General features: G+C 40.0%; 1 protein-coding gene across 1 annotated transcript; it reads right to left on the bottom strand.

Moving 5' to 3' along the window:
- Positions 1 to 9,339: 9,339 nt before the first annotated feature.
- On the bottom strand, positions 9,340 to 62,122 carry LOC126458154 (39S ribosomal protein L2, mitochondrial). The gene is made up of 4 exons (XM_050095016.1): positions 61,720 to 62,122; positions 58,552 to 58,800; positions 30,612 to 30,824; positions 9,340 to 9,649 (listed from the first exon to the last, which is right to left on the bottom strand). Exons 1-4 carry the CDS (start codon positions 61,955 to 61,957, stop codon positions 9,441 to 9,443), a joined length of 909 nt encoding a protein of 302 aa, XP_049950973.1. The 5' UTR covers positions 61,958 to 62,122; the 3' UTR covers positions 9,340 to 9,440.
- Positions 62,123 to 65,647: the final 3,525 nt, after the last annotated feature.

Below are 65,647 nucleotides of genomic sequence, written 5' to 3'. Positions count from 1 at the left end.
TGTATTTGATGATCAGCTGTGTCAAATGCTTTGCTGAGGCGTAGGAAAATGCCTATTACTTGTTCTCCTTTATCTAGGCTTCTAAAACTTTTTGTAAAGTTTGCCATAACAGCTTATGTTCCTTTTCCGGACCTGGAAGCATATTGTACTTTGTACAGAAGTTGGTATTTACTTACATAATCTATAAATCTGTCTTTCATAACAGTTTATATTATTTTTGAAAAGGAAGGCAGTAATGAAACTCGTCTCTACATTTTCTAATGTAATGTCAATGGACAGATAAAAAAAAATCCACTCACTAAGTGGCGGCAGGGGAACACACACCCAAAGGGATTTAACTTTCACAAGCTTTTGGAGCCAGTGAGTGGCCCCTTCTTCTGATGGAAGAGTTCAAGTGGAAGGAAGAGGGGTGAAGGGAAAGGACTGGAGAGGTATAGGGAAAGGGGTACAGTTTAGGAAAGTCATCCGTACCCCGGTCAGGAGAGACTTACTGGACAGGATTAGAATGAAAGCTTTATGGCGGAGTGGCAAGAACAAGAAGCAGAGGATGGAAAAAGATAGAAAAACGAAAGAAAAGCAGGGAAAAAATTCGGAAAAAACACAAAAATTCGCATGAAACTTGTGAAAACAGGCAATGGTTAACAAGAGGCAATGAATGGGCGAAAACTTCTCGCCACAAGAGTGGTCTATATGAGATGAAAAAATGATTGGAAATGAAAAAAAGACTGATAGGCAAAGGAGATGAAATTTTAAATACTGGCCAGACAGAAAGGGAATGTCACAGGAGATAATGTAAACTACTTTGCTTGGCAAATAAAGTAATGTAGGAGACACCAGTAAAAGTCAACCAGAGTTGTTTGGCGAAAAACAAACGCACAAAATTGTGAAAGAATTCCGTATAAAGAGAGTAAGTGGAGGATAGGAAAGAAAATAGCTGTTAAATTTGAAAGAAAATCAGCGAAAGATGATCTGGGAAATGCCCAGCAGTGTAGTCAACTGTAGGCAAATTTGTAAATAACAGTGGAATTATTATATGCAAATTCACAAATAACAATACGCCTATCTACATGCACGAAAACCGGTATTAGAAAAGATGTAGGGGCAAAGTGTAGATTAGTCTGTGTGGTGCAGATAAATAAACAATTGGAATACTAGCACGGAAGGTAGAAAACAGACCATATTTTGAACAAGACAGACGACGACAAAGAAAGGCAAGAGGGTTACATAAAAAGGAATGATGGCCACAAGGGCTAATATAACAACAAAAATAATCAATTATTGGTAATATAATGTAAATGGACAGATAAAAAAATCTACTCACCAAGAGCCAGCAGGGGAAGGCATACAAAAAAGAATTAAACTTTCACAATCTTCCAGAACCATAGGCTCCTCCTTCTGGCAGAAGAGTTCAAGCGAAAGGAAGAGGGGTGAAGGAAAAGGACTGGAGAGGTTTAGCGAAAGGGGTACAGTTTAGAAAAGTCATCCAAAGCCCCAGGTCAGTGAGACTTACCAGACAGGTTGAAAAGGAAAGCTGCCGCTGCTTGCTGAGCAGATTTTTTTATCTGTCCATATACATTATATTATCAATAATTCTCTACATTTTTTATGTATGCAAAGAACTTTTGCCTGCTTTAGGTAATCAGCGAAGCAACTTGATGAGAATGATTCATTTATAATCTCTGTTAGGAGTATTTTTTGCTGCTAATGCAGTCTTTTAATACACACATTGAAACTCCATAAAGACCTGTGAACTTTTTACTCTTAAATGTATGTACAATCCTATTGGTTTCCTCCCCAGTGGTGGATAGCAGCAGCGTCAGGTAAGGTACACTGTTATTTGCAGCTGTATGTTGTATTTCTGGAAGCATTCCTGGCTTTTTGGTTACTATAGTGCAAAAGTAGTTGTTCACAATATTAACCAGGCTCTTAGGGTTATCTATTAAACTATCATTATTTCTAATTTTTATGTTAATCTCCTTTGCCTTTATGTTACCAATTTCTTGTTTTATTATATTCCAAATAGCTTTGCTTCTACTGTTTGAGTTCTGTATTGTCGTAGCATTTTGGATTCTTTCTGCTTCCTGCAGCAGTTTTCTGTATGGCCTTTTGTAATTGAGAAACAACTGTAAGAAGGCTGGGTCACTCTCATTTTCTTTAATAGAACTTGGATATTTGAGAGTTCCAGAGGATTTTTTGCTATCCAGTGCTTTCTACTAGGTTCCCCAGCAGAATGTACTACCTTAGAAAATCCCTCCTCAAATTTTAATTTGAGTATGTTCATGAATTTGTTAAATTTTTCATTTACATGTGTTCCTGAAAGTATTTCTGACCGTGTCTGGGTGTCCATCTGCACTGCAAATTCACACCTTTTTGATTTTGAAGACACCCTTCTGTAGCTAAGCACTTTTGTTTGTGTCACTGTAAGTATTCTGAGTTCTGCAATGTGACCAAAATGGTCCTATGCCCCAAAGTTTTTCAACAGCTACCTTACATCATTTGTTGTTGATATCTGTTAGAATATGGTCAATAATTGAGGATTGTTACTGGTCGTGAGATACCTTAACTGTACAGAATATTCAAGAATCTGTTGCAGACTTCATCCACTTTCATCATATTGCTATTTAAATCTCCACAAGTAACAATATGTCCTTTAGGATTACATATCTTGTCCAGTACTTGTGTTAATTTAGTGAGAAAGGTTTTGACATTACCATCAAGAGAGTATAAACAGTTTTTCTTAAGTGTATTTTGTTCCCTTAACTCTGCTGCTGAGAATTCAAAATGTTTTTCTTCACTCAAAGAAACCATGTCACTTCTAACTATGGACTGGAGTCCTATTTTAACATTAATACATGAGCCTCCATCCCTCTTTAATGTAATGTTATGGTAACAAGCCAATTCATAAGAAGGCAAAACAATATATTCAATTCCTTTACACCAGTGTTCAGTGATGTAGACAACCAAGCTGTCTGCGGCTTCCAGCTCAATTTCTAATTATTGTGCTTTGTTTCATATTGACTGAACATTCTGGTATAATACCATTAAATAATTAAATTTACTTATTGTGAGCTTCTTCCATCCCTCTATTGAAAAATCCTTCAGATGGGAAGGAGACACTGTCTGTTTGCTCACACTGCTACATGCTAGTTCGTCTATAGTTGCTGGTACTGCTGCTGTTGATTCCTACCCCGCTTGTGGTAATGATACTACTCCCATCAACAATGTTCGTCTCCTTTTGTGCTCTTCAATGTGTCCTGGATCTTCTGTTGCTACTGATTTTACATTCCTGCAGCTGTTGATGCTGACACCAATTCCTGTTCTGCCAATGTAATTAAAGCTGCCTCATTTGCAACTGTTGCTTCTGTGGCATCTACATGTACAAGGGCAGGCTCATCTTCAATGGCCAGTTGCTGGTTACATTCTTGAGTGGATCCTCTTCTGTCTGAGTGTTCTGTTGTCTCCAGTGGAACTGGATCATATATTTCACTGTTTATGTAAATAGTTTTCATTAACTCACCTCCCTCCCCCTTTTTCTGCAACATATTTTGATGCTGCGTAAGTATCTTTGTTAAATAGTTGTCCCTTTCTCTATGTCTGTAGAACAGTATAACATTCAGTTAAGATTTTGAACTTGTTGCTTAATTTAATCTGGGATATTATACAGGTATGGTGTGTGTTCCTTTGGACATGCAGGCCAGAAAGAACACACACACACACACACACACACACACACACACACACACACCACTTTGACCCACACATATGACCAAAGAAATTTCTGACTTTTGCTTCATTGAAATAACTCAATGGCAACAGATGAAAATTTGTGCCAGACAAGGATTCGAGCGGTCATCTTAATCACTTTGGCTGTCCAAGCAATCCTGTGTACCTCCTGATGCTTAAACCCATTGTTCCTTCCTGCCTGATGAGTTCTTTCAAGCTATACCTTTGTTTTACTCTGCATGTTATAAGTCTATGATCACTTGAAATTTGAATGCAGTTTGAGACTGTCCCCTACAGAAGAATTCCTTTAAAGCAAAATCACAGGAAACAGAGTTACTGACCACTACTTACCTTCAGGATGTGAAATAGTTCATCATGCCTACCATCCATTTTTGTAGCTGCATTTTGAATCACTACTCTATCTGAAATATGATTCCACACTGGAGAATAAACACTGGAATTAAAATTTGCATCCAGTTACCACTGAATAGTGCCTCAGAGATGAGGAGAGATCAATAACTGAGGATGTGCTATCTCATCCGAATTTACTAAACATCTAGGCTTTTGAGTACCCATGATGACAGAGCTTCTTAAATAAATGCTAGCAAATTCTACACTAACAATGCCCTAAATTACCAGGAAGGGAGAGAGATTAGAGCTAATGTCCTTCCAAAGACAAGGTCAAACCATATTTTGCACACTGACACTTTTTTCTTCAGAGAATTGCCTCCAAAATTCAGTTGTGTCTTATACTCCAAAGTAGTACAAAAATGTCCAGTGTGTGATTTAAAATCCCCACCATTCTTAAAACTGGTGTGTATTTGATGCCGCAAGAAACCTATCTCTATTTGGCAATGTTGGATTCAACTGGCAGCTGCAGTGCACCGATGTGACGAACATGGGTTGCTGTGATTCACAAGTTTGCTAACACTGTCTCCCTTCCAATCCACAATCACAAACCAAGAACACTGTCTAACCTATCAGTCGTCATTGTAGTCTACGGTGACAGTAAATTTGAATTGAAAATGATTTGTGTTTTCGGTAACAGTACAATATTTTTGTTGGTAGCTAGTTTTGTAATGGAAAAAGTAAAAGGTATTCATATGATGCGGGCTATAAATTGAAAGTAATAGCATATGCATAAAAACTTGGAAACAGAGCAGCTGAGTGGCATTTCGACCCTCCACGAACAGAAAAGACCATTCGTGAGTGGCGGGTCAGTGAAGAAGAACTGAAAAAAGTGAGGAAGATTAAATGTGCAAATGGTTGACTGAACGCAAAATGGACAAAACTAGATGATGACATATTGAAATGGATTCGAGGACACCATTGAAATGGCATTGGAATTAATACAAAAATGTCTGAAATACATACTTGTGCTACAGTTGAACTTAACAGACTTTAAAGGTGGAGTTGGTTGGTGCTACAGATTTATGAAGCGTCATGGATTCAGAATGTGAACGAAAATCAAAAATCTCAGAAAATGGCATATGAGTCTGAAGAGAAAATATTATCTTTCCATCACTTTATTATTGAACATCGAAAGAAAACCATTGTTGAACTAAACCACAGAGTGAATAGCAATGAAGCTCCTTGGACATTTGATGTGCTGGGTAACACATCTTTTGCCATGAAAGGAACTAAAACTGTTGCTATAAAAACAAATAACGGAAATTCCAGGTAAGAATATCAACAATACAGGAAAAGACAGATTGATACATACCGTAAGTAAGTCACATTAAGTTGCAAGCAGGCATAATTAAAAGACGCAATTCTTTTAATTGTGCCTGTTGGCAACTTAACGTGTCTTCTTAACAGTACGTAGCAATCTGTCTTTGCCTACATTGTCAACAATAAAAACAAGTGTACATGAAAAAATGCACTACACTGTTGTCCTTTCATTTTGTGCTGATGGTATTAAACTTAATCCACTGATCATTTTCAAGCCCAAAACAATTCCACCAGATGGTATTGTTCAGATACATGACAAAAGTTGGATGGATGAGGCTGGTAAGAAATTATGGTTTAACAGAATGTGGGAGAGAAGGAAAGGTGCTTTTTGAATGAATTTCTCTTCTAGTGCTGGATCAGTTTAGTAGTCATTTGGAAAATTCTGTGAAAGAGAAATTGAGACAGGGAAATACACACCTTACTTATTCTGGGAGGACTTATTTCACGAATGCAACCTCTTCATGTCTCAAAAAGTAAACCATTTGAAGTGTGTATGAGAGAGGAGTGGAACAAATGGATGATGGATGAAACCCAACATAAATTCACACTGAAAGGAGCTTTAAAACACTCTACCATCAAACAAGTGTGGCAGTGGATAAAACATTCATGGTCTAGAGAGAGAGAAGACATTATTGTTGAATCTTTCAAGAAATGTGGCATAAATAATGCTCTCGATGGCAGTGAAGACTGTCTTATACATGAACAGGCCAATGATGATGATGATGATGATGATGATGAGGAGGAGGAGGAAGAAGAAGAAGAAGACGAAAGTTCACATGTCATTTTTCAGGGATTTTAAAGGTCAGTTTGGTTTTATATACTTTTTTTAGCCTGGCTTTGCAGTCTAATAAGGAAAATGGTAAAAATGATTTTTTTTTAAAACTGCTTAAAAACTAAGGTGCCTCTTGGAGTCCATAGCACTTTATAGTCCGTAACATACAGTAAGCGATAGAGCACAAGCTTGGACATGAAAGGTAATTTTCTGTGGCATTTTCAAGAGAGCCATTCTTGTATTAACCTACATCAATGAAAGAAAACCAAAATCAGTATGGTCAGATGGGGATTAGAGCCCCATTTCTCCCAAATGCCAGTCCAGCATGCCACTTCATTCACACTGAAGTCTCAGAGTAGGAGAAGTGAGTGAGGGAATTTCTTAGTCAGGAGTCTCCCATTCCATCATGAAAATTATTATTTGTTGCCTGATACAGCAGGCACAGTATGCTCTTAAATGTTGTATAGACTGGAACAGCAACAGCACGTATGTCATTGATGAGAAGAGCTGGCAACTAATTTGATTCCAGAAGTATTACCATTCCACACTCAGCTCCAACACCAAGAGGTAATCCTTCTGCAAATCCTACAGTCCTTTACCACAGTTTTATCAAAACTTTGGAATCACTATGTTATGTACTTATGCATGTGGTTCTTCAGACTGTTAGAAAGCATAGCTTCTCTACACGGTTCCTGCAACAATTCATGGAGTCCCTGCTTAGCTTATTTACAGAAAGGAGACAGAAATGGAACGAGTTTATTGTTCACCTCCCCCCCCCCCCCCCCCACCTCCTCTTCCTTAAATATAACTTAACTGCTGTAGCCCCATTTAATGTGCCAAATATGCCCAGGGTTTTAACAACAATAAAAATAAAATACATAAAATTACCCTGAGCCCCTTGGATCTGACACCTGGATGGAATACATAGAGCAAGACACTTACATATTTCAGTGGCATGCCAAATTCTTGGTATTTGTAACAACTGAATGTATTGTAATATGGAGTAACTTTTTGATCACAAAACCTACCCTTCATGTATTATGATGGTGGCACTGAAAGGAATAATATGTGAAGTCAGCAGCCTCTTTTCATTATGTATTTTACTATTGCAACTCTTTCCTATGCACATAATTTTTGCTGTTTAGTGCTTTCAGTGTCATGATAACTCTCCACTTCATAATGTTTTTTGTTGAAGTTAAAGAGGGTACATCATTCTATTATTGTGGAATATCCACAAGAGGTTAATACTTTCAGGAAAACATCTGCCACAACTAAACAAAACAGGAATTATATAATACCTTTCAAAATACTTTAAGTGTGCATGTTTCTTCCAATGTGGTTTTGTTTATCTCCACAAAGATAAAAATATTCTAGAACCTTGTGCACCATTACACAGTTGGTATTCACTTTATTATGTCCTTGCTTGGGCAGTCAAACCTTTTAGGTCCTGATTTTCCTGGGGATTTCAGCACTCTATGGCAGGTCATTGGAAGTGGTCATTGGAAGTCATTAGGAATATTAGATATTAAATTAACAGGGTGTATTTTAGTCCCACAAGTAGCCAGGAAAACACAATCTGTGCACTGGTTCTGTTAAATACTTTTTGCCTCTCCCTGTATTATAAAAGAAAGGATTGGAAAACAATTTAGGATTAACATCCAGCTAATGAGAAGATTACTAGAGACAGAGCACAAGCTTTGATGGAGCAGAAAATCGGCTTCTGTCTTTAGCCAGGAAACATCCGAGCTTTCACATACAAATGCTAAAGAAAACAACATAAATACCTAAATCTGGGGGAAAGACTGGGATTTGGATCGTGTGAGGGGTGGTTCATACAAGTGAGGTGCTTCTCCATGTGCTACTATGAGATGTACCATGTGCTGGGGCCAACTGCCTCCTTGCAGAATGTGCTCTCTCTAATTAGCTGTAAAATCCACAGTTGGTGCCAAAGATTCTGTCTCTGCAAGTCAATGATATATCACAGCAGAAGTCTGATGACTTGGTTCCTTTGGTTTAGTACCATCACATGATACACTTCTAAGACCATGAACCTAAGTGTAGCCCTACATAAAAAATCACATCTTACAGCTCACAAAATGAATAGTGTGTCATCTTAAATAGATATAACTGTGGTACATGTTAAACATGGGTACAGTGTTAGACACTAAGGAACTACAAATTTACACATAAGGCGAATGTTAACGTTTCATGGCATTAGCCCACCATCTGGATACACACAGTTCATTGCAGGTTGACTTGTATCGATAAAATCACTACAAATATTCTTTTTCCCATGTTTTGGGACAAGGAACTCAGTCCCAAAGTTTATCCAAGTATTTTGACACTTTGGTGAAAAGCAGATGAAGAGTTAGCTAGTCAGCAGCAAGCAATTTGAAATGGGTATGAGCTAGTATGCTTTGAAATGGGTATGAGCTAGTATGCATATGCACTATTTAATGCTGAGATAGTGCTTTTTATAAACATTCAAAATAATATGCATAGTCTACGATGAAGATGAGACTGCTTTATGAAGAGAACACAACACAAAATGATGTAATGGCTAACAATCATCTTGCATGTACAATAAAATAAAGAAATCTGCAGGGTAACCTACCAGCTACATGCCTGGAACTGATTTGCTAAATTATTTATTAAAGGTACAAACAGTGGTATCAAAATAAACAATTTCCTTTGGAAGAGCATACAGCTCACATAATCAGATGAATTCATGTTAATGAAGTAAACGTGAAAGGAACGAAAAAATAATCTAATCTAATCTAATCTGCTGTCATTAAGTATCTGCTGCTGTCTTTTAGAGAGTTCAGGCAAATTTGAAAAGTAAACATAATTATTTTCTCTTTGGTCACTGCTGCCCCTTTTGCTGTGCAGGTGAACTGATCTAGATCTAAGGATGTTACACATAACAGCATGCAGATTATGAAGGGCATGATGCCACCAAGAGGTTGCAACTCATACACCATGAATTTTGTACAGAATCAGGCACATAATTTTTCAATTACAACCAGCAGCACAGCAATAGATCTGAGGCATTCTGGTTCCAGTCAGTTTCAAATGTTGGCAAATTTCTATAATAAAAAAATTACTATCTGTCATTTACTAATATATAAATATTTCAGTTTTTAATATTTCACAACCTGTACATTTATGTTGCTTATTACACACTTAAAAACTCTACAAAAGTACAATGCATAAACTAAGCAATATTCAGTGTCAGACGAATCGGAGTTGGAGGTTTCGGGGCAGCTTCTCCAATTACTCGGACTGGAGGCAGACGCCTTATCTTGCGACCATGGCGTCCATCTTTCCTTTGCCATAGTCCAGATCGCGGTCGGTTTCCTAGTTCTCGATTTCTTGTTGCGCTTCCAATTGGAGTTTTTCCATGCATAACATTGGATAATCTACCTGTAAATAAAATACCAAACTGTAGCCTATAATTGCATACTAATCCTAACAAACAGAAATCTGAAGCACTGACATACAGTGATGATAAGGAAAAAGAAGAAGAAGAAAAATTAGTTACAAGAATACGAATAAATCAGTGAACCACCTCAAAACATAGGCTTTAATGTATTTATTGTGTTAAATCCAAACAATTCCTTCTCAGTCTAATGAAAAGATGGAGAAGAAGGCCATAGATTTGATGAAAATGAATAAAAACCTGAAAGTTCCAGTTAAAATAACTACCCAAGTGACATACTCATCTGGGTAGCCTTGCCTGTTAAAAGTGTCACTTCCAGGAAGGGGAGGTGTGTGCCAGCCCCAGATGAAATCTAAATGATGAATTAATGACAAGGGTTGGTGTGCGGGCCAGCTTGAGTGCAGTTTTAAGGCAGTCTCTCATATTCCATTAGGTGAGTATCAAGTTGGTACCCAAGACTCACCTTAGTTACACAATTTGCAAACTTTTAGAAACTTTTGCTCACTTCACATGAATAACACTATAAGCAGACAGTTGGGGAACACGTATCCTGCACAGGGAAGGGTGGGGAGGGGTAGTGGGGTGGCAACAGGAAGGTCATCCGGCCATCTCTTACATTAACCACACCAGAGTCATTAATAACCAAGCCGAGCCTGCACCAACAGAGGACAAAGGCATAAGAAAAAGAAGAGGAAACAACATAATATGTGGCAATGAAAGACTAAATTATCACCATATTTTGTCTCCAAGAATTCATGTGGTTTGTTACTTCTCCTTCAACAACCAACTTATCTTTTTAGTGCAGTACTGTGATTAATTCACTTTACAACACAGCAGTTTTCTCATTTTTTTCAGCTCCTTTTCCTACATTTTTCTTATCTTTCTAGAAAGGAAATCTTCCAATACAAACAATGCATGATTGGTACATTAGCTCTGTGCATAGCTGTTAGGGTGGTCAGTGTTTCAACTGTTTTTTTCATGGTATTTTGATTGTATTTTATTGTCGTCTAATGCTGTATTTGGTAAACTACCTCTCACTCTTAAAAATAGTACTTCACACAATGTTCACATTGTTACTCTTTCTCCCCTTCTTCTTCTCAGTTATTCTGACCGAATCCTTCGTTTGTAAACTTATAGACACCTATTTGAAACATCTTTTATTAGAGCTTTCAAAATACGTTGCCTTTAATATTGCTTTATTGTCTGGACAGAACTTCTAAACCTCAATTTTATCACTCTGCAGTATGTTACTTTTATTTCTTCTCAGGATTGGATCTGTTTCTTGCCTCCTACAAGTACATAGATGCATCATTTTTGAAACAGTTTACATCTATTTAAGCTTTGATTTCTCTCGTTTGTCAGTAAAACAGCTCTTTAACCTCTAAATCTTATGGAAGTGACTTGATGACAAATTATTAGACAATAAATCCATATAGCAGAGATGCAGAGTTGCAGATAGGCACAATAAAAAGACTGTCACAAAATAAGCTTTCGTCCAACAAGGCCTTTGTCAAAAATAGATGACTGACACGCGCACACACACACACACACACACGCACGCGTGCGCGCGCGTGTGCAGCTCACACACATATGGCCACAGTCCTGGTCGTGTGTGTGTGTGTGTGTGTGTGTGTGTGTGTGTGTGTGTGTGTGTGTGTGTGGGTGGGTGGGTGGGTGGGTGGGTGGGTGCGCGCGCGCCGTCTATTTTTGACAAAGGCCTTGTTGGCCGAAAGCTTATTCTGTGTGTCTTTTGTTGTGCCTATTTGCGACTCAGCATCTCCGCTATATGGTGAGTAGGAACAATCCTTTTCATAATATTGTTACATTCCATCCTGAATTTTCCATTGTCTGATTTAGACTACAAATCCAGAGATTCTAAGAATTTGTCTGTCAGTTATCATTTCTACCATTTCTAACAATGATTTATATATGTAAAAAATTCCAAGTTGAATCATGGTCTGGAGTTAGTTACTGAAGGTCCTTATACACTTAGTTGGGTAACTCAGTTCAAAGGTATGGGTGTAACACAACCAGTAGGACCATGTATAACAAAGCATTGTCATGTCAAAACCATACTTCATTTTGAAGACAGTCTGACATATCTCAAGGAAAGGCATTACTTACTTCTTGATACTGTGTACTTTCTGACACAAGATTCACTTATGCTGTCATCAAAGTGGATATCACTGAGCCAAACATGATCCCTATTTTCACAGGACAATAAAAACTCGAGCAAATACTTTCAAAATGTTACTACACACTCCATCATATGAATAATGTCACTCTGTATAGTGAAAACGAGTTTTCATACAAGAGCCATCAAATCTATGTTGAACTCCTCATATGTGTGTCCACATTTACAGTACATATATGTATTTTACTGTCACATTTTTGTTTTCCTGAAACACACTTGTGTTAACTGATTTGTAATAAATGGATACAACATCAACATATAGCAAATGTTTCAAAACTAAAGATTTACCTCCTTGTATTATCACAAAAAAGATAATATTATAGGTGATGATTGAATTGAGACATTCAAGATCTCAAACCATTAGAAGAAACAAGTACAGCTAGAGCATTAACTCACAATAAAATGCAGTATGCAACATTGCAGTTCTTGAAGTTTTTGTCTCAGTTTTGGCACTCAGATGTGACATGACTGATGAACAAAAAGTGAAAAGAGAAATGAATGCAAAAGCAAGAGAAACAGTGGCAGGAACAGAAATATTAGGAAGGGAAAGTGGTAAAATAGAAGAACATGAGAGACCAAAGAAGAGAGTAAGGGAGATTAAGGTTTAATATTCTGTTGATAGTGAAATTATTGAGAGACAGCGTAAGCTCCAACAGAGGAAAGAAAGTTAACTGTGATGATTTCCAAGGAACCATCCCACCTCTGCAATATAGGGAAATGGCAAAAAAGCTAAATCTGAATGGCCAGGAATAGAAACTGCTAACCTCCCAAATGACCGTTAAGTGCACTGACCACTGCACCACCTCAAACAGTCAAGAGATAAAAGAAGCACGAGAACAGAAAAAAAGAATAAGAAAAGAAAGAAAGATATAAAAAAGCTAAAAAATGGTAAGGTGAAGCACAGTAGATTGTGGGGAGGACAATAATGAAAAACTGAGAGCGAGCTTGCTTGATTGGGATCCTTTAATTTTTTGGATGGTGGACTGACAATATTGTTGTTGGAATATCAGTAGCAGTGATCTTTGAAATCTACATCTACACCTTGCAAGACACCTTATGCTTATAATGCATGACAGAGGCACATCATGTGTCATTTTGCAGTGGAATAGCATTATGCAATATGTGTTGACAGTGAAATTAAATTATTTAATGGTTAGTGTTATGTGGAGATTGTTAGGAAAAATGCTGGATGAGTCAAATGTACATTTGTATGCTGGTTAAAAAGTATAAAGAAATCAATTTTATGGGCTACATCAAAAGCCCAAGGTGTCACTGAAATCACCAGTCTGATAACAACAAATACACTGGACATGAATTTCTTAGTATGAATGAAGACAAAATTGTTTCCACACTTCACTTGTGTGCATCCAATGTGCAGAAGTTCAGTTAACACAAAAAATGGGGAAACCAATGAGCTACACTAAATGGAACCAATTTATTGGATGGATTATAATGAAATCATAAATGGAAAAGATCTTGTGAACTTACCTATACAATTTGTGAAGGAAGTACTGATGTGGGGGAGCAGGAACTGAATCATAATATGCACATCCCTCATAACTACAAAGTTTGTAACCATAATACTTTCAGGTGGCAATAGTTAAAACTTTTTTCCTTCACTGAACGCTTATTTCTCATAAAAATTATTATTATTAAACATATGTTTCTCTCATTTTCATTTACTTAGAGCTCTCACTACTTTTCGTCATGCTAGTTTCAACCAATGGCATCTAGAAACAAAGCCATTACTCATAAACTTAAGTAACTGAAGCATGTTTTTGTAGTCACTGTGTTTGTTATATCTGTGGTGGAAATCTCTTTTATTATGATTGTGACACAAACATGTGACCATTTAAAATGCCTCACAAGTTTTGTTTGTCCAACTGCAGGACAAATTGTGGTATCTGTCCTAAAATCAATGTTTTTTACATTCCCGCCTGATGAATATTTAAGACAAATAGATTAAACCATTAACAGGATGACCGGGTCTCCAATACATAGTTTGCCGTAAGTATCTGCACACTTAGCTTGGTTAATATACTGTTACATTTTTAATAATGTAATCCTGCAAAACTGAAAATTCTATCCATTAACAGCACTGGTATGCAAAACTTAAGGACAAAAGTAACGTTCACATGATGCACATTGAAACTTGGCCTATACATAAAAACAACTGCTACAGCATATTACAGAAGGTAACTGAAAGAAATTTGTAATGAGACAAACAGAAATGACACTTTTATTCAAAGAAAATAATTACACTTAAGTCACCATGACTTTAACATTGCCGCAGACACTGAAAAAGGAGGGACATGGCTCATAATAAGATGTGTGATCGCCACAGACAGCAATGTACGCCCTTCAATGTAGTCCCCTGCTAGCTGCAAGTTTGCTATGGAATTCTTGTAACAGGGCAATCTATTCCTTCACCAGTGTGGACACAACACTGGTCTTTGGAGCATGTGAACATGCTCCAGTTCATCGTTGGGAGGGGCAGGCCAGTCAATGTGCTCTTTTACAAGAGCTCCTCCATGAGCAGTATGCAATGTTGTCATGCATTTTCATCCATAAAAATGAAGTCGGGGCTGAAGGCATGCTTGAAAAGATACGTAATGGGAAGGAGTACAGTGTCACAATAATGTTGACTGGTGTTCTAATATTTGGAACTCAGTACCCTGATGCAGCATTAATCTTCCCCAAGTCATAACACCTTGACCACCAAAACAATCATGTTCAACAATGTTCCTAGGTGCATTATGTACCCTCATACTGCGAGAGGTAATGCACCCAGGAACATCAAACTGTGCAGGTGGAGGAGTTCTTGAATGAAAAAGATATCTGATGAATAGACAAGTCTGCCAATCCTCTGACTTACAATCCATCGAGCAGGTGTGGGATGCATTGGGGAGATGTATTGCAGCAAATTCACATAGATCAATGATCGCCAAGTTGTGAACCATGCAGATGGAGGACTGGAATGCCTTACCCCAAGAACTCCTTACAAAGCTTGTGGCCAACAGGGAAGCATGCTGCAGTCTGCATTGTCATTCATGGTGATCACTCACCCTATTAAGAACCATGTCCCACTTTTTATTTTGTCCAAAGGACCACTGCAAATCGCAGTGATTTCAGTGTAATTATTGTCTTTGAATAAAAGTAATATTTCTTTTTGTCTCACTGCGTATTTCTTTCAGTTAACTTCTGTACTATACACTGTAGCAGTCCTTTCTGTGTGTGGTCAAAGTTTCATCAAGCTATGTTACTTGGCAGTAACATTTCATATGAAATGTTACTTTTGTCCTTAAGTTTTGCACACCAGTGCATAACAAATCATTGTGTGACCCATCTCTGGCCAGTACTCTCGAGTCAGTTTTCATTTGTTCTATTTGCAGTTTTCCTTTGTTCAGTTTGCATCAAGTTCACAACACTAAGATTAATTCTCATTTTTAGATATGTGAATAGCATTTCAATTTGGATGATGTTTTAAGCAGTTCCAGCATGTATAATTGTTTATGGTGTCTTTGGATGACTGGTGATGTTTGAAGAAAACTGGGTGAAAATTTCTTCAATATTTAGCAGATCATACTTTTAATCAGCTTAAAAATAATAAAAACTTAAGTATGCTTTAATTTTGTTGCAATGTTAATAGTGGTTCAGGACCAATTTATGATGCATGTGAACTTGTCTATTTCCAGATGCTGTCACATCAGATTCCAGGATGCATTACATATTTGTCTTTAAAGCAGACATCTGCTCAAGAAGATCCAAATATTCTTCAAGAGTGTATAGAAAAAAAGGCCACTCAAAACAGTCATTGAGCAATGAAATGAAATGATCATGTGGCATTGTTGGCTGGGAGGCCCCAACTTGGAGAAGTTCGGCCACCAGGTGCGCAAGTCTTATTCAGGTGATGCCACACTGGGTGACTTGTGTGTCAGTGATGATGAATGGTGATGACAGCACAACACCCAGTCCACAAGTGACAACCCGGCTGGGAATCAAACTGGGCCTGCTGCATGGTAGGCAAGCATGTTACCACTCAGCTTAGCAGGCAGGCCATCCAGCAATGGGTGCAATGCATGCAAAAAGAAATTGAGACAACTTAGTACAGTAGTTTGGAAGAATTTCAAATTAAATCAGGCAACTGTGAAAAACACAGTGATTGGGTCACGACAAACAAACCAAGCAATGTGTGCCTTGTATTGTCAAACGGTGATCCTTATCCTGGATTCTGCGTTATGTTGTTATAAATATTTATTGCTAAGTGTCTTCATTAATAACCGTGAGTTAAAGCCTGCCGAAAAGATGAAGTTACCCATGAAAGTAAGTGGTTATTTTGTAGTTATGATCTGAATAATATGTATGTGCTGTTTAAATATGTAGCTGAGGCACCATTTCAGGTGAGTTTGCCTATACTATTATATTGGAGAATTTTTTTTCTCCTAGATTGGAGGCATTTTTGAAAAACTCTCAGGAAAGTTGTATGGAAAGGAAGATAAAATTAATTTCCCTTCCAAGAGGTCATAGTTCAACACAGTTTAGGTATGTAAGTGATTCAATGATTTTGTGGTCATTTGAGTATTATAGGCGACCACATATTTGTAGATTTTTGAGAAGTGCTTGCAGTTTTCAATGCCAAGTCACAATAGTTTATTGAGATCTTGTTACAAACTTCCAACAAACCTAAGCATTGAGCAGCAGAGTGACCAGTTTCTTAATCTGATCACAAACAAAGTTGAAGCTTCATCTGTAATCAACAATACTGTCTTCATAATGCTGTTTCATCACCCTCACAACACATCCTATACACAGAAGCTTCTTTCTCTATATTCATCAGGTGCAGGTGGTCTCTTAAGGTTCCCATGACCTGTCATTAGTCCTACCATAAGTTTAGTCTGCCTACTGTTCAAGCCCAGGATTACAGAAATACGCTTAAACATTACTTTGGCATCAATAGCTTGCCATTTTTTTGTTTTCAGATCATAGTCCAATAGTCTACATGCTGCTCTCTGATTCAGTTTCATAGTTTCAATTTAACCATTGCCTTAGTGCTGGTAAGGACAGATTCTTGTCCAGTAAATAAGAGTTGTCACACCTGTCCTGGCTAGCCTATTAGCTTGTCCATTGCCACTGATTTCTGACTGACCAATCACACAAGGACTTCATGGCATCCTACAATGATTTTTGATCTTATTGCAGGAGCTGCTTGGCAATCTGAATAAATGTAGGTGCTATTATCTTCATAGTGTGGGTGCAAATTCTTCTCTGTGCACATTCTGATACCAGATATATCCACCTGGGTTACTGTGGCCAAACTTCCTAGAAAGCACTCCCTCCAGTCTAGGCTGTACCCCTTACAACGCAGCCTCAGTACCTTCATCTGCTTTTGACCTATTAGCAAACTAAATTATGTCTCCTCCATTGTGTTGTGATCATTCTTTCACTGCTTGCTATTTCCAGTTGTTTCCTTGAATGTTTTATGAAACACTCAACATTTCCCTGGCCACTCCTGTATTTACCACGGTCGCTACATTGGTATGGGATTCAGGATATCCTATGGATATCCAATTATTTCTACTTTTTAGCCTCTGTGGCCTTGCCTCCCCAGGTGTAAATGGGGTATGTCCAGCTTGGCCTCCATTCCAGCAGAGGGTGTGCTGCTAATTCTGCCTGTTGTAGCTAAACAGTCCAGTCTCTGCACCTTGATAAGCTCTGTAGCAGTCACCCACTGTTGTAGTTTGTTCTACCATTCTGTAACTCCATAAACTATCACAGAGCTAATTATAGTGGTGTATATCTAGTATATACTTGTGTGGTTTAGACTCTAGTTTTATCCCCAGGCTCTTCTAATACTCATAACAGTACCTTTCACCTCGGAACACACATTCTTTATGTAAGGGGTCCATGATATTTTCACATCCAGGGTTACCCCTAAATACTTCACTACCCCCTCTATAGGTAAAGTTTCATCAAGAAGCTCAAGATACCAATATGTATCCTGGATTTGTTGCCTCGTAATCGGTACTACAACAGTTTTCTTGAGGCTGACACTTGGATCCTCTTTCCTGAACCAATTTTGCACAATGTTCAATGCATATTGTGCCGTAGTTCTGACAGTACCAGGAAATTTGGCAAATATTACTACGATGAAGTCATCTGCATATCCTTGGCAAAAGTAACCTCTAGTGTTAAGTTCTTCGATGAGTTCATTCACCACTGGGTTCCACGGTACTGTGTCAAAACTACTCCTTGTGGACACTTTCTGATGGTGTTGATCACCAACCAATAGGTTTCTACCTTTACTTACTCAGCTTGGTCTTACCCACCTATATATGGTTGTCTCAATGCCATGCTCTTCTGCTGCAGCTCTAACCATGGATTTGAAAGTTGTATTGCTACAAGCACCAGCCAGGAAGATGCAGAGGGCAATTTTGTAAAGGTGTAATTATTTTTCCACCATCCCAACAAGTTGGAGAAATTCTGTTTCACACGATTTGCCTGGTTGATATGCATGTTGGTTTACATGTAGAGGAAACTTAGTTAGCCTCTTTTGCTTAACATACACATAAACCCGTTTTTCTAACATATGAAGAATGAGGCCCGGCTGATTGGTTTCACATCCTTGGCCTTGGTATGATCAGTTCTCTGTGGCTTCAGACCAATCACAACACTCACTGTCCTGCAAGCACTAGGAATCATTCCTGTTGTGAGGCTGACCCTAACAGCCCTTACTGAAACCAAATTAAATTCTCATCTGCCTGTTTCAGTAGGGCTGAAAAGATTCCATCCAAATGGTTGAAATGTTCCCACTGCCCACTGGATCCTTTTTTTCTTTTCGTTTTTGGAAATTAACACAATCTGTAGCAGATTTCCCGTTCTGCCTTTGGTAGCCTGTAAACCACTGCCTCTCAGGGCTTGAATCTATTTTGTCTGCCAGAGCACACAGAGGAAAATGTCTTAGAAGCACATATAGCATCTCATTTGCTGTCCTTGTATAATCACTATCCCCATTCCTTAGAATACCTACTGGATAAGTTGGTATCCTGGTGAGAATTCCTCAGAATACCTTCTAGGACAATAGCTTCACTTGCTTAATTGCAATGTTGTATGTGGCAAGGGCCTCCCAATATTTTGCCCATTGTCTGTTCCTTCTTGCAAAGTTGAACAGTCTTCTTAACTGCTTCCTTTGCACTTCCAGAGCATTATTCCACCGCATTACATTTCTTTTTGCACACTTCTAGGTGATTGGACAGTTTTCTAATTATGATGTCATAATGGCAGATGTCACTGTGTCGTGACAGTTCTCCAAAATCTACTAGATACCTTACCGAAGTTCTGATTTCAGATAAGCGTGAGTTTGAGGTCTTTCCTATAAGAGTTCCACTCTGTTTTCCTATGATTCCTATAGGGCATAATCTAACACCCATTTCAATCTCAAAGTTAATTTACACTTGGTCACTTAAAGACAGCTACAACACCAGCTGCCAGTATTTAGAAAGGACCCAAAAGTTACGCCAATTACTTCTTCCCTTCTAATGTTCCTGAACATAGATTCTTTCTCCTATTCAGGATCTCCAGGTTGTTGTTCATTCTCGACCAGCTGCTTTGATTCCTCCCATGGAGATATCTTGGGCATCATCTCCTTATGCCAGACAACTGTTTCTATTCCCTCACAGACAGAGATTAGAGCACCCTTGTCCAGATAGACTCTCCTAAATTTGGGCACCAGACCTGCATCCTCCCCAAACTTCTCTCATCAAGTCTTCAGTTTTTATTTTGTTTTCCATGTTCTCCATTTGGACCAATGAGAAGGGGATCTGTTCCTGACACCACAGAACCCCAAGCAGTGCAAGGCTAATTACTCGGGGAAGTTGCCTGGTTTCCCAATGTTAATGATGCATCTTCCCATATGCCATACACCCCTTGGTATGGATCACATCATACCATGAGTTGGGCTGGTTAATTAAAATAAATTTTAATGGATTAAAAAAGAACATTTTTAGATCATAAAAACATAGGCACTGGTTGTGCAGGATGACATGTCAACATTAAAAGCACTACCTTCATTATTTTCACCTTTATAATCAAGTTGGGGCTTCAAATGTATTCATTATCTGTAGGAAGACAGCAGCTGAGCTATTCAAGGCCACAAATGTATCAATCTGGGAACTAAAACTTGTTAAGGGTGCCCCTCCAAAGACAGTTCAAGAAAATACGGCCACAGAACCAGACGATCTTGACAGAGTACTGGAATGTAAATAACGGAAAGGTTGTATCAATGGACAAACCCTTGCGGTGGAAGTCAGCAAAAAAATCTCTGTGAGAAAAGGACTTGGAATTGTACTTGTACTTAGCATTCTCATAGTTTGCCATCAGGATAATCAAAGACATCAGAAACGACCATGCCAGCAAGTTGGAGGCTGCAAGTGTTGCAGATAAACCTCCAAAATAATACAAGGACAACTCCCGTCCTGAGTCATCTTCCGGAAAGACAGGAGGTGGACATGGCCAAGATTCAAAAGCCTTATCTACATGGAGGTGGTGTCTGAGACCTTGGAGAAACTGGAGGTAGATTGATATATGCTAGGAATATAAAGAACTCAAGAGTATTCATTTATGTTAAGAATGGAATTTCATTCATGCTGATACCAGATTTCTTTTCCATGGACTTGGTAACCCTAAGGATGAAACAACACATGGGAGAAAGGCAGCATGAGGGAAAATGCATTGTTCAAAGCTTACGTTCATTATGAGGACAGAACTACTCCTTCCTAGGAATTTAGGAGACTGGTAGATGGCTGCTCTGAGCAGAATGGACAACCACTGGTTGGTTGTGATGCCAATACCCACTTCCTGTTGTGGCGAAGCACTGACAGCAACAGCAGAACTGAGTACCTTCTTAAATTTTTGCTTAAGAGTAACCTGGAGATACTGAATTGAGGGAAGGAATTTATGGTCAGGAACATCAGAAGGGAAGAAGTAATTGGTGTAACTTTTGGGTCCATTCTAATAGGTAGCTATGTCAAACAATGGCAGGTGTTGTTGTAACCATCCTTATGTGACCATCTGTAAATTAACTTTGATATTGAAATGGGTGCTAGACTATGACCTATAGGAATCACAGGAAAGCAGAGTGGAACTTTTATAAGAAAAACCTCAACTCACACCTTCTGAAATCTGAACTTTGATAAGAAATCTAGTAGATTTTGGAAGCTACAGCTACTTGTGCAAGAATTAACAAAATTCACACCAGTAATCCAGTAGGTATTCTAAGGAAACGGGATAGTGAGTATACAAGGACAGCAAATGAGATGCTGTATGTGCTTCTAAGACTAATTTTCCTCTGCGCACTCTGGCAGACAAAACATATTCAAGCCCTGAGAGGCAGAGGTTCACAGGTCACCAAAGGCAGAACTGGAAATCTGCTACAGAATGAGTTGATTTCCAAAAAAGAAGAACAGAAAAATCCAGTAGGCATTGGGAACATTTCAACCATTTCGATGTAATATTTTTGGCCCTACTGCAACAGGCAGAAGAGAATTTAATTAGGTTTCGATACAAGCTGTTATGATCAGCCTAGCAGCAGGAATCAGTCCTAATGCTTGCAGGAAAGTGAGTGTTGTGATTGTTCTGAAGCCACAGAGAACTGATCATGCCAAGGCCAAAGATGTGAAACCAATCAGTCTGGTCTTCATTCTTAATATGTTAGAAAAACTGGTTAATGTGTATGTTAAGGAAATAGGCTAGCTAAGGTTCCTCTACATGTAAACCAACATGCATATCAACCATGCAAATTGTGTGAAACAAAATTTCTCCAACTTGTTTGGATGGTGGAAAAAGAACTACAAAATTGCCCTCTGCACCTTTGTGGCTGGTGCTTGTAGCAATACAACTTTCAAATCCATGGTTAGAGCTGCAGCAGAAGAGCATGGCGTTGAGACAACCATATATAGGTGGGTAAGACCAAGCTGAGTAAGTAAAGGTAGAAACCTATTGGTTGGTGATCAACACCATCGGAAAGTGTCCACACGGAGGAGTTTTGTACACACTATCATGGAACCCAGTGGTGAATGAACTCATTGAAGAACTTAACACTAGAGGCTACTTTTGCCAAGGATATGCAGATGACTTCATCATAGTAATATTTGCCAAATTTCCTAGTACTGTCGGAACTACAGCACAATGTGCATTGAACATTGTGCAAAACTGGTGCAGGAAAGAAGATCCAAGTGTCAGCCCTAAGAAAACTGTTGTAGTACCATTTACAAGGGAGCAGATCCAGCACACATTTTGGTGTCTTAAGCTACTTGATGAAACTTTACCTATAGAGGGGGTAGTGAACTATTTAGGGGTAACCCTGGATTTGAAAATATCATGGGCCCCTTACATAAAGAATGTGTGTTCAGAGGTGAAAGGTACTCTTATGAGTATTAGAAGAGCCTGGGGATATAACTAGAGTGTAAACCACACGAGTACAAGGGCCATTTGAGCAAAGTCCGAGAGATGGCACCACTGGCACGTATCACAGTCATGTTTAGTTAGTAGCATCTTCGGATAGAACGCACACCAAGTTTCAGCCATATTGGTCTATTTCTTTGTTTTTGGCATTCATGTGAATGAAGGAAGTTGAGTGATTGTCAAAAAATGGATGAAGAAGAGTTTCATGCAGTGATTAAACGTTACTTTATGAAAGGCAAATAAAGAGAAGTTTGATAAACATTACAGTGACTCTGCACCTTTGATCAGAACAGTTTATAAGTGGTTTCAAATTTTCGGAGTGGCCATATAGGCACAAGTGATGCCGAACGTTCTGGACGCCCTGTGGAGGTTACGACTCCGGAAATCATTGATAAAATCAATGATATGGTGATGGATGACAGAAGAGTTAAGGTGCGTGAGATTGCTAGTGATGTGGACATCTCAAATGAACAGGTATATAATATTTTGCGTAAGCATTTGGACATGAGGAAGCTATCTGCAAGATGGATTCCGCGATCGTTCACGCTTGACCAAAAATGGAATCGTGTGAAGTGTTGCAAGGATGGTTTGCAGCTGTTCAGGAAGAATCCGCAGGACTTTTAAGCGTCATTTCATCACTGTGGATGAAACATGGACACATTACTCCCAAGACCAAACAAAAATCTAAACAATAGGTTACCAAGGGAGAATCTGCACCAAAAAAGACGAAGACCAGTTCTTCGGCCGGAAAGGTTATGGTGACTGTCTTTTGGGTTCGCAAGGGATAATCCTCATCGACTATCTGGAGAAGGGTAAAACTATTAGAGGTGCATATTATTCATCGTTATTGGACTGTTTCAAAATCAAGCTGCAAAAAAACCGCCGGTGATTGGACTGCAAAAAAAGTCTTTTTCCATCATGACAATGCACCAGCACACACCTCACAAAATTAATGGAAACAGGATTCCAACTCGTTTCACATCCCCCCCCCCCCCCCCCCCCCCATTCTCCAGACTTGGCTCCCTTGGACTACTATTTGCCCTTGGACTACTATTTGTTCCCCAATTTGAAGAAATGGCTGGTGGGACAAAGATTTTATTCCAATGAGGTGGTGATTGCAGCAACTAATACCTATTTTGCAGACTTGGACAATTCCTATTATTCAGAAAGGATCAATAAATTAGAACAGCATTGGGCGAAGTGTATAAGTCTAAAAGGAGACAATGTTGAAAAATAAAAAAGGTTTACCCCAAGCACGTAAGTAGTTTTTATTTTTGCACCGACTTTTCAAACGCCCCTTGTATATCTAGATATATCTACATCTACATCTACATCTATACTCCGCGAGCCACCTTACGGTGTGTGGCGGAGGGTACTTATTGTACCACTATCTGATCCCCCCTTCCCTGTTCCATTCACGAATTGTGCGTGGGAAGAACGACTGCTTGTAAGTCTCCGTATTTACTCTAATTTCTCGGATCTTTTCATTGTGATCATTACGCGAGATATATGTGGGCGGTAGTAATATGTTGCCCATCTCTTCCCGGAATGTGCTCTCTCGTAATTTCGATAATAAACCTCTCCGTATTGCGTAACGCCTTTCTTGAAGTGTCCGCCACTGGAGCTTGTTCAGCATCTCCGTAACGCTCTCGCGCTGACTAAATGTCCCCATGACGAATCGCGCTGCTTTTCGCTGGATCATGTCTATCTCTTCTATTAATCCAACCTGGTAAGGGTCCCATACTGATGAGCAATACTCAAGAATCGGACGAACAAGCGTTTTGTAAGCTACTTCTTTCGTCGATGAGTCACATTTTCTTAGAATTCTTCCTATGAATCTCAACCTAGCGCCTGCTTTTCCCACTATTTGTTTTATAGTTTATGGAGTTATAGAATGATGGAACAAAGTACAACAGATGGTGACTGCTAAGGAGATTATCAAGGTGCAGAGACTGCTTAGCCACAACAGCCAGAATTAGCAACACATCCATTGCTGGAATGGAGACCAAGCTGGACATACTCCATTACACCTGGGGAGGCAGTGCCACACAGGCTAAAAACTAGAAATAACTGGATAACCTTAGGATATCCTGAATCCCATATCACTTTAGGGACTGTGGTGAATACAGGAGTGGTCGGGGAAATGGCGAGTGCTTCAAAAAAACATTCAAGGAAGCAGTGAAAGAACGAACCACAACACAATGGAGGAGACATAATCCAGTTTGTTAATAGGTCAAGAGCAGATGAAGGTACTGAGGCTGCGGTGTAAGGGGTACAGCCTAGACTGGAGGGAGTGGTCTTTCTAGCAAGTTTCACCACAGTATTCGCACTGGAAATATCTGTTATCAGAGTGTGCACAGAGAAGAATTTGCACACACACTATGAAGACCGTAGCATCTACATTCATCCAGACAGTCAAGCAGACCTGAAATCTTCTTCGGCTCCTGCAATAAGATCAAAAATCATTGTAGAATGCCATGAAACCTTTGTTACGGGAAAGCAACAGGGTACTCTTGCTGTTGGTCCCTGGTCAGTCAGGGATCAGTGGCAATGGACACGCTAATAGGCTAGCCAGGACAGGTGTGATGGCTCCATTTATTGGACAAGAATTCGTCCTAACAATTACTAAAGTGATTGTTAAATCAAAACTATGAAACTGAATCAGAGAGCAGCATATAGACTATTGGACTATGACCTGTAAACAAAAACATGGCAAGCCATTGATGCTAAAGCCATGTTTTAAGAGTATTTCTGCAGTCCTGGGCTTGAACAGGAGGCAGACTAAACTTATGATAGGACTCATGACAGGCCACGGGAACTTAAGAAACACCTGCACATGAAGGGTATAGAGAAAGAAGCCTCTGTGTGTAGGCTGTGTGGTGAGGGTGATGAAACAGCACCACATCTAATCTTCCAATGCAAAGTGTTGGAGACATCAAAAGATACAGAACATTCAGGTCATAAAGTCCTGAAGAAACTGCGTCTAAAAAAGAACTAGGACACAGGGCATACTACTACTCTTTAGAGGTACCATAGTTGGAGTCATGAACGATGATGGTCGAGTTTCTTGTTCAGCACACCCTCGTCACACATACTCAGATAGCCAATATACGTTCAGCAGTTTTCTGAGTACTCTGGTCTGAATGCCACAGCTAATGCGAGCATTAAACACGATAGTAGTGAGTTGTTTAGTGAATTTATATTTCACTTGTTGCAAGAGCTGTCATTGCTGATAGTGGTGGTAAGTAATATATTCTGCATAAGCAAGCAAGAGACATAATTTGCAGGATATCCTTCAAGCAGAAAGCATGCACATGCGCGTACTGCAACTGTCGCTTGGCATCGTCAACAATGCCATTCCCATCAATGCTTCGACAGGTGAAAGCTGCCATCATTTGTGGGTTGGACTATAGTTGGCTTTACTAGATCCATAGGGAGTGAAACTGCACAGTAAGTCCAGTTTCAGAGCAGGCAATAGTGGGCTAGGACCACTGTTATTTTTATACTTATATGGATATGGTGTCTGTTCCTTTGGACATGTCCAAAAGAACAGACACGGTTGATGACCTGCAGCCGTCTAGAACGAAATTAGAATTATATTAATACCTTTAGCTGCTGGCGGGCGTTGATATATATATCAACGGGGACAGGTGAAAATGTGTGCCCCAACCGGGACACAAACCCGGGATCTCCTGCTTACATGGACCCGGTCGGGGCACACATTTTCACCAGTCCCCGTTGATACATATCAACGCCCATCAGCAACTGAAAGTATTAATATAATTCTATTTACTGTTATTTTTATCTCACTTATAAATCAGATCACTCCAAACTAGGAGCAAGTAGATCTGAGATGGATGACAATAATGCAATTAATAAAAAAGCTGTTCCAAACTTTTCTGACCCGTTTAATTTAAATATAAAATACATTCATCCCGTGTAATCTTCTGCAGACAGCCCACTTTACTATGTTGTGAAACCTAGGGAGGCAGCGGCATATATGCTAAAAACTGGAAATGAGTGAATACCTCTAGGATATCCTGAATCCCACACCAGTATAGGGAACATGGTAAATACAGGAATGGTCAGGGAAATGCTGGTTGCTTCAAAAAACAGCCAAGGAAATGATGTAAAGATAAAATACATTCATCCTGTGCAGTCTTCTGCAGACAGCCCGCTTCATTATTTTGTGAATATTCACCTTTTAACAGGCATGAACAACAAATGGTTTAATCAAAAGGAGCAAAGTCTGTTGTTACCTAACTTTGGTGGGAGACTGAGCAGAAGTCTTTCTTCTGTCACAGCACTGATGGAACGACATGTAATAGGAAAAAAAGGGAGCTGCTGCAATATGGTAAGTTGTTGCTTTGCACTTCTTACACTCAAGGCAAGGAAACGAAAACTGGAAGAGTGCTGCCACATCTAAACAAATTATGTCAGCATTGCAAAGTTATTAGTGTTAGAACACTGGTTACAGGTCAAAGGCTAAGGAATGTTTTCCAGGAGCTGCAACTGTCAATTAATAACATATTCAACATTTTTTTGAAAAACTTTGTCATGGTTGTGTTCATGGTATTCACTAGTGAAATGAAGTATGTCCAGATGCTTCACTCTTAACCACACTACTGCTGCCTTGACTCATTTAAACAGAACACAGACAGTTTAGAGGACAGGTTTGGGGAAATATTACCAGCTAAATGGGAAAATTACCACATGTTCTTAAGGTATGTATTTGAAACATAAGAAAAATTAAGGGCACAGAGTGTGCTGTCTCCTGTATTGAAAGCTAAAGCATTTGTATTTACAAGGACTTGTGATGTTGATGCTGCTTGTTGTGGCATCCCAAACTGAAAACATACAGCTCTACCAAAGCTTTTACATTTAGTAGCTGATGATTATGATGTTGATGAAAGAAAGGGAAACACTTGACTGTTCACACCAAAAGAAAGGTAAAGTCTGTGGTGCAGGCCTGTGACTGCGATACTGGCCTCACTGCAATCCTCCTTTGCTGTGGTACTAGGAGAGGAAGGGTGGTGGGTCCATTGTCCAGGCCACCTTTGATCCCTGTGAAAGAACCCCAATATTCATTCGATAGCAGTCCAAGTGGGCCTAGGGTCATCCTGGAGAGACTGGAATGATGAAACTGCCCCCTCGTACACGGGATCAAACTTGAGACATCTTGGGCAGGAGTGAAGTGCACTACCCAACAGACCACCACAGCCAACATGTGTATACTTAAATTTTCAAAAAATTGTAAAAGAAAGGGAAATTCTGCTCCTGCAAAATGCAAATCAAAGAAATGTGATTGTGGAAGTAGTGGCCAATAGTATGATCACACATTTGCTTCCTGGACTTCATAGTTTAAAGAACCATGCCCTTGACTACATCACATTAAATAATTTTACAAAGAGTAAAAATACTTAAATGACACTAAATGTATAACTTTGTACAAAAGGACGAAAAAGTGTTGATATGTACTGCATCTTCTTATAAAACAATAATTGGCAAATAAAGAAATTTTTGTATTATTTCATAAAATGCTGACATATTCCCTAGGTGCCACCCCCTTCCACTTTCTCATTACTGATGTGTGTGAGACAAAATTAATTATGTTTCAATAGGCTTTTGTGATAATGATGAGCAATTGTTTATTTATCTCCTTAGTGAGTGACAGTATGGAACAGGCTTAGTAACATTTTTGCCCTTTTTGTATGTAAAAATGCCTATAAATGCTTTAGATTATCATTTGTGGACCTTTTTGTCAAAAAATGGAAAATCCAGGGTGGAATACGTAAGAGTTTGTGAATGTCATGTTTTTTATCTTCAAAGAAAATTGCTATCCTCATTACACAGGGCAGTCAGAAACGGTGAAAAGCTTGTAAGTGTGTTGCAGGATACGTTGCACTGAGAAATATTTGTTAAGAAAAAAAATTTGATACTTTGAGCAGTTTGACTTAATTGGGATTGAAGTTAGCCAATAAAGCCATTGCACACACAAATTCGAACAGCCCACCAGATATAATTAACGTCAGTTGTTCTCGTAGTTCAGGTGAAAGCACAAGAGACATTGGCTCGACCATTACTACCGTCCCATGTCCAATTTTTGTGTTGCTCTCTTGTTACGTTTCAGGTAACCAAACAAAGAGTGCATTTGACAACATTGTCTCTGGCTGCTAATCTGCACACAAAATGGCCTGACTGGCTAACTTCAATGCCAATTAACTCAGAAATAGGCAACATACAGAATTTTTCCCCTTAAAAATTATTTCTCAGCACAACTTACCCTGCAACATCATTAGAAGCTTTTCATGCTCTTTCTGACCACACTGTATATGAAGTCAAAGCTATGAGTTGAAGATTACCTAAGAGTAAACTCATATTTGCAATGAGCACATGCCGTAAGTGTGTAAAGCTTGATATTACAGATACTTTGCCTTTAAAGATATAGGTTCTGACACTGGAATAACTCAAATCTATTATGACACTTTGATGTTTTAGAAACTGGAGCAACAGAGCATATGGTACATGCTTATTCATGTCTATCTTTGGTTAAACAGCAACTGAGGTGGCAAGTCTAATGCAGGTGCAGTTAGCTAGCCAACTCATCATGGTATGCATGATAGGGCTTTTTTTTCTAGGTGACATGGCTTCAATACCATCATATTTAAACCAAAGAGCTCCAAAGACACAAAAATCTTACTGTTGTAACCTTACAACCTGCACTTGACCAAACAAATGCTGACTTCACATTTATACCCCAGTCAGCAAGACAAGATATCTTGGTAAAGTAAGTTACGTGTACATTTTAGATTGGAATAATACTAGTAGAGAAACACTGAAAATACAAAAATCTAAAAATAGGGTTGGTTGGTTTTGGGGATTAAAGGGACCAGACTGCTACGGTCATCGGTCCCTTCTAAAAATAGGGGATCTTATAACAGGCTGGAGGCACAGCTGATACCAAAGTATTCTCATTTTATGTAGACATTAAAACATTGTTTCGTCTGATGCCATCAGTGATCAGCAAAGTGAAAATGTTTTATGGATATATCAAACTACATCTCAAACAGTAATAAACAATTTTTTAATTCTTTTAAAATGAATGTAGTTACAAAATGGAGACAGGCACAACAAAAGACTACTATACATTTGAGCTTTCGGCCAAAAGGCCTTCATCTCAAGTATAAAGTGCACACACACACACACACACACACACACACACACACACAACCACAGTGCGTGTAGACTGTGGTTTTGTGTGTGTGTGTGTGTGTGTGTGTGTGTTTTCGTTTTGTACTTTAGAGAAGGCCCTTTGGCCAGAAGCTCAAATGTATAGCAGTCTTTTTGTTGTGCCAGTCCGTGAGGCAGTTTCTCCTCTATATCATGAGTAACAATCTATCCTTTTCCTAATGTTATAGTTAATCTCATAACTACTATACATATGCAGTTAGATGTGCAGACAGAAAAACATTACAAAGCAATGTTAATTAAGGAGACAGAAAAGTCGCACACATCAGCCTCAAGAAGTGAAATAAACTGTGTAATGATATCTTGGTACACAGCACTGTTGACTGTAGTTTCAAAGGAAATATGGCTCACTATTCGACGATGTGATATGGCACATTACACTCAAATTTTCTGACAGTACACGGAGTTTTCATGAAAGACATGTCGATTTTCAACTAGCCAAATTTTTGGTGTTGAGTATTCACTTATCCACTAAAGGGAAACCATGCCTTATCGGGGAGCAAACATGGTATAATTCTGTGACTCAATGTATGTCAACAAATGACCAAAACCATGATTTCCATTACCTGATGACTTGAATTACAGCATACTAAAAACATGATCTGCATGAAATTTTAATATCTGAAACATTTTCTTAGCACAATCTTATGAAATCTGAGATTAGACATTAAGGTAATTAATCTCATTGTTGCTGAATTATTCATCACTGTGGTATCTGGATATTTCCTACAAAATGCACATACAACACATGTATGTGAACAACTGACAAAATACCATTAAGCAACGAAAAGTTGTTTGGGGAAACAGTTTGTTTACCAAGCAATGAACGTGCAATGATCTGTAACTGTTATGTTGGTGTCTTTGTTGTCAGTTATACCTGCACAGCTATCTAGCGGTGGCTGACCGAATGAATCCAATGCTACTCCATATTTACAGACACTTTTATTTTCATGTACACGACTTTTCAAACGTACTGTAGAACCAGCTCTTGTATACAGTAAGTACTACTCATTATTTAAGCACAAGAAACAATACCATTCACATACCAACAGTTGCCATGCATTCTTGAGCAAGAGAGACTTCTCGTTTTGATGGCAGTTGTATAATTACTCTGTCACCTGTTTTTCGTAAAACTGTTGCATATGTTCCAGCAGCATGAACAAAAAATCCACCCAAACCAGGGTATTTTTCCACACAATGAACTTGGGTGCCTACTTGCAATGCACCAAGGGGATATGCATCGCCTTCATTTGCTCGAACTGTAGAAATTAAAACCACATTAGTAAAATATCATAGGCCATCAGTATTCTAGTCTTTGTTATTACAACGAAAAGTTATTACAACATATTCATAAAAAAATATTACATGCGGTTACATTTAAGATAGTAAAATATAGGTCAGAAACATGAAACACACTCAAAACGCTATTGGTGCTGCTGTTTGCAGGCTCTCTGCATTGGGAGTCATTATAGTTAGAAATAGTAATATTTATGTTGTTTACTGAACTGAGTATTAAGGCTTATCTTCTCCTCTCAACACAAGTTAGAAAATCTGAACTTTTCAATATTTATTTTAAGAAATTAAGAACCAAAACATTTGACATCTATATTTGTACTCCATAAGCCAATGTACAATGGGTATTGGAGGCTATATACTATATTACATTCACACATACACACCCTTCCTATTAAATTCACAGGTGGTAAGCAAAGAATATTATGGTTTAGCATCTCATCGACTACAAACTCATTACAGAGAGAGCATAAGCCCAGGTTGGCAAGGAAAGGGAAGAAAATAGGCCTTGTCTTTAACAAAGGAATCAGACTGGTATTTGCCTTAAGTGATTCAGGGAAATCATGGAAAACCTAAATCTGGATAGGGATTTGAACCACCATCCTCCAAAATGTAAATCCACTGTGCTAACCACTGCACCACCTCACTCAGTTGTGAGGATGCTATGCAGGAAGAAAGATTTTCAGCAATCCTTTGTAATCACATGGAATTTCTCTAGTTTTGTCATGAACACTTTACAAATTATATGTCAGAGGAAGTTATAAGCTTTTTGTATCCCTACCTGTAATTTGAACAGCATTTTTACAAAACTTATTTACTGACTAAATGAATCTGTGATGAACTACACAACTTTTCTTTAAATTTTCTCTCTCACCTTCTTTAATCCAATTTTGCATGGGCGAAAGACCATCAAATAATACTCAAGAAATGGTCAAACATGGGTTCTGTCCTGTGTGAACTATTTTAACTTAGTATCCTGTTACCCTGCTTTTTCCCACGGCTAGATTTATGTGGTAATTCTACTTTGATTTACTCAGACAAATACTCCCAGATACATGCAGATTGAGACTGAGTCCACTGATCCATAACCAATGGCCCAGCCAAAACATATCAAGTCCTTTTATTTATTCAGATTACATTTACTGTATTTATGTTCGATGTCCACTCCACCAACAACTGAGCATCTTTAAGGTTGTCTCCATTTCAAAAATATTTCCTTAATTTCACCTCCCTGTAATCTCATCATCATCTGCAAACAGTCTCAGAGCTTCAAATACAATATGTACCTTGTCATTTATACACAATGTGGACAGTAATGGTACTATAAAACAACCTTGTATACCGGAAATTATTTTCACTTCTGACATGATCTCCCGATTAAGAACAATGTACTACTTGTCAGGGCACCTTCATTGCAATCACATATCTGTTGCAATGTTTGATCTATACACATTCTCTTTATATTGAGGTGTGGAATTGTGTTGAAGGCCTTCTGAAATACAAGAAATGGTATTACGAATCTGAGCTCCACTATCTGCTGTCTTTTAGGTATCAAAAGCAAATCCTCTGTAATCACATGGAATTTCTCTAGTTTTGTCATGAACACTATGCAAATTATATGTCAAAGGAACAATTGGAACATTAGCAGAAGGAGCTATTGAGGGAAGGAATCGGCGGGGGCAACCAAGGATATCATACATGCAACAGATCATGAATGACGTTGGATGTAAGACATACGTGGAAATGAAGATGGACAGAAGAGAGGAATGGCACTCTGGTGCAAACCAACCTCAGGGTTGAACACTAAAAGAAAGAAGAAGAAGAAGAAGCAAAGAAAGCAAGCAAGCTGGGTTTCACATGACTGCTGCTTATGGAAATCATCTTGATTCTTAAAGATGTGTTATTAGATTTCCGAATTGGAGTGACGGGGTGAAAGGGACAAAACTACAGAGCTCCATCCTATATGTGCCAGGATGGGAACAGTCCGCAGAGAGGAAGAATACAGAAAGCAAATCCTGAGGAACCCAACTGCAACTGTGAATCAAGAGAGAGAAGCAAGTAGAAGTGAGAGAGGGGTAAGAGGGTAAAGGTGGATGAGTTGTCTCATCAAGAAAGCTGCTGAAGACCCCCGGAACATGTTATGTGATGGGAGGTGCACACTTTGCATCCAACCAGTGTTTCCCAACCCTCCACTACCACACAAAAACTGGCAACATAGACAAGTTGATAAAATCTCAGGAAAGAGAACAACAATGACAAGATAGTAAATCAACAACAGATGTAAAAGAATGAGAAGAATTAAAAAGGTGGGAAGGGCAGGAGCCAAGCTAGCCCACCAAGCTACAGGAGCCATGGGCCCCCCCTGGATTGGAGCTGGCAATGGGCAGCCTTCCAATCCCTGAAGCACCCAATGAGGCCAATGTTCCCTACCTCACAAAGAGAAGTAAAACTAAGACCAGATTAGCAACTTTGGTGTTGTCTGCTAGCACAAGAGGCAGCAAGTTTAAGGTTTCACCTTAAGATGGCCAATGCCCAATACCAAGTCAAAAAATAATGGTAGATTCCCTGTGAGGAGCACGGAGAGAAGACTGCCACATAGTTGTGGACCTCTTCAATGTTCCCAGTTTGATCAGAGACACTAGGGGACACCAATCCATATTCCAAGCCAAAAACAACTGATGGAGTAGTGTCAACTGAAGGTCCGGCTCTGGCACCACCACCTCCAAAGTCAGCATCCTGGTAGCCAACTTGGACAACCAGGCAGCATGATAATTTCCTGGATTCCAATATATCCTGCGGTCCAGACAACGACAACCTACAGTCCAGCTCGATGGAGATCAGAGAAAATATCTTGCACATCCATGACCAACTGTAGCATTGGTCGACAGAGTGAACATTGTCAAGAAGTCACTGGCAATTCATCTCACTGGTGCAAGAACGAACGTGACTGGGGGCTCGAGCGATGGCCACCAATTTTGCACTGAATACACTTCATCCATTTGGCAGGGAGCACTGATCACTGCACCTTGCATGAGTGTAGGCAAAATCAGTTCATCTGTCGACCATAGGCTCATCATTGTATACCTCTCCTGAACCCAGTAAAGCATCAAGGATGACCAGGCACTGGCAACAAGAAACCATGGGTTCAACAGTCTTTCAGTCCAAAGGATTAGTTGATACAGATACAAGGACTGGGCATGCACCACGGGTGCATACACAGTTGATCCCTGATGGGAGGCGACAGTAGGGGAGTTGGAGTTCAGAGCAGACACAGTATGTGAAATGTTGGGTCTCTGTTGTGGGAGGTGGATCTCCTTACCATGAAGGAGGACACTGTAGGGAAGTGGCAAATGTGTGTTGCACAGCTGAGCAGCTGGCCCCTGATCTACAGGAGAGGGTCCCAGCCTCTGTGTGTAGGCTGTTGTTACTGAAGCAGTGAAATCTATAACTTGTGACCAGCACGTTCATTTAGGTAGGCGAAGATGGGAAAGAGACATGTCTTGGCAGCTGAAAACCAAAAGCCACAGGTGACAGCCCCGGGCTTTGTGTTTTGTATGGCACCCTGCAGCTGGCATTGAGCAGCGCCCACATTGGAGAGCAATAGTAAATGCAAAATTCATCAGCATACAGGGAATGTGACGCTGTAGACACCACAGCTGCAGCTAGACCATTGACAGCAACTAGAAAAAGGGGCACACTGTGGGACCCCATTTGTCTGTATATGAGAGGAGCACTGCAGAAAATTCCAACTTGAAGCTGGAAAATACGGTGCGACAAGGAATGTAGGGTAAGAAGGATGTGATGGTGCCATATGGTGTCATAAGACTTCTGCATGTCAAAAAAAGACAGTGATTAGTGGTGGCACCATGCAAAAGATGATTGGAGGTCAGACTCCAGGCAGACCAAATTGTCGGCAGTAGAATGGCTTTGGCAAAAACCAACCTCGGATGGAGCCAAAAAACCCCGAGACTCAAGGTACCAACAAAGCCACCAGCTCACCATTCATTCAAGCAACTTCCAGAAAACATTACTAAGACTAACTGGGCACAATAGCTGCCCACATCAAGGTGGTGTTTACCCAGTTTCAGTACTGGGATGATCATGCTTTGTTACCACTGAGATGGGTACTCACCCTCACCCCAGATAAGGTTGAAAATGGCAAGGATGTGACCTTGGCAATCTACCAATAGGTGTTTCAGCATTTGGCTGTGGATGCAATCTAACCTTGGAGTTGTGTCAGTGAAAAGGGCTATGGCACTGAAGAATTCCCACTCACTGAACAGAGCATTATATGGCCTAGATAAACAAATTCACTCTACTTGCTGTTTGAGGACATGAAGTACAGACTGATAATTCTCAGACCCAGAGGCCCAAACAAAATGCAGAGCAAAATGTTCAGTGACAGCACTGGGCTGCTGTACACAACACCAATCAGGGAGACACTAGGTACACATGTTGAGGACTGGTGTCCATAGAGGCATTGTACCTTCACCCAAACCTGTGGAGGAGGAGTATGCTGTTGAATGGTAGTTAACATACCATTCCCAGAACTCTTGTTTGTGTTGTTTTGTTAGGCAGTGGACCTGGGCATGGCACCATTTAAAGCCAATGAGATTCTCCATCAATGGATGTCGTGTATGGCATTAAGAGAGCACATCTACAACCTCTACTGGCCAGGGCTATTTCAGTTGCTCACCAAGGTACTGTCTTCCGACAGGGATCCCAAGGAATAGGAGATCACCAAGTCCGCTGCTGTGAGAATGGCTGCAGTTGTGTTCTGGACAGCCGCCTTGATACTTTCTCTTGACAGGGTACTAAAGGCAAAAGGCATCCCAGTCAGAATTGTTGAGAGCCCATCTGGGTGGACACCCAGCCAAGTGATGCTGAGGGAGAGACAGGACGATCAGAGAATGACAACTGCCTCACAGGTCATCATTGACTGGCCAATGGATGGAAAGGAAAAGAATAGTGTTGCAAATGGAATGGCTGAATAATATCTGTATGTCAGACTGGAGCAGATGAGGGTACCTTTATTACAAAGACAAAAATCCAGCTCAACAATAAAGTTTCAGTAGCTTTACTATGGAGGTCATAGTTCCATCCCACGAAGGGTTGTGATCATTGAAGTCACAAAAATGATGAACGGTACAGGGAGATGAGAAATCTGTGCAGACAACACTGTCTGAGACACTTCACTATTAGGAGGGAGGCACACTTTACAGATGGTAAAATCCACAACAGACATCCTCACATGAAGACCCAGAGCTTCCAAAGTTGTGTCAAGTGGCACATGTTTGCTTCAGACAGAGTCCAGAACATATGTGTAAACTCCAACTGATGCTCTGTTGTAATCAACTCAGTTGTTAAAATGGCCCCAATAAATGCACAGTATAGGGATTTGCAATGCTGGAATCCAAGTTTCCTGGAGAACAATGCAGAAGTGGGAGAAACATAAGACACATTGGCGCTCAGCCTGGTAGTGGTAAAAACCACTATAGTTCCACTGGAGAATCAATCTGTTGGCATCCTGTGGGGGTGTGAAGAGACCAAGGAGGCAAGTATGCCCTAGGGTCACCTACTGCCACCAGTTGTGAGGATATAGCATCAACACACACTGATTCTGAATCAGGTCAGGTAGGGGGATCCAGTGTCATAGGGGCATTGGGAACTCCTCCTCAGGTACTGATTTGGAATATGTGGGGTCTGGTGGTATAGGGATCATCAGAAATCTTCTTTGTCTTTGAGGACATCTTTTTGTCTCTCTTCTCCTTTGAGTTCAATACTGGCTTGTCTGCCCTAGTTTCATGGGCAGGGAAGGAGCACGAAGCTCTATGACAAGCAACCTGTGTCTCCTTCAGCTACTCGTTGGTATCTTGTTGCAGATCAGCAGGATCCTGGGAGGGGAGCTTCCTGAGGAACTCCTTCCTGATAAGAAACACCAGAGGAGGCTGTTGCTTCTCTGGTTGGGTGGGAATGGGGATCGACATCCCCATGACTGGGGAGTCAATGCTCCCAAAGTGCCTACAGGGAAACAGTAGGAGAAGGGCCCCCAACCACCACGGGAGCAGGTATAGTTGAGAAGCCCCAAGGGCCCAATGTGGAAGGCTCAAAGGTCAGGGGGTTCTGTCACCACAGAGGATGATATCACTGTAGCTGTAGCAAACATCTTAATCATATATACAGGATGCAAATGATCATATTTCTTTATGGCCCCCTCATACACGAGTCGGTCAAGTGGAGGGTCTTGTATTCTTGGAGCTTCTTTTCTCTTTGCAAGACACAGTGCAGTCCGGTGAACAGGGGGAGTGGCATGCCCCCACGGCTGACACAGAGGGAGGGAGGGGGGTGGGCATCTGTGTGCAACTGATGTAATCCCTGCAGACAGGGCTGGCATTACAATGTGACGACACATGCATGGGAGAGGGAGTCCGCCCTGGTAGCTGAGTGGTCAGCGTGACAGACTGTCAATCTTAAGGGCCCGGGTTCGATTCCCGGCTGGGTCGGAAATTTTCTCCGCTCAGGGACTGGGTGTTGTGTTGTCCCAATCATCATCATTTCATCCCCATCGACGGGCAGGTCGCCGAAGTGGCGTCAAATCGAGAGACCTGCACCAGGCGAACGGTCTACCCGACGGGAGGCCCTAGCCACACGTCATCTATCTCTATGGGAGAGGGAACATACAGTTTCACGTCACATAGACATTCCATCAGCTTGATGTTTTCAGGCAATGAGTCATTTCAAAGGGCAAGATGAAGACCCTAGTATCAACCCCTATTGTCCTTTGGTTGCCACTGTATATGACATATGAAACACATCCTGTCACTCCAAATTAGCATGTACCTCATCATCTGTCTCTAAAAGGAGGTTGTGGTGGAAGATGATACCTTGCACCATATTGAGACTGTTACTGGGTGATACATAACTGTCGCACACGAGCAGCACCCACAACTGTGTAGGACATGCCATTTTAATCGGAACTGAACCACTTCTCATTTTTGAAATTGCTGCTACTTCTCCTAACCTGTTCTCAGCATGTTCAACAAAAAAAACAATGGCTTTATATTAAAAAAAGGAATCTATATCAGTCCTAGAGTAAACTAAGTATTGTGATGAGTACTTCTCTCCTTGCCTCTTAACCCTACATTCCTCCCACAGCATAGTCAGGGAAGTAAATGCTGTGGGGTTTTACCACTTCACACTGTGCTAGTGCTTTCCTTTAGAAAGAGGCCGTGTGGGCATCAATGGAACAAAGGTTGATCCACTTCATTTGCATAGGGATCCCACGAGCCACTACAGAAACAAATGTCAACCCAAAGACAGCCTTACATGCTTGAGCAAGCCTTACACAAATTGGGGGACACAAGGTACCCCACAGGTTGCCCACTAGTGACTGTTCTACCTCAACACCCATTCACTTTATCAGCATATAGCACAGGTTGTGTGTGTGTGTGTGTGTGTGTGTGTGTGTGTGTGTGTGTGTGTGTGTGTGTGTGCCTTCCTTGGCATCTCAGCAATGAAGCCAAGGCCCCCACTCTCTAAAACACACAATGTTCCGCCACCACATCTAACAGTGGTCCCTGAAGTACACCCAGATTTTATCATAGAAAAGGTCTGGCAGCACTGGCCAGTCTGGGAAACCCAGCATTGCCATACCCACACCCAACCACTGCTGGTGGAGCTCCCTGGAAAAAACAAAGCCCTCAGTTCCCATTTTTGGAGAGAGGGAGAGGGAGACGTGAATGCTCAAAATTATAAACCATATCCAAGCATGGCCGGCACCAAGAAGACTACCCAGTGGAAAGGCTGAGGAAAGAAAAGAATGGACTTTCAGCATAGAAAGGGGAATAGCACTGTGAAGGCTGGGGCCCCGTGTTAGCCAAGCACATATTAACAAAAGAGGCGTGAGCCCCGTGGGAAGGTAGATTTCTGGAAAAGTTATAATACACAAGTACAAAATACGTTTCTGTGTTCCACAACACATTAACATCATTTACATAGACTGCTGACCATACAATGAAGATGTTAGAAAGTAAACTTCAAAAGTGACTGCAAAGTGGTCAGAATCTGCACCATGTTTCATTATGAGGACCTGCTGCAAGATGGATAGTGGCAGCTCACCAATTTCAGTGTACGAATCTTGGATGACCCATATTTCTAATGCCCTCATGATGAACTGTATCTATTAGTTTCAAGTATGAAGGTCGTGTAAATCCACATGTTCTGCGGCCATGATCATTATCATACTCTCTCACCAAATTTAATTAGGAGCATCACCAGATTTATATATGTTAGAAGAGACATCAATTTATCTATGATGGTGGTGGTGGTGGTAAAAAAACACAGCAATCAGCCTCTCAAGGTTAACTACAGGGGCCTTTGAGTGCAGGGCACATGTACTTAAATTATGAGAATTATTAAAATTTATGTGCAGGGAGAGGATGTTTGAATGCTTGCTTTCTTCATGATTAATTTTGACATCCATGGGGTAATACCACTTCCCCTCATTGAAAAGGAAGTTAATGAAATATTTCAAAATGCCAACAGATGGTTCAAGGCAAATGAATAATAAATAAATTTCGACAAGACTCAGTATACACAATTCAGTAATTCTCATAGAGTGCCATAACCTAAATGCTAAGTTTTCAGAAGTACAGATACATTACAATCTAAATGGAAAACCCACTGTCTAGAGATAATGAAGCATTTAGTTCATCTATGTATGCAGAGCATATGATTTCTGATGCATGTGATTTAAAAACTAAGAATCTAGTTTATTCTTCATATTTCAGCCCACTAAAGAGTTATGGAATCATTTTTGGGGAAATTCATAATACAGAAACATGGTTATAATAATTACGTCTAGGGTTGCTTTTTAGAACATTCTGCTGAGATCTTTCAAAATACTTAGCATTTTTGGCAGCTGCTTCACAATATAAATGCAGTTTGATGTTGGAGGGGAGACAGACAAACTGACTGACAGACAGAGAAAATAAATCGTTGTATGCAAAAATGGGTAGCTTAAGGCCATCATGTAAATTGTCAGAAGGTGCCACAGTTTTCTACTATAATAGTAAAGCTGACACTTCATAGCAAGACATCATAACTGTGATACATAAAGCATGCAAATCACTGAACTAAACTTACCAGTATTTCTGTTTTCTCAAAAAATAGTGAAAAGTATGAATATAGCACTAGCACCAAAAACAAGATCCAGGAAGACTTCAAGAAGTCAGATAAATGGGTACACATGTATTCGACAACCTGCCAGAGCATATTAAATGCCTTGTAGGTAATACAGAGGAGTTTAAGACTAATTTTTACAGAACTTGTTGTTGGACAACTCCTTCTACATCATGGAAAAGTATCTTCAAAGAAACTTATTAATGCTCTAGGTTATTCTATATCTAACATTAATGCTGTAGTATAAAAACCTCTCATAAATCATATAATCACACTGGATATCTCAATGGATCAATCAATATACAAGGGTAATCCCAAAAGTAAGGTCTCCTATTTTTTTATAAGCACATAGACCTGTTTATTTCTACAATGGTTTACATCAGTTTACAGCTTGAACATTTAGCTATTTTTCAACATAACCACCATTTCTGTCGATGCATTTTTGTAGACGCTGTGGCAGTTTTTGTATGCCCATGTCATACCAGCTAGCGGCCATGCTGTTCAGAAAGTTATGAACCTCTTCTTTCACCTCGTCATCGGAGCTGAATCGCTTTCCGGCCAAATGTTCTTTTAACCTAGGGAACAGGTGATAGTCACCGTGCACCAAGTCAGGACTATAGGGTGGGTGAGTGATTATGTTCCACTGAAACTGTTCTGAATTGCCCGTTTGAGTTTTTTCAGAGTCTCACAGTACCCGTCAGCGTTAATTGTGGTCCCAGCGATTCAGCTCCGACAATGAGGTGAAAGAAGTGATTCATAACTTTCTGAACAGCATGGTGTGAGTTGGTATTACATGGGCATACAAAAACTGCCACAGCATCTACAAAAGTGCATCGACAGAAATGGTTTGTTGTTGTGTTGGGGGAGGAGACCAAACTGCGAGGTCATCGGTCTCATCGGATTAGGGAACGAAGTCGGCCGCGCCCTTTTCAAAGGAACCATCCCGGCATTTGCCTGAAGAGATTTAGGGAAATCACAGAAAACCTAAATCAGGATGGCCGGACGCGGGATTGAACCGTCGACAGAAATGGTGATTATGTCGAAAAATAGCTAAATGCTCAAGCTGTAAACTGATGTAAACCATTGTAGAAATAAACGGGTCTATGTACTTATAAAAAAATAGGAGATCTTACTTTTGGGATTACCCTCATAATTATGCACATGGTCGCTAGGGATGATGTGGAAGGATACACCTGCTGGCACAGCGTAACATGGTGAAACACCAGTCTCAGATGTAATAGCTGCTGAGGACTGCTAGGGTCTCACCTGTACACCAGCCGGTGTTTAATAAAGCACACTCTTCAGTGTATCTATTGATGACAACACTGCACTACTTGGTGTTCTCCTGGATTGTGATTTGGACTTTACTGTTACCCATAGATGACATTTGGGTAGTGCATGGATTTGCCTGTCTGTCAAATGTAGGGCTTCCATTGCTCAGCATTCCACTGACCGTTGTGCTCTCAGTGAATGAACTCACAGCATATGGGTGCACTGAGATTGCTTATGTCACCCATCGACAGTTTCTCAAGTTTGATCCCAATAAAAGTGTACATCCACGTGAGTTTTGGAATGACTTTGAGGATATCTTGCCTAAAGTGTGGAGTGATAAGCAGAAGATCGGATTTATTACTTCAAGCTTAATGAGGAAGGCAAGAATCTGGGGGGACTTGGCCTCAGAAAAAAATACTAAATTACAGGAACTTAAAAACACGCTTCTTTGAGGAGTGCTGGGGTAAGCGAAAGCAAATGGATGTACTTAACCGTTTCTGGTCTGGGGAAAAATATGACCCCAAGAAAGAAGGAATAAAAAGATTTGTACAAAGGTGGGTAACTAATCTATCCTATCTTAGTAATAAAGTAGAAATGGAGCAAATCATTTTGGGGGTAGAAAATAAGTTACCTTGGAATTGGAAGAATAAAATAATATCTACACCTAGAGACAATGTAGATAAATTTGTACAATATCTAGAACGCGTTGAATCAGTACTCAAAGAGGAGGAAAGCGCGAGAAGAGAGTATCGCCCTCCTGTTAGACAGAATGACAATCGCACTGATGCAAACATCAGCAGAATGAGTGTGCAGAGAGAAGGTAGGTCACGAGGGAGAGGCAGGACATATGATAATCGGGTCAGTGACCAGGGGCAGTATGGAGACAGCCGACAGATGTCAAGAGGTGATGCAACCAACTGGCGAAGGACATCAGTTAGCGGTGACACACCACGGCCGGAAAACTTGTAGCTGTCTACGATTATGCTAGCGTTCGTAGACAACGGCATTCCCAGTTAAACCCGCTGGCAAAACCATCCATAAGAAATGCACCAGTAAAACCACCTAGCATTAATATAGTTGCTACAAAAGAAGGGAAGAATAACAGGGAGCAACAAGAGACAGCAGAATTAATTAAAGTAGAGTTAATGGGGCACAGTAATATTAACAATAAGAATAAGAACACGCTTGTCGAAGAAATAAGTACTGATAATAAGGTTTTGAATCAGGAGGTGAAGGTAAATCTGCACAGCGAAACAGATGAGGATCTGTCTGACAGTGGTGGAAACAGAAATGAAGCAGAAGTCTAAGATGTGCTTAATAGGTTATTTGAAGCAGTTGAGGGTCGTGAAGAAGAAGAGGAAAAGGAAGAAGTGGAGGATATATATATTGCTGACGACACCTGGGTTAGGGTCGCAGAAACAGAGGTGAGTAAAGGAAGAGAAACACTAGAGAGATGTTTTGATTTAGCACTAGTGGACAGACTGGTAGGAGCTGCCACTAATAATCCACCCACAAGACAGGTTTTGACAGAAGGGAAACGGTGCAGGATTTATTAGACGAAGTAAAACCTGAAATCAAAAAAGAGTACTTAGGACAGCCAATAATAGAGTTCAGTGTATTAAATGAAAAGGTAAAGTGTTTAATAAGTACAGGATCAGAGGTGTGTGCTGTGTCACAAAATTTTGTGAATGGACTCCTAGATAATAAACAAGTAGTAAAGATGCCAGTAAGTGGCTTAAATATAATTGTAGCAACAGGAAAAACCAAGAAGGTTGTAGAGCAAGAAGTATTCCTACCCATAGTTGTAAAGGGGGTAGTAATTAAGCAGAACTTCTTAGTAATAAGTGGACTAAGCGTAGACATGCTGGTGAGTGCTGATTTTCTTAGTAAACATGAAGGATGGGTAAATTTCGGGATAAATGATGTAATGGTTAGAATTAATGGTAACCTTATAACAATACCCTTTAAAAGTAAGAGACCATGTGATGATACAGAACTGAATGACTTTCCAATCCGTATTTGCAAGACCACAAAACTGATGGAAGGCTACAATGAGTACAGTGGAGGTAAAGAAGTGGATCCGTCTGAGCTGGATAGCGTCAGAGAAATGATTGATGACAAATTACAGGACTTAAGCGATACCTCAGAGGGCTTTGCACTCTTTGCAAAGTTAAGTGCGTGACGAACACTAGGTCTCGAGTCATATGACAATACTATTTCCTTTCATTTCATATTGTCAACCTTCCCCTTATTTCATTCAGAACTTTTTACTATCTTCTTTCTTTCTTCACTATCTAGGAGCGTCAGAGACGAAAATACCTCAGAGGGCTTTGCATCCTTGCAGAGCTAAGTGCATGACGAACACTAGGTCTCGAGTCATATGACAATACTATTTCCTTTCATTTCGTATTGTCAACCTTCCCCTTATTTCATTCAGAACTTTTTACTATGATCTTTCTTTCTTCACTATCTAGGAGCGTTAAAGAGACGACAATACCTCAGCGGGCTTTGCACTCTTTGCAGAGCTAAGTGCGTGATGAACACTAGGTCTCGAGCCGTATGACAATACTATTTCATTTCGTATTGTCAACCTTCCCCTTATTTCATTCAGAACTTTTTACTATCATATTTCTTTCTTCACTATCTAGCGTTAGAGAGAGTACAAGGAGATTGTTTTGGGAACAGAGGCAGGGTGTGGCCTGCATAATGTCAGTAAAGGACTGAGAGGCAAGGTGTTGCCTGCTCAATCGTAGTATTAAGTATGTGAATAAATGGCGTGAGAACCTCGGGAGGTTGTTTTGGTAAGGGAGGTTAAGGTATGATACAGAGCAGCAAGGCTGTCTGTAAAATAATGGTAATATGTTGTAAGAAGAATATTTGTGTCAGGAAATGAGAAAATGTTTCAATAAGAATGTATGTGAGGAAATAATTACAGAGCAGCAAGGATGGCTGTAAAACGATGGTAATGTGTAACAGAGTAGTAAAAGTGTTGCCTGCTAAATAATAATAAACAAAGGAGTGAGAGGCAAGGTGTTGCCTGCTCAATGTTGGTAAAAGAAGGAGAGGCTATGCTTGTAAACAGAGTGAGGTAATGTAAGTAACAGCAACACATTTCCATTCAACCACAGTCCAATGTCAATGACTCAGTGCCCACTGCAATCATAATTAACTATCTCATTGGGTCAACATAGGTACATGTAGGGGTTGTCTGCTGCATAGCCCCTTGTTCAACAATATGGGCTTACCACTGTGCTCCAAAATGCTTGTGCCTATACCAGCACTGTATTTTGTTGTCAGATCTGCCACAGATCACCCATATGCTACTCCAGGATGAAAAGGTGGGCACAGAAGGGGAATTCATGATGGGCCACAACAAACCAGCCACAAGACTAAAAAAGAAAAAGCCATGCTGGAATAAGATTTGTCAGACTGTTTTGCTGACTGTTCCAACTATGATGGATCAGCAGTATCTTGAGCTCTGACAATGAAAGCACAAACATCTACGTCTTCATCTACATGGATACTCTGCAAATCACATTTAAGTGCCTGGCAGACGGTTCATCGAACCACCTTCACAATTCTCTATTGTTCAACTCTTGCGTAGCACGCGGAAAGAACGAACACCTGTATCTTTCTGTACGAGCTCCGATTTCTGTTATTTTATCATGGTGATCATTTCTCCCTATGTAGGTTGGTCTCAACAAAATATTTTCGCATTTGCAGGAGAAAGTAGGTGATTGGAATTTTGTGAGAAGATTCCATCACAACGAAAAACGCCTTTGTTTTAATGATGTCCACCACAAATCCTGTATCATTTCAGTGACACTCTCTTGCCTATTTCATGATAATTCAAAACAAGCTGTCGTTCTTTGAACTTTTTCGATGTACTCTGTCAATCCTATTGGGTAAGGATCCCACACCACGCAGTTGTATTCTAAAAGAGGACAGACAAGTGTAGTGCAGGCAGTCTACTTAGTAAATCTGTTACATTTTCTAAGTGTCCTGCCAAAAAAAATGCAGCCTTTGGTTAGCCTTCCCCACAACATTTCCTATGTGTTTCTTCCAATTTAAGTTGTTCGTAATTGTAATTCCTAGATATTTAGTTGAATTTATGGCCTTTAGATTTGACAAATTTATCACGAAACCGAAGTTTAACGGATTCCTTTTAGCAGTCATGTGGATGACTTCGCACTTTTCATTACTTGGAGTCAAACAGAAGCTCAAGCTCATACAGAAGCTGAAGGATCTGGTGCATATAAAATTGCTTTTGGCAATTGCAACTTTTCAGTCATTCAGTGAAGCTCAAGAAGACTGACAGTTGTATTAGAAACATGTAGCACCTCGTTACCAGGCAAGTGATGTTAAGGCTCCAGAATGACAATGAGTCTTCCTATTGTCTACAAAACAACACTGAGCAGAAATGCAAGTTTAGATGTTCTTGTCAACTATCGTACACAGTACCATTAATATGCAATATAGCACTTAGATTATCACCAGTCAGTGAAGTGTGTGCTCATGTGTTGTAGCAGTCAGATCTTTCTTTAGTTGAAGTTTTACACACTGCTGGAGCACTGGAGATTTCTCAAGCAGCTCAGGCTACTAATTTCACAGACAGTGAAATACCAGAACTGTCATCTCAATCAATCAACAAATGCAGTATAACCTAATGTGTTTGTTTGTGAAATTGCAAAATTGCTGAAGTAGTCCTCATTTGACAGGAATCAAACCCAGCACCATAACAGTTTTTCCACCTGCGAAATATTCACAGACTGCCTCGTTGTACCATTTGTTTCTCTCTCCATTTTACATCCAGCTGTCCACACTGTAGTGACACATGTCAACAGTGTTTTCATTAGGTTGTACATTAGATTTTTGTTACAGCTGGCAGCATTGTCAGCAGTCACACGTGCTGATGCAAATAAGAACCATCACAAAGGCAACGGGACAATGATATCACCATGCCACTGTATGTTGAAAGCAACAATACATGATATTCCAATTTTATTCCTTTTTGACACCAGGGCCTCTGTCTTTATCGTCCTACATATCTCAGATTGGAGGCTCCCCCTTAAAACCAGAAGCAGCTGAGTTGTGGATTTACATTCATCTTACAATTCCGATATTATGCCAGAAAGGTTTTGCAGCTAATGTATATGCAAGTCATCAGCATCCTTTGTTTTTTTGTAGTAGCAGAACCCTCAGTGGAAAATATTTTTGGGCTGGGTGATTATACAGCCTTCGGGTTTTCTATTCAACAACCAGCCCATGCAATTCAGAATACTATTTCATGTGCATAAGTGGATTTTTTTGAGTGCTTCCTTGTTTTCTCCAGGTCTGGGAATGGCTTGTAACTTCTTGTCATGCATTACATTAAAAGAGTTGGTAGTACCAAAATTTTTCAAAGCTCACTTGATATCTTTGCCAGTTTGTACAAACTGGCTGGCTAAGGCACTTCCTTCAGAAGCCTCTCCGGATCTTCATTATTTCTTTTCACAATGTCATGTACTTCATCTTTTCAACGGCATCTAGCAACTGAAAAAAATGACTGTTGGTGTCATGGTGATTGCGGAGGTTCTGTAACCCTGCGTATCACTTCACTTTCATCAGCCTCACTGGGACATTCCCAGAATGAAGAATCTGGCCCAGTGATGTGTATTGGTCAAGTACCAATGAGGATACTGCATGCAAGGCTCAATCATGCCAAGCTTCTGAGACATAGCAATCAGCACCACCACGTCAACAGCAGCTGTCGCATACGCCTACCAACCAGCCTTGGTATCGGGTGCATGTGGATTTTATGGGTCCATTCCATGTGGCCATGTGGTTGATTTCAGTAGATCAAAATGCAACAGACCACAATGGGGAACACTTCTAATGCCCTGGCCTCTATTTTTTCTATTGAAGGAGCATAATGAATTCTTGTCACTGACTATGGGCTGCAGTTGGCAACCCTGGTTTTCAGCAGTTTTGGACCCCGAAAAGAATCAAGCACATTATTGCACTTCTGTTGCACCCTTCCTCTAATTTCAGGGCCAAACATTTTGTGTGAACACTGAAACCACAGACAGAAAAACTACTAACATCCAAATTTATCGATTCTGCACTGCTTTCCTTTTTGTCATCTTACCAGGTGACACTGATCCAAAATCGAAGCCCAGCAGAACTCTGGCATGGCACCCTCATTGTTCCTTGCTAGACCTGTTGGAGCCTCTACTGACACAAGAAGAAGAAGAAGAAGAAGAAGAAGAAGAAGAAGTCACATATTTTAAGGTGGATGTCCCTAACTGGGGGTGCACGTTTGGACATATGGCTGACTGGCGGGATACATGACTTCATCACCTTCTAGTAAGACCACAAGCTGCTCCTGGTGGCACACCTCGAGGCATCACTCACTTGCACCATCCTGGGCAAGCTCCAACTCTGGATCTGCCACACCGACAAGGGCAGCACACCTCACTGACCCCAAAACTCAACACCAGCAGATATAGGGTCCAATTCTACACTAACATCCCAGGTGGTGGGCACCTGACATTCCTTGTTCTCCTGCCGTCATACATCACCCTTGTGGATTTGCACACAGGTGATACAGAGGAGATCCCCCAGTCTGCGCTGGGTCTGATTTTAGACCCACAGCTTTCTTCAGATGCAGCAGAAAGATTCAAGTCTGAATCACCATCACTTCTTGCCTCTCCAGTGCCAGACATGGGAGCAGCTCCTCTACTGTCAGCACCTGAAGCCACACCATAGCATTTGCAGCAGGCCATGCCCACCTTGTCCTCCCTCCACTTGTCCAACGTGGTTCCACCCTATGGGCCAATGCAAATGGGGTGGAATATTGTAATCCCACCAAGCATATCGATGGAGTGCTCAATGCATAGATCTGGCAAGGTCATTAGATGTTGTGTGGAAGGATACATCTGAGAGCACCAGATCACACAACACAACACCCATGATAGATGTAAGGACTGCCACGGACCATCATGGTTTCACTTGTCAACTAAAAGATGTTTATAGCAAAGTTATCTGGTGCATTTACCATATTTTACAGGCTATAAGACATTACAGCATATAAGAATCACCTTAATTTTTACATAGTTTTTTATCATTTTTACCATCTTTATTATTAGACTACAAAGCCTGACCAAAAGAAGAAAAGTTCTTAGTTTATAAAACCGAACTGAACTTTAAAATCCTTGAAAATTGTCATGTGAACTTTGTTGTTGTTGTTGTTGTTGTTGTTGTTGTTTGTCGGGTTTCACCCATGGTTCATTTGTTTCATTCATCTATCATATAAACTTTAAATGGCTTATTTATTGAGACATCAAGAGGTTGCAGTTGTGAAGTAAGTCCCCCCTGAATAACAGCAAATTGTGTATTTCCCTGTCTCAGTTTCTCTTTCACAGAATTTTTCAAATGACTGCAAAGGTGATCATGCACAAGAAGAGAACTATTCTTCAATACAGCACCTTTCCTTCTCTCTCACACTATGTTAATCTCTAATTTCACACCAGCCTCATCCATCCAACCCTTATCATTTATGTGAATAGCAACACCTGGTGATATTTCAGAAGTTTTTGGAATTCTTTTGCACTTGAAAATGATCACTGGATTCAGTTTAGTACCATCAGCACAACATGAAAGGACAACAGGGTAGCACCATTTTTTCATGTCCACTTGTTTTTATAGTTACAGTTGTAGCACCTTTCATGGCAACAGTCCTGTTACTCGGCACATCAACTGTCAGAGGAGTTCAGCATATGTACACTTAGTTATACACTGATTTCCTTTCAATGTTGAATAATGAAGCAATGGAAAGATAACAATTTTTCTTCACACTCTTGTAACATTTACTGAAATGCTTTCGTTTGCACGCTAAGTCCACGACACTTCATAAACCTGTAGCACCAACCAACTCCATCCTTAATGTCTGTTAAGTTCCACTGTAGCACTAGCTTATGAGTGTGTATTTGAACAATTTTTGTACTAATTCCAAAGCCATTTTAACTGTGTCCTTGAATCCATTTCAATATGTCATCACCTAGTTTTGGCCAATTTGCATTCAGTCCTCTATTTTCACATTTAGTCTCCCTCTCTTTTTTTCCCCCTAGGCCACCAATCGCGAACAGTTTTTTTCTGTTGGTGAAGGGCTAGAGCTCACTCAGCTGCTCTGTTTCCATGGTCGTCTGCATGTGCTATTACACTTGTGTTCAGAAAAGAAAAAGAAAAAAGAAAACAGAACATCTTGAATAACTAGAGATAGGACATTCACATTCACAGGATGTGTAAATTAGTATGTTCTGCAGAAATGATTAGTATTTGAACCATGTCGACCCTCGGATTCAAGGTCAACATCGATACTGCAGTGCACACCACCTACTGGTAAAATGTGCCTATGTCTCACACTGTCAGTATAAACCAAAGGTATTGAATCAATGTGACTTGAGCAGACATGCAGGATGCCTTGCAGATGTATACACAAACAATAGCATTAAATCAGTGAGTATGAAAGAGGGTGCATTATTGGCATGAGAGAACACATTTCATCCATCTGGGCAATTGCTGCTCATGTGGGACGAAGTGTTTCGGCAGTGCAATGGGCGTGTGCACAATGGTTTGTGGAAGGTCAGATGGGTCAGGTTACACCATCCAGACCAACCCCAGAGAAGATCGACACCTTAACCAAATGGCATTGCATGCCACATCTGTGCCCTCCTCCCTCTGGCAGAACAGTGGAACACATTGTACGCTAACAGGGGTGACAGTCCATTGCTGTTTATTATGGCATGGGTTACATGTGTGACAACTTCTCCACCTACCTTTGACGAATGTGAAGAAACATGCTAGATGGCAATAATGTATGGAACAAAGTCACTGAGGACAGAAATGGCATCAGATAGTGTTTTCAGATGAATCCAGGCTCTGTTTGTTTGAAAACAATGGCCGCATTTTGGGTTTCCAGGCGGGGAGCGGCATCACAGTGCATGCAGATGCACACATACCATACAGTGCCAACTCAAGGCCTTCTGATGGAGCGTACTATTGGGTACAACCACAAATCACACTTGTGCTTGTCCAGGTCACTGTGACCTACATGAATGACATCCTGTGACCCGTAGCCACACACTTTCTGCACAGCACCCAAACACCATTCATCAGCAAGACAATGCATCACCACATGTTGCTGCATGAACAAGTGCCTTCTTCGTGTCACAGGTTGCCAGATTCTTCCCCTGGCTTGGCGTGTTGCCAATTGAAAATGTTTAGGATACAGTGAAGCGATGAGTGCACTGCTGTGACGCAATGCCTACCACCACAGATGAACTTTGGAACCTGGTGAATGCAGCATGCATGGCTATACCACAGGACGCCATTCGCGCCTTATCGTGTTGAGGCCATCACGCATGGAACAAGTTATCAGTTCCACTGGTGGATCCTGTGCCTGCTAGGCAACAGGACTCATGCTGAACTGAGGTGAGTGAAATGTTAATAATTTCTGCAGAACATACTAATGTACATGTCCTGTGAATATGAACTTCCTATCTCTAGCTGTTTAAGGGGTCCTGTTTCTTCTGAACACGAGTGTACTTTTAATTTATAGCCATCATATGAATACCTTTTACTTTTTTTCCACTGCAAAACTAGCTACTAACAAAAATATTGTACTGTTATCGATAATACAAATCACTTTCAATTCAAGTTCACTGGCACCATAGAATGCAATAACACATCAAAGGCTAGACAGTGTTCTGGGTTTGTGATGGCGAGGTGGAAGGGAGACAGTTTTAGCAAGCTTGTGAATCCTCACAACTCATGTTCATTGCACTGGTGCACTGCTGCTGCCAGTTGAATCCAATGTTGCCTGATAGTGATAGGTTTCCTGTATCATTGATTATATGGCCATTTTTAAGACTGGTGGAAATTTTAAATAGAACACTGACATTTTTATATTAATTTCAAGTATAAGATGCATCTGAATTTTGGAGGCAATTTTTTGAAGAAAAAAATGTGTGTTATTGCCCATAAAATATGGTACTGATGATGGCCCTGCACTTCATGATTTTCTACTGGACTGTGATTCAGAGATTGCTGTTACCCACCAGTGAAGTTCAGCCATCGCTGTCTGCCTGATGCAGTACTGTCTTTGCTCGCCTTTCCACCAACTGTTGTCTAAGTGAACAAATCGAGAACAATATGGGTGCACCAATAGTGTGTTTCATATCCAAGCGGTTCCCAGTTCAAACTACAAACAGTGTTCTCCAGCATTGACTTGAGTTATTCAACAAACATTCAAAGTACTGTATTGGCCATGAGGTAATCACTTCCACATTTCTTTTGTTTTGTATTTTTTCCAGAAGAGTCAGGAATTATTACTGTCTGTGATTTAATTGAGAACAAGTTTTGCTTAACAAAAGCTTTGTTGTTGAAGTATACTTGCAATAATTATGTTAAGTAGGAAGGAAGGAAGGAGGATTAAGATTTAATGTCTCATTGACATCAAGTTCATTAGAGATGGAACATATGCTCTTAATGTTCCTTTCAAAGGCACCCTCATGGCAGCTGCCTGCAATCGTTTAGGGAAGTCATGCAAAACTAAATCTGGTTGGCAGGATAAGGATTTGAACCATCATCCTCCTGAATGTAAGTGCAGTGTGCTAACCACTGCACCACCCCTGTCGGTAATAATAATGTATTCCATACACATCCTTTCTACATTCCAGAGACCACACTCCAGAGGATCTGAGGAAAATACATTCAGAAACTATATTCCTGAAGTCTTACTCTTCCTTCTTTGCTTTGCAATTGGTTTTAATCACAGCTATCTCAATCTTTGATGAGGGATGTGGTGATTTCGTAGAAGCATCGTTTTGAGTTGTCTGCCTCCTGAGTAATGGATTGGACCGGGTGACTCTCACACTAATGACCACTGCAGCTGCTTTACAGAAATGTCTGACCTGGTTACTAATGCAATCTGGGAAGGATGCTTGTAAATATGAGTACTAGTATCTACTTCATCTTCCTGTCTCTCTCTCTCTCTCTCTCTCTCTCTCTCTCTCTCTCTCTCTCTCTGTGTGTGTGTGTGTGTGTGTGTGTGTGTGTTTACCTTTATTTTCTGCTCTTTACTCTCTCCTTTTCAGTAGTTGCAGGGGCAACAGTCTGGATGATTGACTGATCTGGCCTTGTAACATTAACCAAAACGGCCTTGCTGTGCTGGTACTGCGAACGGCTGCAAGCAAGGGGAAACTACAGCCGTAATTTTTCCCGAGGACATGCAGCTTTACTGTATGATTAAATGATGATGGCGTCCTCTTGGGTAAAATATTCCGGAGGTAAAATAGTCCCCCATTCGGATCTCCGGGCGGGGACTACTCAAGAGGACGTCGTTATCAGGAGAAAGAAAACTGGCATTCTACGGATCGGAGCGTGGAATGTCAGATCCTTTAATTGGGCAGGTAGGTTAGAAAATTTAAAAAGGGAAATGGATAGGTTAAAGTTAGATATAGTGGGAATTAGTGAAGTTCAATGGCAGGAGGAACAAGACTTGTGGTCAGGTGATTACAGGGTTATAAATACAAAATCAAATAGGGGTAATGCAGGAGTAGGTTTAATAATGAATAAAAAAATAGGAGTGCGGGTTAGCTACTACAAACAGCATAGTGAACGCATTATTGTGGCCAAGATAGACACAAAGCCCATGCCTACTACAGTAGTACAAGTTTATATGCCAACTAGCTCTGCAGATGATGAAGAAATTGATGAAATGTATGACGAGATAAAAGAAATTATTCAGGTAGTGAAGGGAGGCGAAAATTTAATAGTCATGGGTGACTGGAATTCGTCAGTAGGAAAAGGGAGAGAAGGAAACATAGTAGGTGAATATGGATTGGGGGGAAGAAATGAAAGAGGAAGCCACCTTGTAGAATATTGCACAGAGCATAACTTAATCATAGCTAACACTTGGCTCAAGAATCATAAAAGAAGGTTGTATACCTGGAAGAATCCTGGAGATACTAAAAGGTATCAGATAGATTATATAATGGTGAGACAGAGATTTAGGAACCAGGTTTTAAATTGTAAGACATTTCCAGGGGCAGATGTGGATTCTGACCACAATCTATTGGTTATGAACTGCAGATTGAAACTGAAGAAACTGCAAAAAGGTGGGAATTTAAGGAGATGGGACTTGGATAAACTGAAAGAACCAGAGGTTGTAGAGAGTTTCAGGGAGAGCATAAGGGAACAATTGACAGGAATGGGGAAAGAAATACAGTAGAAGAAGAATGGGTAGCTCTGAGGGATGAAGTAGTGAAGGCAGCAGAGAATCAAGTAGGTAAAAAGACGAGGGCTAATAGAAATCTTTGGGTAACAGAAGAAATATCGAATTTAATTGATGAAAGGAGAAAATATAAAAATGCAGTAAATGAAGCAGGCAAAAAGGAATACAAACGTCTCAAAATTGAGATCGGCAGGAAGTGCAAAATGGCTAAGCAGGGATGGCTAGAGGACAAATGTAAGGATGTAGAGGCTTGTCTCACTAGGGGTAAGATAGATACTGCCTACAGGAAAATTAAAGAGACCTTTGGAGAGAAGAGAACCACTTGTATGAATATCAAGAGCTCAGATGGCAACCCAGTTCTAAGCAAAGAAGGGAAGGCAGAAAGGTGGAAGGAGTATATAGAGGGTTTATACAAGGGCAATGTACTTGAGGACAATATTATGGAAATGGAAGAGGATGTAGATGAAGATGAAATGGGAGATAAGATACTGCGTGAAGAGTTTGACAGAGCACTGAAAGACCTGAGTCGAAACAAGGCCCCGGGAGTAGACAACATTCCATTAGAACTACTGATGGCCTTGGGAGAGCCAGTCCTGACAAAACTCTACCATCTGGTGAGCAAGATGTATGAGACAGGCGAAATACCCACAGACTTCAAGAAGAATATAATAATTCCAATCCCAAATAAAGCAGGTGTTGACAGATGTGAAAATTACCGAACTATCAGTTTAATAAGTCACAGCTGTAAAATACTAACGCGAATTCTTTACAGACGAATGGAAAAACTGGTAGAAGCGGACCTCGGGGAAGATCAGTTTGGATTCCGTAGAAATGTTGGAACACGTGAGGCAATACTAACCTTACGACTTATCTTAGAAGAAAGATTAAGAAAAGGCAAACCTACGTTTCTAGCATTTGTAGACTTAGAGAAAGCTTTTGACAATGTTGACTGGAATACTCTCTTTCAAATTCTAAAGGTGGCAGGGGTAAAATACAGGGAGCGAAAGGCTATTTACAATTTGTATAGAAACCAGATGGCAGTTATAAGAGTCGAGGGGCATGAAAGGGAAGCAGTGGTTGGGAAAGGAGTGAGACAGGGTTGTAGCCTCTCCCCGATGTTATTCAATCTGTATATTGAGCAAGCAGTAAAGGAAACAAAAGAAAAATTTGGAGTAGGTATTAAAATTCATGGAGAAGAAGTAAAAACTTTGAAGTTCGCCGATGACATTGTAATTCTGTCAGAGACAGCAAAGGACTTGGAAGAGCAGTTGAATGGAATGGACAGTGTCTTGAAAGGAGGATATAAGATGAACATCAACAAAAGCAAAACGAGGATAATGGAATGTAGTCAAATTAAATCAGGTGATGCTGAGGGAATTAGATTAGGAAATGAGACACTTAAGGTAGTAAAGGAGTTTTGCTATTTAGGGAGTAAAATAACTGATGATGGTCGAAGTAGAGAGGATATAAAATGTAGACTGGCAATGGCAAGGAAATCGTTTCTGAAGAAGAGAAATTTGTTAACATCGAGTATAGATTTAAGTGTGAGGAAGTCGTTTCTGAAAGTATTTGTATGGAGTGTAGCCATGTATGGAAGTGAAACATGGACGATAACCAGTTTGGACAAGAAGAGAATAGAAGCTTTCGAAATGTGGTGCTACAGAAGAATGCTGAAGATAAGGTGGGTAGATCACGTAACTAATGAGGAGGTATTGAATAGGATTGGGGAGAAGAGAAGTTTGTGGCACAACTTGACTAGAAGAAGGGATCGGTTGGTAGGACATGTTTTGAGGCATCAAGGGATCACAAATTTAGCATTGGAGGGCAGCGTGGAGGGTAAAAATCGTAGAGGGAGACTAAGAGATCAATACACTAAGCAGATTCAGAAGGATGTAGGTTGCAGTAGGTACTGGGAGATGAAGAAGCTTGCACAGGATAGAGTAGCATGGAGAGCTGCATCAAACCAGTCTCAGGACTGAAGACCACAACAACAACAACAACACTCTCTCCAATGAACAGTGGAGTATCTATACTTTGTGTGGGATGGCTACCTGAGCAATAACAGCAATTAATGTTGGAAGAGGGAAAAACCAGACCATTTAGTCCTGGGTTTACGTGACCTCCCAAAGTGGTCTTACCATACTGCTAGTGGTTAAAGTAATGCATAGAGTTAGCAATGTTAGACATTCTACATAATATAACGAGGAGTACTCCTCTCTTTCTTGTTTCCTCCACCCACCTGTTCTGCAACTTTTTAATACTAATCCCCTGTATTTTCCTGCCTGTTACAGGCATTTTTCAGAAGCTAATTGGATAGCGTCACGTAACTGCAATTGGATATGTCACAGTCTTACTGTTGAGTTGCAGAGCTGTTTGGTATGATGCATATCGTGTATGTCCCAATATTAGAAGATTAAATTATGGAAGCAATTTTCAGGTTTTATAGCTCCTATGAACACCAAAAAATATGTTGCATTCACAAAGAGGACTTGTACTCAAATTTTCCCCCTCCCTTCCTTAAAATAGAAAATACACTCGTGTTCAGAAAAAACAGAGCACCTTGAACAACTAGAGATGGGACATTCATATTCACAGTAGGTGCACATTAATATGTTCTGCAGAAATGATTAGCATTTCAGTCACCTCAGTTCAGCATGTGTCCTGTTGCCTAGTAGCTAAATGGTCTGCCATGAGCTCTAATAACTTGTTCCATGTGTGATGGCATTGATACAAATAAGGTGCAAATGGTATCCTGTAGTGAAACCATCCATGCTGCATTCACCTGGTTCCAAAGTTCATCTGTGGTGGATGGCACTGGGTCAGAGCACTGCACTTGTCGTTTCACCACATCCCACACATTTTCAGTTAGTGGCAGGTCTGGTGATATGGTGGGCCAGGGCAAAAGGCTAACATCCTGTGACACCAAGAAGGCAAGTGTTTATGCATTGTCTTGCTGAAGAATGGTGTCTGGAATGTCGTGCAGAAAGGGTATGTTACAGGTTGCAGGATGTCATTCACGTGGGTCACATTGCTCACAGTGCCCTGGACATGCACCAACTGTGATTTGTGGTTGTACTCAATAGCACTCCTTACCATACGGCCTTGAGTTGGCGCTGCATGTCTTGTGGAAATGCAGTCACTGTGATACCGCTCCCCCTGTCTGGAGAACAAAAATGCAGCCATCATTTTCAAACAAACAGAACTGCGATTCATCTAAAAACACAATCTGATGCCATTCCTGTCCCCAGTGATGCCGTTCCACACACCACTATGATCTAGCATGTTTCTGCACATTTGTCAAAGGTAGGTGGAGAAGTGGATGATTTTTTTTTCTGAACATGAGTGTATTTTTTGTTCTGAGATCAAGTTACATGGCAAGTCTCCTATAACAATCTGGGTCAGTCTGTTCAAACATTAAAGGGAGACAAGAAGCATACACACTCCATCAGAACTGTACCTAGTAAAGCACTGCAGTATTCAGAACAACCTTCATGTTGCAAACAGATTTTCTTTTATCTTTAAGCACATTTGTGCCATGTTACTAATCATTTGAACAAAACACTCAACAGAGTCTCACTTTTTATAAATAACTCATTAGGACGTTATTTATGAAAAAGTTTGTGATTGCTAAGTAATATATTTTTCACTTCAAACAACAATTAGTACATCAAATGACATAACAGTTACTGTAATTTTTAATTGTATTCAGACTTGTAAATGACATAATAGTATACTGAAGGAATGTGTAGCCATTGTTAGTATGTTATGTTAAGATGATGAGACCCATGTATAAAGAGACATTACAAAAGTCTTCAGCAACGATCAAAAAGATTTCGTGGATGGGGAAAGGATTGCCAGCGGTTCCTGCACTTGCACCTTGTTATTTAAAGTACCCTCCCCTTGTTGGCTATATAGTACTTGCATGTATACAATCTTCCTTCTAATACCGGTATACAACAAGCAGAATTAGTTCTTTTTGCAGATGACACTAGTATTGTAATCAGATCTTGCATACATACAGAAAGAGAAGAAATGGTAAACGATGTTCTTAAAAGTATCATTGATTGGTTTTCTGGGAATGCTCTCAATACCAATTTTAAAAAGACACAATATATTGACACATGTTGAGGAAATAATAAACAGGGCGTAAATTTCAAAATTCTTAGGTGTCCATATTTATGAAAATTTAAACTGGAAAAAGCACATTTTTTGCAACTACTAAATCACCTTACTTCAGCCACGTTTGCACTCAGAATCATTGCAAACCTTGGTGGATAGATAAATCAGTGAGTTGACTTACTTTGCATATTTTCATTCAATAATGTCGCATGGAACAATGTTCTGGGATAACTAATCTTTAAGAAATGAAGTCTTCGTTGCTCTAAGGGCAATACTGGTGCCCACCCATGATCATCTTGTAGACATCTGCTTAATGAGTTGGGTATTCTGACTACTGCTTCACAGTATATTTATTCCCTCATGAAGTTTGTTGCAAATAATGCACTACATTTCAAAAGGAACAATGCTGTACATATTTACAATATTGGAAAGATAAATGACATTCATTACTCCACATCAAGGTTAGCAGAAAAAGGGGTGCACTATGTTGCAATAAAAATGTTTGATCCCTTATCCAAGGATATAAAATGGTTAACAGACAGCTTTGAAAACAAACCAAAAAAGTATCTTCTTGACAACTCTTTCTACTATGTAGAAGAATTTTCTCTTATCGTAATGTGGATGAGAATCATTAATTCAGATGTGTACATTAATAAATAATCTTATAAATTTTTTGAATGTAATCATATTCAAAAATTAGTATGCGATGTAATGATGTGGAATGAGTCTTTTACATTCCAACTTATCTTGAAAAATTATCCATAGAATATGAAACTAACAAACAGAACCAAATTAACATTAAATTATCAGCAGCATTCAACAAATATATTTATATTTACAACACAGACCTGCAATCCTTGGTATCTCTGATGATGTTTTTATGAGATCACCTTCTTTCATGTTTTCTGTGGCTAGGATGTACCTAAGGTTATCACCACTGCCAACAAGAGCAATGTGTGCCGTTCTGCAACCATCAACCAAAATCTGGAGAACTCTTTCAACCAGAGGTGGCCCTGAAGAAGGGCCTATCCTTTTCCAATCAATCCAGTGATACTTGTGTTTAATTCCTCCACCTATACCCTTTGCAACAAGGCGACCTGAAATCATATGATTTGTTTAGAGGCAGTGTCAAAATTGTATAGTGGTAGATGAATATATGCTTTTAACAGTAAAATCAGTATAATCAATAACAACAAGTTCCCAATAATAATTAAAAATTAACACATTTAAGCACTGAAAATATGACAAATGTATACCTTATTCATATGTTGCACATAGCCTAGATATTTGTCAAGTTTTCACCATAAATCCCCATAATATTTTTAACTGCATATAAAGCACATGTTACATTGATGTGACAAAAGTCATAGAATACCTCCTAATATTGTGTCAGACCTCCTTTTGCCCAGTGTAGTGCAACAACTCAGTGTGCCATGGACACAATTCCTTGGAAGTCCCCTGCAGACATACTGCTTCTATAGCAGTCCGTAACTATGAAGGTGTTATCAACCCAGGATTTTGTGCATGAAGTGACCTCCCAATTATGCTCCACAAATGTTTGAAGGGTTCTGGGTGATCTAGGTGGCCAACTCATTTGCTCGAATTGTCCAGAATATTCTTCAAACCAATCACAAGCAATTGTGGCCTGGTGACATGGTGCATTGGCATCCATAAAAATTCCACTGTTGTTTCAAAAGTCCATGAATGGCTGCAAATGGTCTGCACATAGCTGAACAGAACCATTTTCAATCAATGATAGGTTCAGTTGGACCAAAGGACCCACTCCATTCCATGTAAACACAGTCCATACCATTATGGAGCCACCACCACCAGCTTGCACAGTGCCTTTTCAACAACTTGGGTCCATGGCTTCGTGTGATCTGCGCCACACTTGAACCCTGCCATTACTTTTTCAAATTGAATTGGAACTCATCTGACCTGGCTATGGTTTACCAGTTATGTACGGTCCATCTAATATGCACAAGCCCAGGAGAGGCCCTGCAGGTGGTGATGTCTGTTAGCAAAGGCAAAACGCCATCAGCTAGTGCATTTTCCTCAGTGAGAGGTAATGCTTCAATCAGATATTCTCAGCACACTCTTGAGACTGCGGACCTATGAATGTTGATTTCCCTAACGATTTATGAAATGGGATGTTCTCTGCATCTAGCTCCAACTACCATTCTGCATTCAAAATCTATCAATTCCCATCGTGCAGCCATAATCACATTGGGAACCTTTTCACATGAATCTCCTGAGTGTGCAAATGACAGCACCGCCAATGCACTGCCCTTTCATACCTTGTGTATGCTATACTAACGCCATCCGTATACACGCATATCATCATTCTATGACTTGTCACTCAGTGTATAGTAATAATAATAATAATAATGGAAATTGTTGGATAAAAAATTATGTAAAATATGGGGAAGGCAACCACTCCTCTTAAGCGGGCTGATGCATGGGGCAGAGAAACATCTTTTAGAAAACAGTATTCACACTAGCTTTTAAGCTAGATAGGCTACAACCCTGTCTTACTACTGTTTCATCTACAGCTTCCCTCTCAAAATCTTTGACTTTAATAAATGTAGTCTGTATAATTTGTAATAACTCAGTGATATCAGCACTTGCAGTATTTCCATATGAAGTTCCAGAAATCAAAAAGGTGGAAGGTGCTACAGTTATTGTTTAAATATATACCCCATGGTACTCAAAATTCTTTGTTAGGTGTAGCTTATAAGAAAAATCAATTTCAGTTTAAATGACATTCAGATTACAGATTTAATGAAGCACTCAATACCACTTCACCAACTCATAACCATACTGTTCCCTTTCAACCTGAGATCTATGCTACAGATCAGAGTGTCCCCGGAACCTAAAATTCAAAAACTAATACAGCAGCAAAAGAAATTGTCAGCATCCTGTTCTCTTTACGCATGAGCACATATGACATAATATGTCACAACAGCATTACGCTAGGGGACAAATCCGGCATGCGGTTTCGGTAGGTTCAGCTGATGCCAAGCTACAATACTAAAATGAAAGAAGCTAAAATAATTTCCATAATTACTTTACTCTTTCATATTTAGGGCCGGAATAAAAAAAAATAAATAAAAAAAAACATATTACGAGGAATACTTTACATTAGTCATCAGCTTCCACCAGTGACATAATGATAATGGCTGCTGTGACATCACCTTTGGTCCCTATTTTCACAGTTAGTTGTTAGTGTGTGAATCCAAAGAATGTAGAACAAAACACCTGGTTGTGGGGACTGACTGATCTGAAGCTTAGACTGACATCTAGGTTATAATAGTTTGGTTGTGAGTTGGTAAAATCCAACAAATGTGAAAGTGAAACATCTTGGTTGTGGTGAGACTGATCTGTAGCTTAGTCCATTTGAAAGAAATCACTGAATATATGAAATTTTAATTAGCACACTGTTTACAACATTTGTCGCACATTTCCTACATCACTGATCAAAGACAGTGATAAGTATCAAACATTCCTCATTATTCAAAATGTCAACAGATTTAGGTTTACACACTACTTATAATGCATCATAAACTTGAAAATCTAGTCTAGCAATTTTTGCTGTGTGTGTGTGTGTGTGTGTGATTATTGATTGTAGCAATGAGAACATTAGAGCTTAATTAATGTATGTAATCAATTCCAGTTCAGTTTAGTGAAATGTTTTTGGTAAGTACCATGCAGAAGGCCTAATGCTGTGAAGGTATCCAATAGCAAACCGATAGATCCTCTATGGGAAATACACTTCATTCAAGCGATGAATACTACGTTCTAATGAACGACATGAAGCTGGTTGGTTAAACACAACAGTAAAGGGCACAGTGAGTGTTAGTGTATGAGCTATCCATTGCTACGACAACACACAATGTACGGTTAATTATCAATGGAAGATATCTAGAATACGCTCAGATTTTTTGTGTTTTATTATACTCACTCAGTAATTCATTTCATTTACTCCAATCAACAAGAGAACTTCAAGCAAACTATACCTGTAACTGGATCACGTCCACCCAAATTTGTGACTCTGAGAGGCTTAACAGTATACTTTTCTTCGTAATGAACTATCCGACGGTATGATTTTCCTTTTACTCCTGGTTTTGGAACTTCAAGGTGACTCACTTTTGATTTACATCTTACTGGCACATTTTCAAGGGGTTTGAGGAACTGATTCAGTCCACATACAACATTTTGTAAAGAACGTACTGAAAGTTTCTGAAACCACGACATTAGTGCAAATGGCAGAATGATCCTATACGAAGAATGTTTCCTTATGCCAGCCCCAAAATTATAAAATAGTTATCCGTCAACAAATAATTAACCCATACACAACACCACTTCACTATTCATAACAAACAATCAAACATCCACCCCCTCCAGCAGTCGAAACTTCGGCCAATGCCAATGCACATTGCAGCCATCTGCTCGAAAACAAAAGTTCCCATATTAGAGACAATGTCCCTCTCACTTTAAAAATAATCGTTCATATACATGTATACAAAAGTAAAACAAAAAGTAATGATATGCATACGTTTTTTAATTATAGTAAGCTAAAATTTTATCCAAGCACATTACAACAAATTCGGGTCATAAGTAATTTTCATTAAATGAGAAATATAATTCTGCGTCAGTCACTACCTCAGAACCATCAACGTAATCCGTAGTGGAAGAAATTGTGTCAAGAGCCTTAGAGACAGACTAACGGTGTGTGACTAGTTTAAATTCTCTCTGTGAATAGTTCGTAATTTCTACGGTTTAGTCTCGGTTACACTGGTGTGACATTTTCTCCATATGGCACTACATTACATTTATCGTTTTCCATGGATCCCTTGGAGAGGAGTCTCTGGGATGTGGAAGTTCACACTATAACATTAACGAATACAGATTCGGATAAATAAATTCTCCATATTTCCTGCACAGGGAGAGGATAGAGCTGAACATGGAGAGGTGGGAGGATGAGATGTGTGCAATGTTAGATTAGAACAGATTAACATTTGTTCAATGGACCATGCTTCGCAACTATGTGGAACATGACAGTTGAACCAAAGGTTTCATAATTTTTTTATAATTCTGAAATCAATAATTTATGTCATTGAATAGAAGGAGCTAATTTGTTTTTAAATGCTGGTTGGCAATCTGTCAGAGTTTTGATGCCATTTCGTAAGTGACTAAAGACATTTCTAGGGCATAATTTTCACATTTCGGTGCCAAAGTTAGTTTGCACCCATAATATCTACAATGCAATAACCCTAATAGCATAATTCAATCCCTATTGATTCACGCATCCAAAAATTTTTGAATATTCTGCCTTGCTACAACTTCTGTTCGAACTCTGTATTTATTAATGGCGTTGTGTCATCTTTTGAACATAACTGTATATACTGAACTTTATCAAAATTTAATGAGAGTCCATTTGCAGAGAACCGCTGAATAATTTTCTGAAAGATATTATTTACAATTTCCTCAGCTATTTTTTTTTTGGGGGGGGGGGGGTGATTAATGTACTTGACTCATGAGAAAAACGAATTGGCTTTGTAGTGTGGTGAATGTGCAGTGGCAAGCCATGAAAATACAGGAAGTCTATGATTAAAGTTCCATTTTAAAACCGCTGTAGAAAGAGGATCACTGCTCAGATGACATGAAAACTAAACAGCATATTAGTAACGCAGGGGAAACGTCATGGAAAAAAGAATTAACGAAAATCTGGCCAACAAATGGTGCTGTAAGCATCAGACTCGCAGCACACGGCTATTCCTCAGTTTGCGTGCTAGACGCCCAATATGACTGCCTCTATGAAAGATAGTGTGCTGTTGGTAAAGCTCTTTTTCAAGAATGGTGACTGTGTGCCAGCAGCCCAACAGATGTTCCAGACGTTCAAGGATATGAAAAAAAGACATTGGTCTGACTTCTGCTAAGATTCTGGAGAAAATAACTACAAAAATCGAAAAGACAGTTTCTTTTGAAGTGTAATGCGGGAATGGGGGAAAGCACTTGATCCAACGTCTTCCAAAGAAGTGACCCCAGCATTGCAGGAGTGGCTGAGCAGAGGTGTGCAAACATGCAGTGCATGGGGAACTGCTCGAACAATGGACATGCCTGTGAACATGATGTATAAAATCCTATGAAACATCTAGCAATGTTGTCCGTATAAAATCATCCATGTTCAAGAGTTGCTTCCTGCTGACCTGGCAGTAAGAAAAATGTTCACCCTGGAATTTCTTGCTTGCATGAAAGTAGACACTGAATGCCCACGGAACATATTGTGGACAGACAACGCCAATTTCCATCTCCAAGGATATGTCAATTTGCAGAATTGCAGAACATGGGCAATGAGAAATCTACACCTATTTCGACCTTGCCAATTCATTCTGCAAAGGTAGCTGTGTGGTGCGGGTTAGTGGCATCATTTATTTTATGGCCGTATTTTTTCGAGGAGATGTGTTCTGCTTGTCCTGTTGCCTGAATCATCACTGGGAAATGCTATGAGAGTCTTCTGCTCACCAACATCATTCCAATACTTTAACAATGTGGATGTGTTCCGGCATAAAGTCAAGCGCCGGCACGCCAGGAGGGAACGTTAGAGCAGAGAGGGCTCTGAGACGACGTCGCCCAATTACACACTGACCGACCCCTCTACAGAACGACAACGCGATGGTAGCGTCCTCTACACTAAGAGGACATAAGCGCTGCGCCACCTGGCCGCGGCTACTTCGACAACGACATCAACAATAGAGGCTTGTATAGCAATGACTTAAGAACTGTATTACTTCGCTTGCATTGGGAATTATATACAGGGTGTTTCACTAAATGTGTTTGCCTCTGTAAGTTACAAAGTAGTAGGTGACATAAATATTTATTGTGGTAGGTCTCCAAAAGAAACGTTACACTGTCTGTGGAGCTATGAACATAGTTTATTCTGTTATTATCCAAAGAGTTACAGCAAAAAGATACAACCTTTTAAATAAAATAATAGTTGTTTCTATCATGCACTGGAATCCGTAACACCAGCTGTGTGTAAATCAATTTAAATTACATTCTTATCACTTTTAGTTTGGGAGCTACAACCCTTCAAAGTTTCAGGGGCAGATACTTCATACTGTACATAATACATGGCTGTGTGGTGGGTGATGGATGTTCTGGCGGTGGGAAGTTGATTTAAATGAGATGTTCAAATGTGTGTCCATGTTCCTGAATGCCCAATGCAACGTACCTTCTAAAGGATCTGAAGACGAGATGTAACAACGCCGGTGTCACGGAGCAACATGCGTCTTCGATGCACCATTTTAGATCATCTTGGAATGTGTTCTCAGTGACATAAACACGATCCTTTAGATATCCCCACAAAATGAAATCTAATGGTGTTAAATCAGGTGACCTTGCGGGCCATGATTGAGGACCATGACGCCCCAACCACCTTCGTGCAAACCTGTTGTTGCTGTTCTTCCACAACAGTATGTGCAGAATGGCCTTGGTGACCATCGTGCTGCATCCACATATGGACTCTTGTGTGTAGACACACATGTTCAAGGAGACCACCCAAACTGTCAACTATAAACGTGTGATATAACACACCTGTCAGTACTTTAAACATAGCTGCGCTACAGCAACGGTTCCACGTAAATCAGACTAAGAACAGCCGACCAGTTGCAAAGGATAAAGTAATCTTTACCTAGGTTTCAATAGATATAAATCTATCTTCTTCAGAAGACGGCCTGGGGACAATGAACATCGTAATATATATTACGATGTTCATTGTCCCCAGGCCGTCTTCTGAAGAAGATAGATTTATATCTATTGAAACCTAGGTAAAGATTACTTTATCCTTTGCAACTGGTCGGCTGTTCTTAGTCTGATACACCTGTCAGTGTACCTGGGAAGTAGTGTGGACAGATGATTTCATCCCCAAGGATTCCACATCAT

This window comes from Schistocerca serialis, chromosome 2 (genome assembly GCF_023864345.2).
Source record: "Schistocerca serialis cubense isolate TAMUIC-IGC-003099 chromosome 2, iqSchSeri2.2, whole genome shotgun sequence".
NCBI classification, from domain to species: Eukaryota; Metazoa; Arthropoda; class Insecta; order Orthoptera; family Acrididae; genus Schistocerca; species Schistocerca serialis.
The sequence above is the reverse complement of the archived record's forward strand: the minus strand, read 5'-3'. Positions and strand labels throughout refer to the sequence as shown.

What these genes read in the sequence shown, in the direction of transcription:
- LOC126458154 (XM_050095016.1), bottom strand. Translation starts at nt 61,957, where the DNA reads ATGTCGTGGTTTCAGAAACTTTCAGTACGTTCTTTACAAAATGTTGTA. An exon ending in AGAGATACCAAGGATTGCAG is followed by an intron (nt 30,825 to 58,551) that starts GTCTGTGTTGTA and finishes TAATTTCTACAG; the next exon opens with TTCGAGCAAATGAAGGCGAT. An exon ending in AGAATGCATGGCAACTGTTG is followed by an intron (nt 9,650 to 30,611) that starts GTATGTGAATGG and finishes TTTTATTTACAG; the next exon opens with GTAGATTATCCAATGTTATG.